Genomic DNA, 72,089 nt, shown 5'->3' on the forward strand with positions numbered 1-72,089 from the left:
TATGGTCGAACCGGAATCATCAACTTGGTCCACCAATCCTATTATGCATACTACTGATACATATGCAACCCTTGGAAAGTACTACCACTTCTGTTAATCGACATGGTCCATCCTGAGTGATTCTCTTCTATGTGTCTCTATACGTATATTAGAAAATGACTTGAAACGTTCGTAGTACAAAAATGCATTCTCCTTGATATCAATCATATGATTTCCATCTTTTGGCATAGGGCAACTAAGTCCTTTCTATAAGCTTAACTAAGCTTTCTAATTCATATGTTTCCATTGAGTACTTGACACGCTCTGTGGAAAACTACACCACCTTTTGAATTACTGATCCTCTGCTGCAAGGATATATCCCTCATCTGTGAAGGTACGACCTAGATGGTTCTCTTGGCAATTTGAGCCACACCTGGGAATTTGGTGCTTCCTAAATCCTATCAATAACCGGAATCGTCAACTTGGTCCACCAATCCTGTTATGCATACTACTGATGCATATGCAACCCTTGGAAAGTACTACCACTTCTGTTAATCGACATGGTCCATCCTAAGTGATTCTATTCTATGTGTCTCTATACGTATATTAGAAAATGACTTGAAACGTTCGTAGTACAAAAATGCATTCTCCTTGATATCGATCATATGATTTCCAACTTTTGGCATAGGGCAACTAAGTCCTTTCTATAAGCTTAACTAAGCTTTCTAATTCATATGTTTCCATTGAGTACTTGACACGCTCTGTGGAAAACTACACCACCTTTTGAATTATTGATCCTCTGCTGCAAGGATATATCCCTCATCTGTGAAGGTACGACCTAGATGGTTCTCTTGGCAATTTGAGCCACACCTGGGAATTTGGTGCTTCCTAAATCCTATTAATTGTTTAAGAGGAAAGATCAACCTTTCCTTGAGAAGTATTCCAAGAAACTCATAGCCTATGGGTATTCTAACAAAAGAATTCTTTCTTCAGTTTCTCGCTCAATGAAATCGAAAATAGCAACCCCCATCTACTCGTAATGCCACTCTCCTGGACCTTGACGTTGAAATCAAAATTTGAACTACTTTTTTCACTTTCTCCTTAAGGGTTGGTTCTCCCCCACTTGGGTTTGACCCATCTTCTGCTGCTACTCGTAATTAACCGAAGTCTAAGCTGGATTTGCCTAGGTGATTTTTAGTTCCTTTTGACTTTGAAGAAACTCATGTTTTTCATATCTAATGACCTTCGACAGTCTTATCGTAGTATATTAATGGTGCCTACTGTAAGGGGTCTTCTTTCATAGCATGACCAAAATACGATAAGGTCGTGACAAGCACAATGTTTGTCTAGAAGCTTACTAGCGCACACATATACCTAAACATTATAAAGGGCTATTATTTTCGTAGTTGAACAACTAACAACGAGGGTTGGTGAATTCACTCCATCATTCTCATTTCTCTGGCACAATTGCCTTTTCACGTTCCAATTGTCCTTCTTAATTCTCATTAATGAATTCAGTACTATATCGGACAAGGTTCTTAGAATCAACTCTTACACAAATCTACTTTATTAAGACTCGATCTTTTATGGCCACTTGGGCCTAAACTTTGAGTCGGTGTCCGAGACATCACCATACCACATGTAATGATGGGAATAACGTAAACCAAATTTATAGTGTTAGCCACACTATATACCTGACTACTAGTTCCTTAGAAACTTTGTGACTCTTCATGATCCAAGTGTGAGTCCGATGCTTTGGGTTGTATAGTCCTCTACTCCCTTTCACACCTACTCATACTTATCCCAAAAATTCTCACAGTTTCCAAGTCACTTCTAACACTACCTACAATGATTGATAAACACACACACACACACACACACATATATATATATATATATATGTGTGTGTGTGTGTGTGTGTTTGTGTGTATGTGTGTGTGTCCCAATGAGCACATAAAACAGATTTTCCTAGACTCTACTAGGACTTTGCATCTTTACCGATGCCCTACCTTATGAATATATGTCCTATCAATCATACATTAAACTTCTTAGCCTTTCCATATAAGATTCCTCTCCACTCATCCTACTATTAGGTCAGGAAGAACTTCTACCAATATTAACAAGTTATTGGACGAATACAATTACATGCCTCTAAAATCAAATTGTCTATCGACTGGTAGATCCGACACTACGACGCTTAGACTCAAACGAGAGTTGTGCAATAGCCCCAAATCAGGCATTCAAAAAATATTTAATTTTGGGAGCATGCAACCTAACGTACTTGTCGAATAACTACTTAAGATTAAAATAGGTTCTAAGCATCAATTCCCAAGAATATTGCTAGGCTATAAGGCATCCTAAGTATCAGGTTATTCTAGTTGGAAATTCATGAAAAGATCCGTAGCCTAGATACTAGCATGCATTTCTAGCATTTTACTTATCAGTATTAAAAACAAATACATATATTTTTGGAATCACTTTTCTTTTTGAGCTTTGGCTGACTGTACGCATCACATGCTTTCCTTTTTGTATTATTCTTGTTATGAAAAGATTTATTAATTACTCAAATCCTTGGTTTGAGTTTGTAATCACACGATTGTTCATCCGATTCACTCAAACCAAGGATCTGATACCAACTTGTAACATCCCAATTTTCAACCCAAAATTCTTTATTTTTTATTCAAATGAATCATAGTATAGTTACATTATGAGAAAAAAATGTTGCTAATGCGCGTGTGTACTGTCGAACCTTGCCCTTTTCACGAATCAGTAAAGTACCTGAAACACATTTACAACCAACTGAGTAAGAACAAAACTTAGCGATTTCCCCAAAATACCATGTACTACAATACCTTTGCATGCATACAATTAATGGCTCACGATCTAACAATAATATATGTACTTACAGCCTACACACCATTTTGTCAACATGGGTCTATGTGTACTTGTGGCCTACATGCCATTTCGCCAATACGAGTCTATGTGTACTTATGGCCATCATGTCATTTCGTCAACATATGGTCCTATAGGCTCCTGACCTCTTTATCGTTTCGCCATCATCCCCTAACTAAATCTAATATCACAACAATCACGCACGTAGAGACAACACTTTAGACTCTCCTAGTACATGCACATTTATACTTTCTATGTACTAGTTTCAAGTACATTTACACTTAAACACATAGATATTGTACAATTTGTTCTACTTTACTATCTATATATTCTAACATACATGGATATATATATATATTTTAATACATAGTATAGTGATAAAATTCACCTAGACAACTAATCATACAATTGACAGCTATCTAGGTGATCCTACTGCGATCCAACTGGCGGGTAAAGCGCCTAAAAAGTATTAACCTATAATACTACAACTTATTAATGTCGATGAAAATCTGGTAATGAAAGATACATCTTTCACTAAGCCCAATGAATACCGAGTTCTACCAAATAACGATCAGCCATGTAGGATAGTTGGGAGGCATGGCCATTTGGGCATATTGCCTTTCTGAAATCCAACAACCAAGTCAGTGTGACCATTCTAAACACCTCTCCTATAATTAGGTCAATCAATATTATAACTAGAATTACTGATTAATCTCATTTATAAATTCATAATAACGACTATGAATATAAATATATGTTACCCTTAAAACGTAGTAAGTGTAGCCTAACTTACAAAGTGTTTCTACCAAAAACTAGAAAAGTCACAGGCATAAATCTGACCTGAGAGCTTCTATTTATTTGGATCTTTGACGGCTCAGGGTTCTGCTAAATCTTTATAAAAATCTAAATGAAAACCAAACTCGAGAGGAGAATCTATTCAAAGAGAGTTTATAAATTTGTGTAGAGAAGAATGAAGCATGGACTGTTATTTATAGGTGGATTTTGGGGCATGCATTATGTCTTTCAAGGAGTGCGATGTTCACTCCTGCTACGTCATTTCTCCAGGATTGTTCCACATGTCAACATCCCTGTGGTCCATGCCCCCTTCTTCTAGAAGCGCGTCGCACATATATGCGTGGTGCAAAACATGAATTTTGTAAATTCCATAACTTCTTCATACGAGCTCTGTTTTCGATGTTCTTTATAGATCTACACATAACTATCAATGAATCTACAATTTTAATTTAGACTCCGTCGGCTAATTCTTAATTTATTTTTAAATTTATATTTTTAACAGGCTTAGAATGTCAAAGCCAATAGAAAAAATCATAACTCTTTCATATGACATCCATTCTCGACTATATTTATATCAACGAAGTCCTAATCATGAGATCTTCAACTCTGATTTAGATTGTTTTGTCTAACAATTGACCGATCTAAAATTTGGTTTCTGTGTCGTACGATGTCGAGCTGAAACTTCTAAAAATCATAACTTTCTCATAGGAAGTTAGATTTAGGTTTTATTTATATATACGCTCTTGCTTTTACTATTACTATGTCTTTCATCAAGACTATTTATTCTAAATAGTCTTCTATCAGAAATGTCTATTTACGTAACTAGTTGTTTATACTGTAAGGCAAAAAAAATAGGGTGTTACATTACTCGTTTCACTTCTTGGTCAAACTTGTTGGGTATGAGCTATAGTATGAGGTTGAACCTATTTTGGATTGTAGGTGGTTCGTTTTAGCTGTTATTCCTTGGATATTGTGAGATTGCAGTTGTTAGCTTCAGGTAAGATATTCTCACTATACTATGTAGGACATTATGTGTCATGTATGTTAGATTGTTTTTTTCATCTTCTGTATGAAAAATTATGGGGGCCATAACAGTTGTATGAAAGACTATGAGGGCCTTAACATTTGTATAAAATATTCTAGGGGCCATAACACTTGCATGAAAGACTATGAAGTAATACGTGAAATCAATAATAACTCAAGTAAGTAATACCCAAAATATACATACATGTTTATATGTTGTTTATGCAATAGAAATATATGAAAGTTAGACGTTAGGCTAAAGATTTTCTATGGATTGTGTGATGGAATGCCTATTTAGAAGAGAAGACTTTTTCTGCCTATTATGTGTCTGCTTGGTGTTATTTGAAGATCGTGCTAATGTTTACTAATGGTTTAAATGAATACTTTAGAGTTGTACTTAATTAGTATTAGATAGACTTAGAATTCTTAAATTGGCCTTATTTCTGGTTCTTTTCTGATAAAGGCCTTATGGTAGAGATATTTATTAAAATATCTATCTTATCCTTGATTATGTATTACTTGCATTCATGAGAAGATTATTGTCGTTAGTAGATATTTCGAGCTACACGAGAGAGAGAGAGAGTGTGTGTGTGTGTGTGTGGAAGTCCGAGATGTAGAGTCTAAAAAGATTAGTGGTATGTGTTTGTATAGACACGTACACAAGTGATAGGACCCCTAGTGGTGGTCAGGTGCGGTGACTTAGGACTTTTGGAAAATTCTTAGGATGGGTACGAATACTGAAAGCATATGATACGTACGTGGATCAGGAAGAGTCATAAGGTTTCTACGAAAACATATATGTGGTAATGGTGTAGATTAGCACTATCTGTTGTATTGTAACTATTCTAGTGTCTATAGTGTGATGACTATTGGACAAGGAGGGGACGAGCTTGAACTATGTCTGAATGTTTTGGGCTTGCATGATGCAAATATTTCAGGAGTCTTGCAAGGCATATGCAATGTGATGCCAAGTATTCTTAGCGATGATTAAGGAGGAACTGAATACAGTACCCTCGGTGAAGATTGAGCAAGAGATGTGGGAGTTTGTATCGATCATCATGTAATAGGCGACAAGTGAGTTAGAGGATGCGACCCAGACTCAAGATATGAATTTGAAAGCCAAACAAGGGAAGAGGAAGCATATGCAGATCCATGCACTGTTCGAAAAATCTATAAATTTGAGTCATCTAACTCTACTATGGAAGGTCAAGGGATCCACAATCTCTGTGATAGGTGTGGGAGGATGCGTGAGGGTAAGTGTCATGGGTATAATTGTTTCAGGTGTAGGCATAAGAGTCATCTTCATCGAATATGTGTGTATAAGTCGAATGAATTTGAAATCCATTATATTTTCTAGTTTAAATTTACTTATTTTTATGTGGGTGCATATTTGTTGAATGAATTTGAGAGCCATTATATTTTCAAGACAAAATTAGATAAATGGTCTGTGTGGTTTGGCGAATAGGTATATAGTCCAACTTTAAGAAAATAGAAAATTTTGGGCCTTATGTTTTGTCAATATTTCCTAGATGGTTCTTTCAACAAATGACTTCAAAAATTCTGTTAATTTTCTGTAAAATGACATTTTTACATTTTTACTTTTTTTTTTTTGTATTTTGTATTATTTTCCGAAACCAAATTGGCCATTTATGTAGTTTTATCTATTTTTTACCTGTTGAAACTATAATTTATGATTATCATCATCAGTTCTAACTCCTTCACACATTAATGGCGACGAGTGTGATGAACCTCTCAACATCTACTCGCACCACCATCTCCCATAAATATCTTATATGTTTTCACTCTACCGACATCAAAATCCTTTCCTTCTTTTCAATCCCTTCTTCAATTTTGTTGAAACCCAACTACACAACTAAAAATCATCGCCCCCATGTGTCTCTTGTCGTTTTTTTTCTCTCGGGTAGCTATCAGATCTGAAATCGGTCTCTGCTCCTCATGAATCCGACGTTGTTTCAATCGTATTCTCTCTGGCTTCCGATGTTTACATCGTCTATGAAAAAAATGGTGATTTGCAGTTTGTGGGATTGCCGTGAAACATTCAGTCTAACATCCTTTACCGCCATAAATGTTCTAAATTAGGTATTTATAGCTTTCGACATATTTCACTTTTCCCTAAATGTACCAGACATTGCCTCCATCAAGGTACATATTTCACTTTTCCCTAAAAAAATGTTCTAAAATTTGTCTTGATAGCTATCGACATCAAGATTAATTATAAAACCATGTAGGTTGGAGTTGTGGATATCCCGATAGAGCACCACTAACTCAAGCTTGGAAATCATGGATAGAAGAACACATAAAAGTTGTCAGATAATTCCTTCCGGACAATGAGATCGGAAACAACACATGGGTCTGAAAAGCACCCAAGAAAAAAAATCATTCTCCAAATTAAACCCAGGAGATATAATGTAGTGAAGGTGAGTCGGAGACAATGATTTTGCTCGTGGTGTTTTCAGCAATGGAGATGCGAATAAAGCTTATTTTTTCGTCTTCATCGGATGGGGCTAGCTCAATGCTTTTTTAGCTTTTACAAAAATAGTGTATGTAGTTTAAGGAAGTAATAACAATATACAAAAAAATGAAAAAGTCAAAAAAAAATCATTGTAACTATATTTAAGTATTTAACTACATTTTTTACGCTGTGTGTCAGAAGAAGATCTTCTCCGTAATATCAATAAAACATAAAGATCGAGTTTGTCCGTTTTCTTAAAATTTGGACTATACAGTTATATTTTACCAAACCATAAGGACCATTTATGTTATTTTGTCTACTTTCATTTTTTTTTTTTTTTTTGTAACTTAATACTATTAATTTTATATACATTACATTATTTACTTATATTTATTTAGTAAAGAACTAATATTAGATATTTTCTTTTTAAATTGTTATACTGGTTCTGGAATAGAGACCGGTGGTCCGATCTGGTGAGTCAGGTCGAGCCTCCCTTTTCATAGCCGTTTGTGTGGCACCCACCCGTTGGTTTAATATCTAGACCCCACGTCATTAATTAATTCCATATTATTCCTATAGATCTACCTTGTAAATTCAATCTAAATTTTATTACAGAAACCAAATGGATATTATAACTCGGCAAACGCGGCTCGAGTTATTTTTATTTTTATCTATTTATAAACCGGTGTCTTGGAGCCCAATTTCTAAAAACCTCGACATTGTTTTAGTCATGTCATATTTATAGGTTTAAGGTTTGTGTATGGCATTACGTTTTAAAAAAATATAATACATAATTATTAATTATATATAAAATATAAAATTATTGTCCTAAATCACGTTTAACAAACATTATGGTTTGTCACAATTCATAGAGTTTTACGTTTGAAATTACCGCTTCACATTATGTAGAACGATGTAGAACGTTAGAGTCATACATATTCTATTCATTTTTTTAAAAAAGATTATTATTATTATTATTATTATTATTATTATTATTATTATTAGGCGCATACTTTATAGTTCATATTTTATTAAAAGTAAGATGTACATATGACTAAATATATATGTTGCTAATAACATAAATGATTTTGTTATCGTTTCGGTTCAACTATTCAATTTAATTTGTATTATAAAACACTTTTATTTTAGAATAAAAATTATATCATGACCATCGTGACTTAAAAATGACGGTCAAAAACTGCTTATATCTTAAAAAAAATCATTGCAACTATTATATCCGTAACAATCCAAAAATTAGAGAAAACTTTTCATTTTTAAAATAGGAATTACAATCATGTTTTGTTTCCAAAAATCTATTACATTAATTCATATCCAAAAGATTAGAGTATCTATATCAATAAGTGCGGAAAAATACTGGAGAGTGAATGTTGCGCCATCAAATCGGGTCATTCCCCTTAAAACCAAAAGTACCTGAAACACCCAAACAAATTGTAAACGAACGCTTTGTAAGTTTCCCAAAATAACTCAAACAAACTGTAAGCGAACGCTTAGTGAGTTTCCCAAAATATCTCAAACATCCAATCACATAATAACATGCAACATACATAAAGTTGTCATGGGCTCCCCCATGGTCTTTACTTAGAATGCCACGGACTACCCCTATGATTTAATATCCTAGTGTCATGGACTACCCTCATAGTCTTCACAAAAGTGCCACAGGCTACCCCATGGTCTTCATACAGTTAATGTATAACAACTACCAATCCACATATCAGGTAATAGGCCGAGATTGGTGCCTTTGACCCATTGATATAGTAAGAAGACTCACCTCAAACTGCTGCTAAAAATGTTGCTCGGCTACCGGTCCGAAAGTCTCACACTAAATACACACAAGATACCCTAATTAGTATTAAACACAAACTCGAGGTCTAGGCCTAAAATCCTAAGTCCAAACTCCTCTATTAAGGCCCAAAAGTCTTTCCATCAATAATGGGCCTAGCAGCAAAGGTTCAAAACAATAATGGGCCACAAAGCCCAAAAGGCCCAACCTAGCTACCTACGACCCAATAACAAGTTCAAATGCCTAAACTTTAATAGGTCTATGCCCAAGGTTAAACAGGGCCCAAATGGCTCAAGAGCCCATCGGAAGCCCAAAATCCACTGAAAGTGTATGCCCAACGTACATCTTCAGTACGCCTAGCGTACTAGGTTCTCTGGCGGTAACTAGTACGCCTAGCGTACAAGCTGTTTATGCACCAATAGCCATTAAGTGCTTAATACGTGAAGTCTCAACGTCCAATTCCAGATCTGAGTCGATTAAGAGGTCCTAGGGCATAAAGTTGGCAACTTTATGTCCTTGCTGCCACATAGGAACCCAACACCTCTTTTTAGCCATTAAGATCACTTTTAAGACCTTAAATTCATGCATGGAACCCTAACAACCATCAAGCTGGTATTTTTATGCTTTCAACATGTCCAAGGAGCTTAGATCTAACATCTCAAGCCTCTGAGTTACCCAAACTCACAAGAGAGGATTCATGGACTAAAAATGGACTCAATACCAAACCCTAACTCATACTAGCAAAAACATAATAAAGGTATGAGCTTTTTACTTCCACAAGCTTCCTAAGATGCTCTAAATGTGTAATCCAAAAGCTCTTCACATGTCCAAGACTTGCTCACCACTTCCTTATTCTTGCTAACACACCAAAAGGGAGTATTTTAGGCACTTTCAAGCTCAAGAATCACTCTAAATGGAACAAGGGTTTTAGGGACGTTTGAAAGTAATAGAGGATGGTAAGGAAGGGGGTCCAAGGTCATAAATGAGCTTTAATAAGGTTTTAGACTTTAGCCTCGTACGCCCCGCGTCCAAGCTTGTACACACTACGTACGAGCCTCAGTTACCCGATGCATACATTTGTGTACGCTAAGTGTACATACATGTACGCCCAACGTCAATTGCTAAATTTAAATACTTTAAGGGCTTAAATGAAATACCTGGATTTTTGAATGTTACAACTCTTCCCCACTTGAATTAGACTTTTTCCTCGGTGTTTGCTGATGCAAACAAATCCAGGTAATGCTCTCTCATCTCGTCCTCTAGCTCCCAGGTCCATTTGGAGTCCCACCGGTGCTGTCATTGCACCTTCACTAGCTTTACCACTTTTGTTTCGGAGGGCTTTAGTTTTTCTATCTAGAACTCTAATTGGCTTCTGAACATAGTCTAGGCTCTCATCCACCTAAATATCATCCAACAAAATAACTGCAGCCTTATCTGATACACACTTCCGCAACTGAGACACATAGACGGTGTTATGGATCTAATTGAGCTCATCAGGGAGATCCAACCGATAAGCAACCTTGCCGACTCAGGAAAAAATCCTGAATAGACCAATAAATCGGGTGCCTATATTGCCCCTCCTTCAAAAACGGATGACACCTTTCTAAGGTGACACCCTTAGTAGTACAAAATCTCCCACCTGAAACCCGAGATCCAATCGGCGTAAGTCAACATAGCTTTTTTGACGACTCTGCACGACTCGCAGCCTATCGCGCACCTGTTGAATCATCTCAATGGTCTTAAACACCACTTCGGTGCTTCCCATGACTCGATGACTGACTTCACCCCAACAGACCGAAGTCTGACACCTTATTCCATACAAGATCTCGAGCGGGGGTCAGTCAATACTAGCATGATAAATATTGTTGTAGGAGAACTCTACTAGTGGGAGGTAAGAATCCTAACTCCCTCTGAAGTCTAGAACACACGCTCGAAGCATATCCTCGAGCGTCTGGACCGTCTGTTCGCTCTGCCTATCGTCTGGGGGTGGTAAGCTGTACTGAAGTGCAGTTGAGTGCCTAACTCCTCATGAAATTTCCTCCAAAACCTAGAGGTGAACCAAACATCATGGTCCACGACTACAAATACCGACATGTCATGCCTAACTACCACCCCCTAACATAGATATCTGCTAATTTCATGGCGAATATACTCTTAGCAATCAAAATAAATTGAGTATTCTTAGTCATCCTATACATAATAACCCAAATAGAATCAACACCCTGCGCCGTCCTGGGTAATTTTGTGATAAAATCCATGCTGATCTCCTCCCATTTCCACATGGGGATGGGTAACGGCTAGACCTTGTCGTGAGGCCTCTGATGCTCGACTTTAACCTTCCTACATGTCAAACAACACTCAACAAACCAAGGAACTTCCCTCTTCATGCAGGGCCACCAGTAGCTCAATCTTAGGTCTCATTACATATTCATGTCCCTTGGATGAATAGAAAACTTGGACTTATGTGCCTCCTCCAGAATCTTCTTCCTCGCCCCACCAAATGTCGGAACCCAAACTTTACAACACTGAGTCAATAATCCTCAACTGTCTCAGATGAACAACAGAATATGCCCCTAATCCGCTAAGTCTTCCAATAGGGATTGAGTGACTTAGAACTTATCAAGTCTTGAAACTTGTGGGATAAGGAGATTTATTGGAGGAGGTGGAGGAAGTGAATTATGATTTCCAGTCCCACTAATGCACAACAAAGGGATTGATCTTTCACCTTGGTTGCCATTTGGGATATCATCTTCATTAGGAAGCTTGTTCCTAAAGATTTGGGAAGACCATAGTTGTCTGAAGGAGACCTTTTCACATTTTCCTAAGTAACTAAGATTGGGAATTTATAAGTGTTTAGTTACTTAGTATTTAATGAAGGGAGAATTATAGTCCTATCCTACCTGTTCGGCTAACGACCCTCCACCAGTCAAAGAAGCGGTGGGTGAGAATGGACACCCATTAAACTGATATTTTATAGGCAGTAACCTTATACCCCACTTATAGACCAGTTTCGTGAATGAGACCTACTAATGGTAAAACTGACTTATTCTTATACATACATACATACATATAATAATAATAATAATAATAATAATAATAATAATAATAATAATAATAATAATAATAATAATTAAACTCTTAATATTATAAAAGTATAAGGTTTGAATTTTAAACTCTTAAAATTCTAAGGTTTAATTTGGAATTAAAGTATACATGAAGGGGTAACTTTACAAATTTCAAAACTTGAGGGAAAATTTTGAAACCAGTCAAAACCCTTGGATTTTCATAACATATGAGTTTAATTATGGTTTAATAAAAAACCTTTCAAGTTCCATAACTTGAGGACAAGTTATGGAATACATAAAATCATTTAATGATGACATTAAAAATAGAGACTCTTCCATTTTCATAACCTATGAGACTTAATGACACTTTAAAAAGAAAAACTCTTCATTTTCCATAACTTGAGGATAAATTATCGAGTTCATAAAAATCATTAAGATCAAATATTCCAATTAACACAATAATCAAATAATTTTTTTATGATCTAGATTAAACTCATAAGTAAAGATAATTCACATCAACAATTTTCAAGAAATTAGTTAATCATTTAAACTAATACAAATCTTGAAACTTTGACATTTATCCTTTGAAGACTCTTGGAATTCATAACTTAAAGAGTTAATGAATGATACATTTCACATCCATAACTCATGGAAGTTTCAAAACTCTTAAGATCATAACTGTTAAAAAAGACTTTTGGGTTCTAAAATTTTATGACAAAATTTGTAACTCCTTAAAAATTTAGATCAGACTTTTAAAACAAATAAAATAATCATATCGTTCTATCTCTTAATAAATTGACATAATTCAACTCTTGTAGTAAAATGACTCAAATTTTACAAATAATTAGTTTTCCATAAAATCAAGTAATTATCATAAATTTTGACAAACTTCATGTTTTTTTCCTTTTGTTTTCAACTTTGAAAATCAAACATTTACATCACATATAATAGAAAACAACTCATGTCTATGATACCACTGTTGGGTTTTGAGCATTCTATCACTCCTATGGTGTACATGCAACCCTAAATACATTGGATCTATGTTTTCTCTATTATACATGCAAATATAAATTTTTCCAAGGTATTATCCTAACTAGCATATTATGAAGTACAAGTAATATAAAACTAATAGAATTACATACCTCATTGTTGGTGCTTGATTCCATGGAGCTCAAGAGCCTAGTGCCCCAAATGTGATACCTCAAATGGTTCACACAACACCATGAACATTTGGAATAACCATGAGAGAATGTATGAGTTCATAGAAATTGGCTTGCCCTCTATATTATGCACTAGTACCCATTTCTCCAACCAATGGGATGTTTATATAGTGTGGCTATTAGGGTTACACCATGTAACCTATGACTTTACACATTCCTTATGCTCCATGAGTTTTAACCTCCATGGAGTATCCATGGGCCACCACATGGGTTAAACCCAACATAAGGAATCATGGATCATAAGCCCACATATATAAGAAACAATGATTTACACAATCAATCCCCATATATTCAATTAGTCTCTTTTTAACACTAAATTAATTCCAAATTAATTTTCGATCAATATTAATTAAATAATATGATTTAATATTAATATATTAGAACTTATAATATATTAATATGTCACAAATATCTTTTTCTCACTAAAAGGTCTACCCAAATGTTCCGATGTCATGCAACCCAAATGGACCATGCCGGGTCGGGTCAAGTATATACCAATTATAGTTATGGACTTAGACACTAATCCAACAAATACTACTCGACTACCGGTCTGAAAGTCTCACATTGAATACACACAAGATACTGTAATTAGAATTAAATCACAAACTCGAGACCTTGGCCCAAAATCCTAAGTCCAAACTCCTTTATTAACAACTAAAGTCTTTCCTTCAATAATGGTCCTAGCATCAAAGTTTCAAAACAATAATAGGCCACAAAGCCCAAAAGGCCCAACATAGCCACCTGCGGCTCAATAAAAAGTTCAAAGGCCCAAACTCTAATAGGTCCAGGCCCAAGGTTATATAGGGCCCAAATGGCTCAAGAGCCCATCGAAAGCCCAAAATCCACGGAAAGCATACGCCCAACGTACATCTACAGAATGCTTAGCATACTAGGTTCTCTAGCGCTACGCGCAACGTACCAACTAATACGCCCAATGTATAAGCTGTTTATGCACCAATAGCCATTAAGATCTTAATACGTGAAGTCTCAACGTCCAATTCTAGATCTGAATCGATTAAGAGGTCCTAGAGAATAAAGTTGGCAACTTTATGCCCTTGCTTGCCACATGGGAACCCAACACCTTTTTTTACCCATTAAGGCCCCTTTTAAGACCTTAAATTCATGCATGGAGCCCTAACAACCATCAAGCTAGCATTTGTATGCTTTTAACATGTCCAAGGAGCTTAGATTTAAAATCTTAAACCTCTGGAGTTGCCCAAAACTCACAAGAGAGGATTCATGGACCAAAAATGGACTCAATACCAAACCCTAACTCATACTATAAAAAACATAAGGAAGGTATGAGCTTTTTACCTCTACAAGCTCCCCAAGTTGCTTTAGATGTAGGATCCAAAATCTCTTCCTATGTCCAAGACTTGCTCACCACCTCCTTCTTCTTGCTAAATGGAACTAGAGTTTTAGGGACATTTGAAAGTAATGGAGGCTGGTAAGGAAGGGGGTCCAAGGTCATAAATAAGCTTAAATAGGGCACAAGCCTGATAATTAGGGTTTTAGGCTTCGGCCTCGTACGCCCCGCGTCCAAGCTTGTATGCCCCGTGCACGAGCTTGTAATTAGGGGTTTAGACTTGTAAGGGGGCTACAGGAGCATTTGTTTGGCCGAAGTTCACGGAAAACCCACCACCACCACCGTGAGGTGGTGGCTGCCACCGTCGGCCACCACAAGGTGGTTGTGGGTGTATGTTTATGATAGTTAGTGTGTGTGTGTTTATTTTTTGATTAAAGCATTGTAATTGTAATTAGCAAAAAAGAATAATGAAAAGAGACTCAAAACCACCACCGTAAGGTGGTGGCCGCTACCGTGCGCCGTCGTTGACCACCACCACCCGAGGTGGTAGTGGGTGGTGCCCGACTAGCAAAACCCTAATTGACCTAATGAGACCCTAATGGGATTAGAGATTTAGTTTTGGGGTTATTGGGCTATGATTGGGTGGGAAACCCTAATTAGGGTGTAAAAAACTCTAATTTTGGATATATGGGCCTTGGACTTATTGGGACCCACATTTAGGCTATTAAAATGCAATTATGAATTACACCCAATCATACCATATGATTTATCTAGTAGAGTGATGGACTTAATGGATTAAGTCCTTAATGGGTTAAGTGAGAAGCACTTAACCCTAATTGTTATTTTATGTGAAACCCTAATTTCACTTGGGCCTTGAGTTGGGATTTTCGATTGGGTTTTAGTAATTGGGCTAATAATAGGTCACCCAAAAATGATCATATGGACTAGAATATTTAGATGGGCTTTAGGGTAAGGCCCATATGAGGTTTTGGGCCTAATTTGGAAAATTAGGCCATAGATGGGCCATAGTTTGGGCCTTGATGGTTATATGATGTTGGGCCATTAGAATACCAAATTTTTGGATTAGACTAAATGGTCGGGCCTTAAGGCAATACCATGTAGAGGTTTGGGTCCAATTTGGAAAATCGGGCCATATGCTGGGCTTTGACTCATAGTTGACTTTTAGGCCTTTGGATTGGGCCTTGGGCTTGAATCAAGCTAAGATAGCGGTAAAGCAGTATTTTACACCAAGCATGGACTTATGGGTATATGTGATGGAACCCAATTATTAATTGGTTGTTATTTTAATGTTGACAGATTCGAGAATCTGTCATCTAGTAACTAGGGTTTTGTAAGCAAGACTTCAGCAATGTGAGGTGAGTTTTCCTCCAGTAGGAACGGGTCGAAAACACCAATGTCATCCCATTTATGTATGTTACCATATGCCGGACTTAGGTCCGATGCCATGGTTAGCCCGATGCAGATTATGTGTTTCAGACTTCGGTCTGATGTCGGGGCGGTCCCAAGAAGAGTATATGAATGCTTGATGTCTTTGTGATTCATGCATGTTATGTGTTATGTGTTTCTGGCCTAGGTTCGATGTCGGGGCAAGCCCGATGCATGTTAGCTTATATGTTATGTGTTATTTGTTTCAGGCTTCGGTCTGATGTCGGGGTAAGCCCGATGTATGTTATAGGTTTATGGTATATGCTTATGTTACGTGCTTATGAGATATGATATGTTGTATGTGTTGGGGTAAGCCTGATGTCGGGTAGGAGTCCGATGTTGGGTAAGCCGATGTCGGGTTCGTCCTGATGCAGTTGGGTGGTGTCCCAAAGTTATGTTACATGTTATATGCTTATGTTACGTGTTTATGAAATATGATATTATAACGACCGTAAAATTCGAGCCAAATTAAAACATTTTAATTCATTCGAAAACCATTAAGTTCATACATTTGTTTTCCAAAATAGTTTAAACATCAGAGTAATTCCCCAGAACCATATCACATAAATCATAAAACATGAGGAGCGGTACGATCATGCCTTCGCCTTGGCACAATCTCCTGAAGTACCTGAAACAAAACATTGAACTGTAAGCCCAAAAGCTTGGTGAGTTACCCCCAAAATACCAACCACACATAAACATACTCATAACATATCACAAATAGAACAACCATGCACATCGGGTCTACTGTGTGGCTGGTCCGCCTGCACACGTGGCCTTCAGTCCACCTGGTCCACCCTCCGAGTCTAGCCATGTACATCGATTCTACAGTGTGATTGGTCCGCCCGCACCGGGCCTTCAATCCACCTGTTCCACTCTCTGAGTCTACAGTATGATTGGTCCACCCGCACCGGGCATTCAGTTGGCCTGGTCCACTCTTCGAGCCTCAACACGTCTGGTCCGCCCTCTTGGGGCCTTCAGCCTATCCGGACCACTCGTTGGGCCTTCAGAATATCCAGTCCGTCCTGGGTATGTTGGCCTACAGCACAAAGCAGGACCCGCATCAACCCAACCCCCGTCAAACAACCATGTGCACATAAAACAATTAATCACATAACAAATCCTTAACCAGACAAACAGTCTAACATATCACATTGCATATCAACATCCTAACCAAGATTCTGACCTAACCGGTCACTAGCATAACATTACCCTATATACCGGGTACCGATCTTAACCAAGTCACTAATATAACATCATCCTAAATACCAGGATGCAGATCTAGCAAAGCAATAACATAACAAACAATACCCGGATTTCCATCCGATAAAGGGTCGGCCTTGGTGCCGAAGACCCTCTCGATATAGTGAGGATAACTCACCTTCAAACTACTGAACCAAATCACGAGAGCACAATCCCGAAGCACCGCCTCAAACTCCAAAACCTATATCCATCAATAACCATTGACATAAATATTCAAATTACCATAATACCCCTTAAGGTCAAAGTCAAAGTCCTCAGTCAAAGTCAACCTTCCTGATTGACTCTACTCGCCGACTCAACCCGTCGACTCGTCGAGTTCTCATATTCAGAAAACTCTCATAGCACGAATTAACTCGCCGATTCACCCCAAGACTCGTCGAGTCCAACGATCTCTGAGTTCCATCCTGACCAACTCATTGTGTCGCCAAGAGAATCACTAATCTGATGCTTTAACCGAACGAGGTTAGGTTCTACAAGCAGACTCGCCGAGTCCACGACAATATTCAATAAACTCACTGAGTTGTTCTTCCAATTCATCGAGTCCAAGTTCATCATCATAAGACTCGTCGAGTCACCCATGCGACTCGTCGAGTTACTACGCGACTCAAATTCTGATCTCTAGCTCGACTCGTTGAGTCCATACGTGCATTCCCATAATCTCGAGTCATAGAGCTACTCCTTTGCTCCAAACAATAGATCTGGGTCTCTAGAGTCAATTAGCAACATAAAGTTGCTACCTTTACGTGCTTCTTTCCCTATAATACCAAAAACCAAGCTAGAAAGGAACTTAACTCTTGGGGAAAGGCTTTTGCATAACAACTAGAAAGGCTTTGTGCGTCAATGATACACATAGAACTCAGATCTGGAGTTTCAAATCCAGATCTAACTCATGCACCAAGATCTCATCAATATTTCTCCAACCAAACCCTAAAACTCCATGAAAATGAAACTAGAAAGGAGAAGGCCAAGGATAACAATTCCTTACCTCCAAAATGACCTCCCACTGAAGTATAATCCGGATCTCTTCAAGTCTCCTTGATGCAAGCTTCTTGATCTTCAAGATCCCTTCACATATCACACCAATTTGCTTCCAAGGCTTCTCACAAACGAAATTAGGGTTTCTGGATATCAAAGGGGGATAAGGAGGCTGAGGGGAGGACATTAACTCCTTTAAATAGGGTGCAAACACGAAGATTAGGGCTTTTCCTCATCCAGAACCGACTCGTTGAGTCCAGCCGCCGACTCGGCAAGTCAGGCCACTTAACCACGTGCCTGGCACTCGCTTCGACCCGGTGAGTCAAGAGACCTACTCGTAGAGTCCCTTCCTTTATTTTCATATAGAATCCTTCAACTTCTTGCTTCTGAACTTGGGATGTTATAATTCTCCCCGACTTAAATTAGGCTTCATCCTCGAAGCCTGCTGCAGCACACAATTCCGGATGACACTCCCACAATGCATCCACTGATCTCACACCGGCCCAGATTCCTTCAAACTCTACTATCAAATCCCTATATAGTCCATCACTTCCCCTGCAGGGTCCTGACAACTGCTTCAAGTCGGCCACCGACTTCTTTTCTTTGATGGCAACACTCATCAACTAAGTGCCACCTGAAGACACTACCTGACTTCCATCTTACGCATTCATTCGCCACCTTCGAAAAATGGATACCATTCTAAACCATCAAGTATTGACCCAGTATTACCCGCTATCTTTCGCCCAACTGGCGCTACTTCTATTAACTTGCAACGATGGAAACTTATCCCGTTTCCTTCCTGGATCAAATCCCTTACCACGCTGACATGATGGAACACTTCACAGCCTGCGCCAAAACGGTGCAGCCTCCTGCCCGCTATCTTTCGCCCATCTCTAACTCCCGCCGCCAGGCAGCCTCCTGCAGCTCTAACAAGGTATCACACCTCTGCGTGCACACAAACTGCCTGATCTCCCTCTTAAGCATACCTAGATATCGGGACATCTGAGCTTGCTCTGAATCAAACTCCGGGCAAAACATCACCCTCTCAGTTAACATCCTTGTGATATCTGTCACCGACTCTGAATCCTGCTTTAGCTCCAGGGACTCCTGAGCCAACCTCTCTCTCTCAACTCGTGGAACATAACGAGTGCTGAACATCTCCCGGAACTGATCCCAAGTAACCGCAGCCTGCTGCACATCAGAATAAGATCCTGTAGTCAACCTCCACCAATCCTTTGCCCCGAGCCTCAAAAGGTTCAGAGCAGACCTCACCTTATGATCCGCAAGGCATGAACACGTGAAGAAACAGCCCTCCAAGTTTGATAACCATCTCATAGCAACGATCGGATCTTGAACACCATTGAAAGTAAGGGGCTTCGTATTATCGAAGTCCCGATACTGAAAACCTCGACCGGTTCCTCCCCCTGCTGCTGTAGCTGCCGTGATAGCCGCCTCTGCAAGAGCTGCATAGCGCTCATCAAAGTACTCAACCATGGTGGTCTTGATCGACCCAAACATCTCCGGCAACTCAGCCCGGAACATAGCGGCAACCTCATCATTCATGATCTCACGAATTCTGGCATCCAACTCATCTGTACTCATTTGACCAATTACCTCGGGTGGTACTGGTCCATCCTCACCACCCCTTCCTGCTCCCGATCCTGAATCGGATCCTACCTTGAAACGTCTAGTAATTGCCATCCTGAAAATACACCACAAGATATTAGGCATTCCCCATAATACCCCAAGAACTAGCTCCTAACAAAACCCTAGGGTTGTGACTTCCTTGATACGTGTATGGGTTATGTTTTCAGTAGTACGGGCCCATACTACCTTCCACACCTACCCATATTTGTCTTAAGTATCACCACAACACCCTAACTGAATACATAACATGGATAGCGCTCAATCCTCACTCCTAGAGGAATGCTAAGTGTCTCATAACTGGCCTCCCGGCCTCACACAACCCACCCATCCATGAAACTTCCACCAACCCTGCAGCACTAGTGTATGCTAGCCATACATAACGTTGGACCTTATAAACTTTCGAATATCCAATCCTACCCTAAGCTCCCAATCAAACAAGAACAGAACATAAGGCCAAATCAAACATTCTCATGCTATCAGATCTTAATTATGTATAACCGGGATGCATACACTAAGAAACTACAGTAATGATGTCAATTTCATACAAAGGAAACCCTAGGCTAGCAGGCATCATATAATCAGACAATTCTATCATGCAATTCCTGAAGATCCCTAGCCTAGTACTAGCATGTTGTTCTAACATATCACATAATCAAATAACTTGTATGGTATTTTAGGGTCTACTTATTGGCTCTGGCTGATCGTACCCTCTGCATCCTCCTATACTTATTTCGAAAAACCTTTTGAAAACCATTTTGAAAATCCCTCCTTGATTTGAGACTAGATTCACACGAATGTTCCTCCAATTCACTCAAACCAAGGATCTGATATCAACTTGTAACGACCGTAAAATTTGAGCCAAATTAAAATGTTTTAATTCATTCGAAAACCATTAAGTTCATACATTTGTTTCCCAAAATAGTTTAAACACCATAGTATTTCCCCAGAACCATATCACATAAATCATAAAACATGAGGAGCGGTACGATCATGCCTTCGCCTTGCCACGATCTCCTAAAGTACCTGAAACAAAACACTGAACTGTAAGCCCGAAAGCTTGGTGAGTTACCCCCAAAATACCAACCACACATAAACATACTCATAACATATCACAAATAGAACAGCCATGCACATCAGGTCTACTGTGTGACTGGTCCGCCCGCACACGTGGACTTCAGTTCATCTGGTCCACCCTCCGAGTCTAGCCATGTACATTGAGCCTACAGTGTGATTGGTCCGCCCGCACCGGGCCTTCAATCCACCTGGTCCACTCTCTGAGTCTACAGTATGACTGGTCCACCCGTACCAGGCATTCAGTCGGCCTGGTCCACTCTGCGAGCCTCGGCACGTCTGGTCCGCCCTCTTGGGGCCTTCAACATATCCGGACAACTCGTTGGGCCTTCGGAATATCTAGTCCATCCTTGGTATGTTGGCCTACAGCACAAAGCAGGACCCACATCAACCCAACCCCCGTCAAACAACCATGTGCACATAAAACAATTAATCACATAACAAATCCTTAACCAGAAAAACAGTCTAACAGATCACATAGCATATCAACATCCTAACCAAGATTCCGACCTAACCGGTCACTAGCATAACATTACCCTATATACTGGGTACCGACCTTAACCAGGTCACTAACATAACATCATCCTAAATATCAGGATGCAGATCTAGCAAAGAAATAACATAACAAACAATACCCAGATTTCCATCTGATAAAGGGTCGGCTTTGGTGTCGTAGACCCTGTCGACATAGTGAGGATAACTCACCTTGAAACTACCGAACCGAATCAGGAGAGCACAATCCCGAAGCACCGCCTCAAACTCCAACACCTATATCCATCAATAACCATTGACATAAATATCCAAATTACCATAATACTCCGGAAGGTCAAAGTCAAAGTCGTCAGTCAAAGTCAGCCTTCCTGATTGACTCTACTCGCCGAGTCAACCCGTCGACTCGTCGAGTTCTCATATCCAGAAAAATATTATAGCACGACTTAACTCGCCGAGTCACCCCAAGACTCGTCGAGTCCAACGATCTCTGAGTTCCATCCTAACCAACTCACTGAGTCGCCAAGCGAATCACTAATCTGAGGCTTTAACCGAACGAGGTTAGGTTCTGCGAGCAGACTCGCCGAGTCCAAGAACAGACTCGTCGAGTCCACGAAAATATTCAATAGACTCACCAAGTTGTTCCTCCAACTCATCGAGTCCAAGCTCATCATCATAAGACTCGCCGAGTCACCCATGCGACTCGTCGAGTTACTACGCGACTCAAAGTCTAATCTCTAGCCCGACTCACCGAGTCATCTCCCAGACTCATTGAGTCCATACGTGCATTCCCGTAATCTCGAGTCACAGAGCTACTCCTTTTCTCCAAACAATAGATCTGGGTCTCTAGAGTCAATTAGCAACATAAAGTTGCTACCTTTACATGCTTCTTGCCCCATAATACCAAAAACCAAGCTAGAAAGGAACTTAACTCTTGGGGAAAGGCTTTTGCATAACAACTAGAAAGGATTTGTGCGTCAGTGATACACATAGAACTCAGATCTGGAGTTTCAACTCCAGATCTAACTCATGCACCAAGATCTCATCAATATTTCTCCAACCAAACCCTAAAACTCCATGAAAATGGAACTAGAAAGGAGAAGGCCAAGGATAACGATTCCTTACCTCCAAAATGACCTCCCACTGAAGTATAATCCGGATCTCTTCAAGTCTCCTTGATCCAAGCTTCTTGATCTTCAAGATCCCTTCACAAATCACACAAATTTGCTTCCAAGGCTTCTCACAAACGAAATTAGGTTTTTGGATCTCAAAGGGGGCTAAGGGGGCTGAGGGGAGGACATTAAGTCCTTTAAATAGGGTGAAAACCCAAATATTAGGGCTTTTCCTCATCCAGCACCGACTCGTCGAGTCCAGACGCCGACTCGGCAAGTCAGGCCACTTAACCACGTGTCTGGCACTCGCTTCGACTCGGCGAGTCAAGAGGCCTACTTGTCGAGTCCTTTCCTTTATTTTCATATAGCACCCTTCAACTTCTTGCTTTTGAACTTGGGATGTTACAGATATGTTGTGTATGTGTTGAGGTAAGCCCGATGCCAGGGCAAACCCGACGCCGGGGTGAGCCCGATGCTAGACGTGGTCTGATGTCGAGGTGAGCCTGATGTTGGGCAGGAGTCCGATGTTGGGTTCGTCCCGATGCAGCTGGGCGGTGTCCCATAGTTATGTTATCTGTTATATGATATATATGTGTATGGTTTGTGGTAGTTTGGGGGAGCTCACTAAGCTCCGTGTGTACAGTTTTCAGTTTGGTTTCAAGTAATTCAGCTAGCAAAGGGAAGGGCTCGGGATGATCGCATGACACACACCACAATTTTCTAACCTGGGAGATTTACTCTATTATTTGATATGAGATTTTGATATGATGATAGATATTACTTTATTTTGAGATACATGGTTTATGATTTTTATATGATGATGATGATATTTATGATTTAACTAATGATTTAAAAATGAAATTTTTGGACTGTATTTTTGGTTCAGTTATTGTAAAATAAAAAAAGATAGAGCCTATTTTGTATATGCGTTCTATAATCATCCTGGGATGGTTGAGTTAACTGTTATCCTTCATTTTGTAGTATAAAAAAATATTCGCTTTTGAATCTTACAATCAATATGAGATGTATGTGATTTAAATCTTTTTAGACTTTTAACCCTCTAAATACGTGCTTCACCTTTAGCTATACCATTAAAAAAATTCTTTTATTTTATGGATTACCTTACTAATGGTGTGATATTTATATATAGAACGACATCGTTTTGTGTATTTTGGTTAGGTTCAGTTTTTTTTTTTTTTTTTTTTTTCGGATTCTAGATGTAGAAAAACCAAACCGAACCTAAAAATCGGTTTTTCTAAAAACAAAAATCAAATCTTTGGGTTTTCAAATGGTTCGAATGTTTCAATTTTTAGTTTGGTTTTGGTTTTTTTTTCACACCCCTACCATCCAATAAAAACTAAATTATGTGGTCAATTTCTATCTATTATTTATTACTAAATAAATAAAGTAAAAGAAATCCAGAATTGGTATAATGATGAGTTGGTATCTTTGAAAGGTTTTCTTGAATTTAAAGATGATTGTTTATGTGACTTTGAAAATATGGATGTTGTAAGTCTTCACTATTAATTTTGTTTTGAATTCATTTTCTTTTAATTTTTCACACAACCGTTATATACGATATATCAAGTTTTTTTATAACATAATAAGATTATATAAAAATGAGGCCCTATAAATTTGGGGCCCTGGGCATCGCCCATGTTGCCCCACCCATTGGCACGATCCCGATGGTATCCATGACAATGAGGTTTTTCGTTTCTGTTGGTTTTATCCATTTTCATCGGTCGTGTAGGTGGTTGAATTTCGAGTATGTAATCATTGTCATTAAAGTTGAATCCAACACAACAAGCATTTGGTCTTGTTGTGTAGTTGTATTTGAATGTTTTAACTTTTTGGAGCTATCTATATTTTCCACCTTTGCAAAGATTTTCCGTTTCGGCTATCTTTCACAATCTTCCAAAAATCTAAACAAAAAAACTTGAAACTCTTCCCATTATTTTCCTCCCGAAACAATGTAGAGAACCTTGGATACGGTTGCCTCACTTTCACAACTTTTTCAGAACAAGATGTTGTACAAACCGTTAGAATGTGTATCTTTATTGGCTTTATTCAATTTCCCATAAATGTGGTCTTTGCTTCTATAATATCTCTTCGGTTCATTTCTTTAAGGAAACAAGTCTTAACATGTATCAAAAAAACGCCGGGCTTTTTGGTTGTTGTCCACCGCTGGTCCTCCAATATATAGGCCTATGCACATGTCGATGCAATTTCTTCTTGTGGTTCTCATCCTTTAGGTTAGAGATTCGTCCCTCTTTGTGTTCGTTTTTGTGGTTGTGGTTGGGATTCAGAAACTCATTCGGTGAAGGGTTAGAGTTTTGGGATCATGATTTTCTATAAATATATCACCCCACAACCAACTATGATATGTAATCATATACGAGCCATTCTAAATCACCATAATACAAATACGATCTAAAAGTTTCTCGTATTCATCATGATTACAAAGAAAGTATTTATTCATCGTCTTTTTCCTAAAATTATTTCTTCCAAGACTCGACTATTATAAATAAATAAAAAAAAAAAAAAAATCTAACAAGTCCAAAGGGTATACAAAATATAAATCTAAACCAAATATTCTTAAACAAAGACAGACATTGAACCTCAAATAACATCTCCATTATGGTACATAAATACAAAGAACCATAAATCCATAATCATACCTGGTTGATCAAAGCTTGTTGCACCTGATACAAGTTACAAGACTTCTTGTTATGCCCAGGCTGCTTACACTTTGTACACGTCACTGTTCTCTTTGTTTCCACTTCTGTTTCTTCCCACTCCATCTTCTCCTTCACTTCATCAGCTGGCTTTACAGGTATTGGAGGTAACACAACAACTTCATCTTCTTCTTTTGTAATCTTACACTTTTCACCCTCTTCTTTCTCACCTTCCACATTTCCACCCTCAACTTCCACAATTACTTCATTTTCAATTTCACCCCCTACTTTCACATTTTCTTCATTTTCATTTTCACCCCCTACTTTCACATCTTCTTCATTTTCATTTTCACCCCCTACTTTCACATTTTCTTCATTTTCTTCATTTCCACCCCCTACTTTCTCCATCTCCATCTTTTCACCCTCAACTTCAACCTTTTCACTCTTTAGCCCATCTTCAACCCTTTCCCACTCTTCTTTCTCAATTTCGCCTATCTTTTCTTCCACAACCTCAATCTTTTCAACATCTACATTTTCACCCCCTACACTTATCATCTCTATCTTTTCAACCTTCTCCTCCTTCTCAATTGGCACCGGGGCTATAGATTCTGCATACGTTATACGATACGCATCAACCGTAAAATAATTCGAGCAAAACTCATACGGATTTTTACCAATCAAAGCAAAAACCGCAAGTGCATGTCTACATGGCAAACCGGTTTCTTTCCACCCTAAACAAGTACAACTCCAGTTACTCAAATTCACAACATGAGTCGAATCTTCACGAACCTCAAAAAGGGTATCAGAAGAAATCAACACTTTCAAACCACAAGATCTCAAATTCTCTTCTTGAAGTTGTTTCTCTTTAGAAGGCGTAAGATGTGTCCCCCACATACTCGCATCCAAATTCGCATCATTCATCTCATCAATCATAAAACGTATCAAAGCATCAATCTTTTGCAACAAAGGTAACTCCCGATAATCCTCCATTAACTTTGAGATCGATACGTTTATACTTATATCATCTACAATGTGGTTATATCTTTCACCTTCAAAGGAAGAAGTTGTCCAATGTTGTGGTTCAATTTGCATCACCCAATCGTATGCTTGTGATGAAATTTGCTTAATTTGCTCGGTTGACTTTTTGAAACCGACTAATCGGACCGCATGTGCTGCGGTTAAAAAGTGAACAGGTAAAAAAGATTTACCATCACCATGAAACGGACCTTTTACAGTTCTTTTGAAGCTCTCTAACAAATGGTAGATAGAATACCCAATATACGCGTTTTCAAAAACTTCAAGTATGGTGATTTTCAGATTCTTGTCTCTATCAAACACGAAAGTGATAGGTTGTGGGGTCAAGATTGTGGATTTTAAAATTTCCAAGAACCAATGCCAGGTGTCAGTGTCTTCATTGTCTACTATAGCAAATGCAACAGGGAAAAAACCATCATTTCCATCAATGGCATTTGCTGTGAATATAAATTCTCCGAATTTTGACCTTAGGGAAGTGGATTCAAGGAAAAGAAGTGGGCGACAGCTGTTTTGGAATCCGGATAATGGAGCGAAAAAAGAGACAAAAAGGGATTTGAATCTTTTGTTTTCATTAATCACGAGTTTTGAGATGCTTCCAGGGTTTGTTTCTAGAATCTTCTCACAGAACCATGGTAACTTGTTGTAAGATTCTTCATGTCCATGAAGTTTTTCTTTCTCCACTTTGACAATATGAAGCAAAGTTTCGGGCGCCACGTCATCATCAAGTTCTTGATCACTGCTGTCAGGTGGAGGGACAGCTCGAGGGCGTCCTCTTTTTCTCCCTGTTTTTGTCCCTGCTCCCTCTTTAGCAGCTAACCTCCCACTCTTTCTTTGTGATTTTCCAATTTTACCCTTGGACCCCGCAGAATCATCGGGGTTAGAAACTATGGTGGGGCGGCCATTGGCGCCAAATTTCCAAGAAGGGGTACGCCTTCGTTTCTTGACACTGTCAGCAGGGGTAGTATTGACATTTGGCTTCTTTCTTTTGGGATACCTACTAGGGACAAAATCGGAACTACAATCAGAATCTTGATTGATGTTGACTTGTTCAGAATCAGCACTTGTGGAGGTGTCTCCTGTGGACCCCTCATCCTTCGACACTTTTGTTTCAGTTTTTTCTTCATTTTCATTAGAGGATGCTTCAGTTTTAGTAGCTACAGTTCGGCGTGTTGTCCTCTTAGATGGGGATGCTAAAGGACTCTTTTGCCCCTTATCTTCTTTCTTCACCTTTTTATCTTTCTTGTTACCAACTTTCCCTCGTTTGACCACATCATCTTTCTTGGGACTTGTGTTGTCATTGTTTATAGTCTCATTGTTCTTGGTATTGCTTTGGCTGTGAGGATCATCAGTATGATTAAAGAAATAGGAAGAAACGAAAGTAGAATGATGTAAATGTGTTTTTTGATAGAACATACCTGTTAGTTTTAGTATCTAAGGCACTTCGATCAAAACCTGGTGTTCCTGTAACAAAGACTTCAGCTGTCAATGCATCTCCATGAAAATCAATCATTCTTTTTACATCTTTATCGTTCTTCACTGTAATCAGGTTTCGTTTGTTTCCTGGAAGGAAATACTTGACAGTTACTGTTTCTTGGTTGAAATTACATGTTTCAGCCAAATTCAACTTTAATTCACTGAAGGGAGTCTCAGAATTGACATTTGCTGCATTTGCCTCTCCTCCATTATAAGTCATGGTTCCATCTTCGTTTGTAACAAATTCACCACCAGATTGACAGATTAATATAAGCTTACCCTTTGCCATTTCATAAACCTACAGAAACAAACACAGCCAAGCAAAAAAAGGTTAACCTAGAGGGAATAAATGGGGAAGGAGACATCTTTCACCATCTATCTTTAGTGAGGGATTCAAGTATGGAAAACTGCGTACATAGCTCAGTTCACAACCAACAAAACAAAGCTACAGTGTTGGCTTTTGATGTCGGTTCTAGTATATGTCAATTACGAAATTCGGTAAAATTAACACCAACATTGTTCGGTTCATAGTAGTTGGTGTAAGCTTAATGTTTTACATAACTTTTCTCTTGAGAAGGAACTCATTCCCCCTCGAAACACAAAGTATAGTTTGTATTGGGGAAGACAAAAAATCAACCAACAAAACAAATAATACAGCTAAAAGTTCAGCAAGAAACACCAATAAAGGCAAGAAATTCCCCAAAATTGCATACAGAATGTCAGCCAGAGTTATGAAACCTCCAGAATCAGCGTAAAGCACGCAAAAAGTGATACAGAAGGAAGCAGCTTACCTGGTAGCTCTGCTTTTGCCGTTGTAGCTGCTTGACTGAATCGAAACTTAGGGTTTTCGGGGTTCAGGTAAAATTCGGGGAGCTTGCAGAGAGAGAGGAAAGCGATTATTGGCGTTCCGGTGTTGATTTTCAGATCAAATCGATGACGAAGGGAGCGGACATAGGAATCGAGGGGGCATTATGGAATTAGGGCAAAACCGGGGAGAGGAATTGAAAGGAAAAGGGGTTAACGCCGTTGAAGAGTGAGGTTACCTTGCGGAGTTATCCTTTGATTATAAGCTTTAAAAAGTTATGTGGCAAATTTGGAAATTTTCGTAAAACATTGGTTTCACCTTTTGGTTTTCAAGTCACATATTATTGATTATCTACTATTCAAAGGTTCTCGTAGTTCTAGAATTACAAAGAACTATCAAACAAAAGATATACAGAAGTTTAAATAAATATGAAAAAACCAAAAGATATATAGATTAAAGAAGTTTAAATAAATATAAAAAACCATCAAAAGTTATGTAAAATGTTTCATTTAGATGTGTTTTTATTCACTTGTTTAACCATGTTTTTATAAAAATTAGCCAGTTCGTTCGGATATAAAAATAGACATAAAATTGTGCTAATTGAATCGTTCCTTCCCAATTCCCCATTTAAAATGGTTTTCAAAACTTTGTTAAAGGGTCGGTAGAACTTTTTTTAGATTTGTATTTTTTTTAACGGTTGGTTAATGATTAGAAGTTAGTATCACTGAGTTAGTAAAAATTCATCAATGACCAGAATAGAACCCGAAACCTTCAATTTAAGAAGCAAAATCTATCAGGTGGGCTAGTCTGACATTGACTTTCGAATGTGTATTTGAATTTTGAAATGTGATAAAAAATTTTTTTTGGATAAAGTGATAAATTAATCAATAAAAAAAGTTTTCGAATTGTTTTGGATTTTATTGCAGATATAATAAAATATAATTTTATAACTATAGAATTATAAAATAAGAAATTAGTTTATGTTTATAAACACTTTCAAATAAATTCTAAGAAAAATACTTATTAAAAATTGTTTATCTAGGTTAATAAGTACATTTTTATTCAAACACTCAAAATTAACATTATCAACTTTGTTAACGAATCATAATCAACCGAATTTCAATATCGAAATTCGAAACACGCCCAAAAAATTTCCTTTTATAAATTAGTTTCAGCTGTGGTGTATATAAAAATTTAAATAAGTATATATTTCAACATAACAAATACGTAAAATAAACATGGAAAGAATCATGCGTTACTTAGTCTTCACCACAAAAGGATCTTCTAGACAAACTCTTTTATTTGGAACTAATCCTTTCTTACCTAATTACCATGAGGACATGTATCTTAAGACATTATTGACGTTTATATTAATATTTTCCATTCATTTGCATTTCATCACAATATGATTTAATATATCATGATGTGAACACTTCATAATTGTTAGTCTTACATTCCAACATTAATATTATGTTAAATAAACATAAATAAGAAAGTAGTGCTTGTATGGATTCCAAAATCAACAACCGCATTTCATCACAAACTATCATCATCTATTACATATGTAAAAATACACATTCACACGTTCTTTGTGACAGCTCCAAGTACCTCACCTATATAGTTATAACTACACGTTCATATTTCATTTATTTCCATGTGAACTATCTTCATCATTGGATGGTATCTTCCTATATATTTTCCAAATCCCACAAGTGACTCGTCTGTGTTACTCAGAGTCATTCCAAACATATTTTGGGCTCAGGACGAGAGAAAAAAATTAGACTTTAAAATACATAAATATCGTCAATTTTTTTTTATAATAACTCAATAATTGAAAGAAAATTATTTGTGCTATCTTCAATATATAACCATTTCCATAAAATTTAGGCCATTTTGAAAGATGGGTCATGGACGATCACTCCTATCGCCCACTCTATGAGACGAACCTGATGTTACTACATAATCACTTTTGGAATCCATGCAAACACTAACCCTCACAAGTAGGTGATTTAGAATAAGAGATTTAATAGATCAACCTTAGGGTTTCATTACTCAGGATAAGAAAATAAAATTCTTAAACCTGTTAAGTCACAATATAACTTAAAGGAAAGTCTAAAACATTGACATCAATATTTAACCAAGTCATGATATAATGTTGTTCCAAAATCAACAAATGCGATAAGTGTGTCTAGATCAAAGATACATCTAGTAAGTAGTGAGTATGTTATCATGTATCTATACATAGACGACAAGCATATCATTAGAAGCAATGAAAAGACAACAAGGTCGACTAAGCACATGTTGAAATGAGGTTTGAAATTATAGATATAAATCTAGTTGATGTGATTCTTAGTATCAAGATCAAACATACCCAAAAAAAAAAACCCACTATATGAACAAAAGTCTTGAGAAACAATACATCTGATTCCAATATAGCTAGAACTCATATCGTCACACAACTTCTAACAAAAAATGCATGTCAACATTTATTTTTTTCCTTTCCCAATTCAACTTCTATCAAAGAATGATTCTTTGATGTTAACATTTATTCTTTACATTTCCCAATTTCAGGAAAAAAATAATCCATCTCAATGATTTGATTTTATTCAAAATACACTAAAATATCTTGTTTTATTATAGGAAAAATGACACAACGCTCATATTATGTATTTTGACTTTACCCTTTCAGTCTCTAAAGTTTTTTCGTGGCCTTTAAGAGAACAAAGTTGATGTCGATTTGTTTTTTTATCACTACGACCTAATATATAAGGTTAGATCTGATGTGGCTTATGATTTGGAATTTTTTTTAATAAAAAAATAATAAAATTTGAGGTCCACCATCTCTCTCTCTCTCTCTCTCTCTAAATGTTTTTCTTTCTCGTTTCTTCTTTCTGTTTAATTATTCTATCAAGGTTTTCCTTCCTCAAAACATTCCCATCTTGGAACTTCGAAGTGTGTTCTTAGTCATTTCAATGTCTTTTTAAACACATGTTAAGAACAATCATGATTTCTCTCAGTCTTTGTCCTCTTAATCTAATGAAAAATAGTGTCATCAGTTCAAAAACAACACAGAAGCTTTAGAAAATAATAAGATGAAAGATGATGTTTGCTTATATGATTTGCCATAATTATGCTTAGAATGCATTCTTAAGAAGGTTTCTCCTACCGGATTAACAAGTATGTCAGGGGTATCCAAGTCTTTTCGGGCTATGTGCACACAAGATCATCTCTGGGAGAGACACTTGAGCCAAAAATGGGGTAAGATTTTGATGGGTGATTTTGTATATAAATAATGGCAAGCCTACATTGACACCAAAAAGAAGCAAACCCTCTTGTCTTCCTCGAATGGAAAAGGGTATTTTCAGGTTTTCACTCCTGGTTTATGGTGGAAGAAAAATGTGAAATTGAACAACACCAGTATTTGTTTTCCTGTTGATTCTATCATGGCTTGGTATCTCTCACTTGAAACCGGGCACTTTTCTTTTCTTTCTCTGCTCAAGTCTATAACAATAACAAAGAGGTAATTAATTCAACCCAAAATTAAGCAGTTTGACTTTTTCATGTCAAACATACTACATCTAAAACGAAAAATCGACTTGGATTTCGTTCCAAATTTCAACAACATTCTTATCATAGTACAACCACTTACTACAAACATTCATTTACCGTTTTACATTTTTCGAAAAGCTTAAAACTTTACATCAATTTCAAACTTAAAAAACTACGTAGTTGACCATATCAACTCCAAAGTGTTCTATGATCCAGTTCTTTATCGAAGGTTTCTGATTACATAATGGAAATGTTGGGTTTTTATTATCTTTTTATTATTATTCTGTTTTTTACTAAAAAATTTCCAAATTACAAGCCACGTCAGCTTTAACATGATATATTAGGTCGTAGTGATAAAAAACAGATCGATATCAACTTTGTTCCTTAAAGGGCACGAAAAATACTTTAGGGACTGAAAGGGTAAAGTTGAAACACATAATAGGAACGTTCGTCATTTTCCCTTTATTAAAATGCAATTAAAGCAAACGATAGGTTTGGAAAACAAATAGATTAACTAAATTGAAATCAAACAAACTTATGACAATGGCCATTCGAGTTATTATCAAATATATTATTTGGAGTCTCAAGCCGTCTTTTATTGGCCAGGTCTTTTTTTCGAACAGATCTTCGGGTTTTTTTTTTTGTCAACTCTCGCGGTCTTTAGATACGCCTTTTCAGTTCGGTTTCGATTTCACGTTTTTCCATTAAAAAATATATGATTAACACCAAAATTATATATTAAGATTTACAATAAAATAATAAATTATAATTTAATAAAATAAAGAAAGGAAAAAGTTAGGTAATTTATTATTAATAAATAATAAATTATAATTTATTATTTTCTTGTAAACCTTAATATATCATTTTTGGTGTTAATTATACATTTGTTTAGGTGAAAAATATCTAGCAGAAAGTTAGGGGTTGCACCAAACCAATTTTATAAAACAAAATCAAACGCAATATTTGCTACTTAAATCGATCAAGTGAACAGTTTAGTCAATCTACATGTCCATATAATAGATATAGACATTCACCATCTAAACCCTAACCGAGATGATCAATTACAATTAAAGCCATTACAAAGACAAATCATACAAACAAAAATTATACACGACGAAAATGTTGGACATCTACTCCAACAATCCTCCAAAAATTCAAGGTGTTACAATATGGTATTATATCTATAAGTTTAGGTGAAAAATATCTAGCGAAAAATGCATGAAGTATATTATAAAAACCTTTAGCACAAAAGTTAGATACATATTATGCATAAGCAGATTTTGTTGACATACATCATCTTTTATTATAATAGTTATCTACAACATTAAACCAAGGGTGAAGTTAATTCAAATATCAAAGTGGCTCAAAAGAAACTTTAAATCAAAACTACAATCATATCATACCTTTAATTAAAATTGAGACGCCATGAACTAACAAAGAACTTGAAAGATCAAGATCCATCATATATAACAAAAGTAATTGATCTCAAACTCCTCTCTTCTACAACCATCAAGATTCAAACTTTATGAAGCTCTCAATATTATTCTTCAGAAAATACATTAAATTAGTACAAGATTACAAAAAATTACCAACTTTTGGAACATTCCGGATAGATCCCAGAAAAAGACTATTCAAGACCTAAGAAAATCTCTATCAAACTTTAACTAAACAATCAAAAAACTGTTAGTTTCCATCATGTTCTTCAGTTGAGAACTTGGTGTATAGCCTATTTTAAACATATGACCAAAAACACTCAAACCAACATCTAACTTATCCCTTTCACATAAAATCGCAATCATCTTTTCAAAAGTTCCTTGATGGGGTATAAGCCTATTTTTCACCATGTATTCCAACCAATATACCCCTGTTTCAATAAACCCTTTTTTGCTCAATCCAATAATAACATGTTCATCAATACACACAGAAACTGGCTCCACACCCTTATCCTGCATCTCATTCCACAGGATTTTGACTTCATCTATCTGTCCCAATTCATAAAGCTTTCCAATAATTGGTCCATAAGAAGCACAAGAAGGCTGCAATCCTTGGTCAACAAGTTCTCTCAAGAGGGTCAAACCCTCGGTTAACTTACCTTCTTTACTAAAACCCTTAATCAAAGAATTATAAGTTATCACATCTTTACATACATTTTGGTTCTCCATCTGTTTAAATAGTTGAAAAGCTTCCATTGTCATACCATGTGAACACAAGCCATTGATCATAGTGTTGTAAGCAATTAGGGTTTCTTTGTACTCTTTTTTCATTTCTTTGTAGAGATTTTGGGCCTTTTCTATTTGTCCAATTCTGAAATACCCGTATAAGAGTGTGTTGTATGTGTATTGATTCGGTTCGATTCCTTTTTGAATCATTTCAAACCATAGTTTTCTTGCGTCTGTGATCCATTTCATTTTACAAAGTCCATGGATCATTGTTGTGTACATGATTTTGTCAGGGGCGTAGCCTCTGTTCTTGAGGTTGTTGAATATAAATAAACCTTCACGTTGCATTCTTCTGAGGCATAATCCATGGATGATTTGTTGATAAGTATAAAGATCAGGTTTTATGCCTTTTGCAATCATGATGTGAAGAAGAGCGGGTACTCTGTCATACTTTTGATCCAGTATAAATTCAAATAACAATTTGTCGAAAGCAGATTTGTGAGGAACATACCCTTTGTTTAAAATTAGTCGAAGAAGTTGATACCCTTCTGTGACATTTTTGTCCAGACAAAAGGCTTGGATCAAACAGTTGACAGTATCAAGATCTGCAACAATGCCGGATTGCATCATTTCACCATATAATTCCCATACAAGATTGGTATATCCTTCTTGAATGGAAGCTAGTAAAAGACAGTTCCATGTTTCTAATGAAGGGCAAACTCCAGCTTTCTTCATTTCATCGAACACTTGGAGTGCATCCTCAATCATTTTACTTTCACACAAACACCTTATATATGATTCAAGATCAGCCGACTCCGGGACAAATTGAGTAAAATCGAGAAAACTCTTGGCAGCTTTCGCAGCTTTATCTTCTACAAGTGAATTAAAGATCAAACTACAAGTTGATTGTGGTGGTGAATACCCAAAAGTAGAACTGAGCCAATGCAAAAGCCTAATTGACAAAAAAACATTCTTTTGTTGAAGTAACATTTGATTCAAAAAGCTAGAATCCGAGAAATTAACACCAGGGAAATCCGATAAAAGTGTATTTTCCCATCTAGGTTTTGACCTTATAGTTCCACAGATCTGTTTCACAATTTCACTCGAATGTTGGGGCTTATCCTGGCTGTCATTGCAATAGCTAGTATTCCCGATGTCCCTAAATTGCTGTTTAGGGTTTTGGGTAATTTTGGAGGATGATCGACGGAGTAATGTAGTGAAGTAGGATGGCGTTCTGGCCATCAATGAAAATGAAATTACAACTTACTTGGCAAATACAGGTTGACATATACGAAGCAAGGAATAAGAAAAGAAGCCCTAGATCATGATAATCAATCGATGGCGAAAAACCCGAATCACTTTTAAGAGGTGAATCCGACCCGAATAATTGACTAAAAGCAAACCGTTCACTAAAATGATATTTTTGCTGAGGTTTCGACAAATATAACTATTTTTCTATTTTTTTTTGGGTTGTTACGATAAACCCTATCTGTGTTAATGCTTAATAAAATCTTTTTATTATTTTTTTATTTTTGGTACATTTTAAGCATTATATTTTATTATTGTATACATTTGCTTAATTTAATGTCGTATAACTGGTTACTCTAAAACAATCGATTAATTACATGGTTTTGGAGAATTGGTTGTCATTGTTGTTTCTTGCACGTTTATATAATATTAATCAATTCATCAATTCTTTTACACTCTGTTTATGATGGATGATGTTGATGCTCTTTATTTTTCTTGGTATTTTTTTGGGTGTTGGACGATTTTACTCTTGTTATCCCAGTGTGATGTTTGAAGTATTAGCATATCTGGCTCTAGACTTCATGGTATTTGCTCCTTCGCTTTGATAGTTTTTGCTGTTGCTTTCCTTTTTCGGTTGATTTTTCATATTTTGGAGCTGACGATTTTACCCTTGGTATCATTCAACTCTTTTTGGTGGTTGATGATGTTGCAGTTTAGCCTTGGGTGTTTCTCCCTTTTTATTTGTTGTTGTTTCTTCTTGTGTGTTTTGGAGTTCATTGTGTTTGTCTTGTTAGGAGTTGTTTCTAGTGAAGTTTTAGGTATAGTTTTATTTCTTTGTTCATGGTTACACTCTAGTTTATTTATTTGTTCATGGCTACAGTAAATAGTGAAATAATTTTAAAAGTGCTAAAATGGTATAAAAAAATGGGCATTTTTTATAACAAATGGTTAGGGCTTATATGCAATGTACTTTGGTGAAAACGATTAAAAATGGTCAAGTTAATCATCGTTTACAAGAAATTATTGAAAATGGTCTTGCATTTATAACAATGCACTTTGGTGAAAATCGTAAAAATAGGCGTTTATAGCATCGTAATTTGGTGAAAACGATTCAAAGTAGTCAAGTTGGCTATTTTTCACAAGAAATTTTCGTAAAAGGTTATGGCATATTGGCATTTATAACAATGTGGTTTGATGAAAATGGTAACAAAAAGACGCTTATAGCAACGTACTTGAGTGGAAATGAATAAAAATGGTCAAGTTGGCCATTTTTTTACAGGAGATTATCGAAATGGTTATGAAATTTATCATAATGGAAAAAATGACACGTCTGGTCAAATTTATTAAGTAAATAAAAATACAAAAGTTCAAACACCAATAATTACAGTAAACTTTTTAAAACCAATAACACCATGATGGTTATCCATCCGATCCAAACACACACCCTTCTCAATTTTCTCTTGATGAACCAAGTTTGGTTAATGACCAAATCCAAGTTCATAATCCTTCGATTCATCCCGTTACACAATGAATCCAGACATCAATACTAGAACCTAACAAATGAAGCCTAATATTAATCAGGTCATCAATTCTTTTATAAGATAAAACATGGCGTCAAGCCTAATGTTAATCTCTTAATGAACCAAGTTTGGTAAATGACAAAAACCAAGTCCATAATCCTTCAATTCATCCTGTTACACAATGAATTTAGACATCAATACTAGAACCTAACAAATAAAGCCTAATATTAATCATGCCGATAATTCTTTTACAAGATAAAAGATGCTGTCAAGCCTAATATTAATCTCTTAATGAACCAAGTTTGGTCAATGACCAAACCCAAGTCCATAATCCTTTAAATCATCACGTTATACAATGAATCTAGACATCAATACTAGAACCTAACAAATGAAGCCTAATATTAATCATGTCGTCAAGCCTAATATTAATCTCTTAATGAACCAAGTTTGGTCAATGACCAAAACCAAGTCCATAATCCTTCAATTCATCCTGTTACATAATGAATCTAGACATCAATACTAGAACCTAACAGATGAAGCCTAATATTAATCATGCCATCAATTCTTTTATAAGATAAAACATGCCATCAAGCCTAATATTAATCTCTTAATAAACCAAGTTTTGTCAATGACCAAAACCAAGTCCATAATCCTTCAATTCATCCCGTTACACAATGAATCCAGACATCAATACTAGAACCTAACAAATGAAGCCTAATATTAATCATGTCGTCAATTCTTTTATAAGATAAAAACATAGACAATTGATCCCAACACATGATACTCAAATACCATCTAGCCCATCAATTCGTTGGTTGTACTTGATGATGCATTTATACCACAACTGTAACACCGTAAATTCCAAAGCAAAATTTTCATTTAAATAATCAATTTAATATTAAAACACTTGTTTAAAATCTTATTCATATTTGAATTACAAAACATAGTTCCATTTTCACTTGAATAGAAAACCAGGATCCTCCAAATACAACTCTTTCTTTGGTGTGTACAATCGAGCCGGTGCCATCCCGCGTGACTGAAAGAACCTGAAACAACATAACATAAAACACCGTAAGCACGAAGCTTAGTGAGTTCCCCAATATACACCTTACACACATATGCCTTTCCAGGCCCTGACCTTCCGGTCCACTGCACAATGCCTTCCGGCCCATGAGATAATCGCCTTCCGGCCCATAACGCATTGCATTTCGGCCCATAACATATTGCCTTCCGGCCCGTAACATATTGCCTTCCGGCCCATAACACTTACAACACATAACCCATTTAATCTAACGCACATAGCACATACATCATATATCATACCTGACCTTTCTATCACATAACATATCGCCTTCCGGCCCGTATAAACATACATATCATGCATAGCAACTACCTTTCTATTTATAGCATATATAACATACATCGTATTCGACCTTCAGGTCACACAGTCAAACCCTTCCGGGTATAGTATAGTGAGAAGACTCACTTCGTGGATACTGAAAGCTAGCAACTCCTGAAATCCCTCGTACTCGATCCGCCGAGCTACAGACTCCCTGTAATATCGTACGTCCCTTATTAACACTTTTATCTTTCAAGACAACTGACCCTAAGAAATCACACCTAGGCCAACTCTGGTCAACAGTCCACGATCAACTCGACCGGACTCGGCGAGTACCCTGGCGACTCGGCGAGTCTAGTCATCCTCCAGTCCTCTAAAGTTTCCCTTCTACTCGTCGAGTATCCTCCTTGACCCGACGAGTTACTCCTGGAAGAATCGCGGGGCCACCCCGACTCCACTCGTCGAGTCTGAGGAACAACTCGGCGAGTCCCAGTTATTCTTCAAGCTACTCGCCGAGTCTGCTCATCTGACTCGGCGAGTCCATGCCATGCAGTCGCTCAAACTGCTTCCTAAGGTCATAACTGCTCCGACCATTCATAGATCTGGCCTTCCTCGACTGGTCCTTTACATAAGGTCTTCATTTAGGTGCTCATGCTACACCCCAAGACTTATGGTTTACATGTTGACCTAAGGCATAAGGATTTCAATCCAAAACCTTCACCAATTCCCGAAATGCCCAGACATGGAATAATCTGGACCTCCAAAGGTCCCAACACAGGGTTACAATCGCTTGGGGAACCTGGGTAACACTCAACCTATCCACAAAAGGGTTCCATAAACCCTAATCCTCTAAATATATCAACATAGCAGAGTATACCCGAACTCATACCTGGATAATGTATTCTCTGTGTCCCCAATCTTCAGAAAGTGACTCCCTTGCTGTTCCTTTAGCCAAAACCTTCCCTTCCTTGCACAACAACTCCTTCACAATCACCCATGGCCTCTAACCTTGCTCCAGATGCACACAATCGGTTTAGGGCTCCTCTCAGACGGCTAAAAGGGAACAATGACGGCCAACGATCCCCTTTATATGTCCCAAGCCTGAACGGTTAGGGTTTTCGCTAAACAGCGCAGACTCGCCGAGTCCCTATCTGGACTCGTCGAGTCCAGTCGCGAACCCGCGACCCGATCTGCGATCCTACTCGGCGAGTCTGGCTCCAACTCGCCGAGTCCCCCCTTTAAAACACCCCAAAATGTAATTTTAACAATACTTGAGATTTCGGGCTGTTACAACAACACATGAACTCTAAAGCCATCCAACTACCTAGCACCAAAGGGTAATTCTAACATAACAGGTGATTGGAAATTGATATATCACAAATAACTAGGCAGTTCCACCATCACAAATATCCATTAATATATCACTTAAATCAAGTCTCTACCCATCTACAACTAAAGATCAGGACAATTACTAGTTTCCTCTATACCTATCAATATTCATAGTGGACATCTCTTGCCTAGGTTTAGGAATACACCACATATCACAAACCTTAATCATGCAGGAAGAAAAAAAGTAAGTTAATCCCATCAGTTTAAATCTAATTTCAGTAACAATACATTGGATAACTTCATCCATGTTTCTGAATTTCTTTTTGAACAATCTTCTATTTCTTTACCACAAATGATATACAGTGCCAATTGCGTTTCTAATAACATTTAACATCGATTTTGCTTTAACTTGGTTTTAGAACACCAAAATTAAAGAATGCATTCGATTTCTTGATGCAAAGTGACCGTTTTCCCTTGTTTTTACTGCCCAATTTGATGAAACATTTTACCGTTCGAAACCCTATTTTTTACTATTCTAATTATCGACTTCATGTTCTTCAAGATTAGGAAGAGATGTAAGCCACATTGGATATTGTTAAATGGTTACCAAAGGATAACGTGATAAAAGAATTAAGTTAGACGGTTTCGTAAATAAAAGTGGTTAACATGTACTAAAAATTATGTAATGGTTTTTTAAGCATTGATAGATAATTGGTAGGGTTTTAATGTGGTTTTCCCTAAATTTTATGCTATTTTTCACACTATAATTCTAAGTGTACCAAAAATAGTATTTTTTTTTACTAAAGCCATTATTTTCCGTATGACTTTTTAATTTTACACTTTTAGCAAGTTAGTGGTCATCATCCTGCCTACATGGTTGTTTTATTAACATGGCAATACTGAAAATTTGATATGACAGCTGAGTACATCCGACAACACCAAAAATCATTTTTTGTTCTACTAAAGCCATTATTTTAACGATAAAAACTATAACGCCTATAATTTGAAGAGATGTCGATCGAGCTTCTCCCTCCCAATACCAAGTAAGTTTTTCTTCGATTTCAAGTTGGAATTCCATAATATTTTTCATTAATGTCCCTTACTACTAGACATGAATATCCCAACTTGAAAGTATGTTGCTATTTCTTTTAATTCAAAAAAATGAAAATAAGATGCTATAATAAACAATTAAATGAAAGTACCTTGCTATTTTGTACAATATGATATTGTCTATAATTTTAAAATATGTGTAATTTGCATATATGTTTCATAGGTACTATTTCATGTAATATATAAATCCCAATTATAGCATTGTACATTAAAAGATATGTCCAATCCAATATTTAAACAATCTGATGTTGATCTACTTGGCATGTCAGAAAGAAATCTTGGTTATAATGGTAATCCAAAGTCATACATTCTTCCTCAGGAACTTGGACATTAATGGTTCAATTCAGCTCAAAATAAGCATTAAATAACTCAAAATTAAGAGTTTAATAAAACCCAAAATCATAATATTTTCATATTTGTACATGGAACAATGATAGTATAATTATTTGATAAGACCCGTCATAAACTTTCATCAAGTACTTCGTATGCATCCTTGGAACATCTAATCCCATTATTAATCTAATGAATAAAAAAATGATAATTTTGGTCTTCACATATTTTTTAAACCTACATTCACACAATCAATATTGAGGCAAGGAAAACAAATTAGTTTAAATCGCAACAATTAAAATTTCTATCCACAAATGCAAAAACAATTCAAAATTGCAAATGGGTTTTGATTGAGTTGGAACTAATCTAATGTAATTTTGGGAAAAACGACTTTCCAAATGAAAAACAACTTAACACGGTGTAACATTGCTTATCTAAAACTGACACGATCATATGATAAGATTCTTATAATTTGCATATTAATTTAGTAGATAATCATGACCGACACATTTAAAGTAAGAAGGGATATTGAACCATCTACTTACAAAATTTGTTTGTGGACTACTCCTTTAAAGGAAAAGGATAATGGTGGAACTACACGACATTTTTAATGTTAGATTTTCAAGGGCTAGACATAATACCAAAAATAGTTAGCTTGATTTATTTTATATATATATATATATATATATATATATATATATATATATATATATATATATATATATATATATTCATATCAATCTATTTGAATGTGCTAAATTGTTTGATAATTTTGTGTAAATTTCTCTTTTTTTTTTTTTTTTACCAAGATACATTCATCTTTCTAAGCATACTTTTGTCAAGTAGGTTGATACTCAACATGGTTGTCTTTTTCGTTGGTTTAATTCATTTTATGCATGGCCGGTTTTTATTTCATCTCACTTTCTTTGTTTTTCTTGCTTCAGTGGAACCCCTAAATGACATTTCCGCTACTCTTTACGCCATAGATGAATTGACTAGTTGTGTTTGTTTCGCTGGTGAAAAAAAGTGCATTTCTTGAGCTTGGACAAGTCGGTCCAATTTTTTGTCGTCTTATAAGGGTATATCCATTCGTTTTTTACTGATTCGTCGAAAATAACATGAGACGTTCATTGAATAATTGTATTATTGATGTTCGCCGTGCTACATCATCCGTTATTGTTTATCTTCTTTTTTTCCTTATCATCATATATCATATTATAGGACGAACATCTAAATTCTTCTGTACCTAATAAGCCAATCTCTGGAAGCATGCCCTTGATTTTTTTTTGAAGACATGTTGGTGTTGATGAAGTTGTTGCGATTAAGAAGGTTTTCCATTATATTCAAACTCCACTTATTTACAATCCTAATTAACAAATAAGGTGGCGTCATGAGAAAAGTGGTGACTTCGTAGAGTTAAATATGATACTCCTGGGGTTTTTGATATTCGAAAACACTCTTAGGTTGATTTGTGGTTTTTAGTGTGAAGATCATTAAGTCATCATGGTCGAAGGAGACCATTGTTGATTTCAAACTTAATCTTTTGTTTATTTTCCAATCATAAGTTTTGTCAAAAAAAAATCATTTTTTTCACATTTAGTTTAAAATACTTAATTTGTGATTCATAGTTCTGAATTTATTAAAACTAATGAAAAGTACGTCAACATATGTGTTCTTTAAAGATTATTTATTTATTTATTTATTAACTTACGATATATGTGGTGATTTTGGTAAGCATAATATGAAAAATATATGTGGTGATTTTGGTACGCATAATATGAAAAATATTGTTTTTCATTTGTGGCTTTAATAAGCATACACTTATGATTAGTGCTTTTGTTTTGTGTTATATTATGATGGGAACTAGCATTTGTGGCTTCATTTGACTTACGAAGCCTTCTAACCTGGGTTAAATTGTACATAATTAGGACCTTTGCATTAATTTTGGGGAAATCGGCTTCTAAGATTCCCAACAATCCTCACAATAACAATAATAGAGAAAAATAAGAAAACATAAAAATATACATGAATACTCTAAAAAAAAAAAAAAAAAAAAAAAAAAAAAAAAAAAAAAAAAAACTAAAGGACTTGAGAAAGAAAGATCCACTATGTGATAGATTATTACAATCACATAAACTCAAGCCTCCATTAAAAACAACTACACTCTCTTAAAGTCTTAACTAACAAATTTCCACATTCTAAAAGAAGATAAGAAAGAAAGAAATAGTTAGTGTATTTGGTGGGGTGCATTAAAACCAAAGCCTTGGACTTCTTTTATAAGTTTGGAGTTCACCCAATGTTTCATCCTTGTAACAATGTGGGATGGAAGTAGTTTTTTTCATATAGCCAAAAACTCCATATTAATTAGTATTGTTAAAATATAATAGTTATGCCATGTTTTTTCTATTGTTTGCAATGTGCATTTCCAAAATGTCGATACTATGAAGTAGGGATGTTATTCGGGCTAGAACCGAACCTAAATAACTCAAAAATCGGATAAGGGTAATTGCATGAACCGAAAACCGAATCGATTAACCAATACGGGTTCGGTTCGATTCGGTTTGGGTATTATCTGAATAACCCAATTAACATGTACACGATATTTAAGGACCTAATATAACCGAAAAAACCGTATTAGGATTCTATAACCCGAATAATATAATAACAATGTACTTTTATACATCAAATTAAAGCACTCAAAGACTAACATAACACAATAACACATTGTAAAAATAACATTTATTAGTAGATTTGTAACACCCCCTCTGGCACGTATCACAATATTGTCCGCTTTGGGCCACTCGGCACGAGGACTTCCCAGGGGGTCACCCATCCCGGTACTACTCCCGCCCGAGCACGCTTAACTGCAGAGTTCTTATGGGATCTGCTGCCCTCACGGCTTTAAAACGCGTTGTGATAGGGAAGGTATCCACACCCCTTATAAGGAATGCTTAGTTCTCCTTCCCAGCCGATGTGGGATCAGGTGCAACCCACCTTTAATGGGGGGTGATGTGTTCGACGGGGACGTCGAACCCTATAATGGGGGGTGAAGGTGGGTTGCACCTGATCCTACATCGGCTTGGAAGGAGAACGAAACATCTACTTATAAGGGGTGTGGATACCTTCCCTATCACAACGCGTTTTAAAGCCGTGAGGGCAGCAGATCCCATAAGAACTCTGCAGTTAAGCGTGCTCGGGCGGGAGTAGTATCGGGATGGGTGACCCCCTGGGAAGTCCTCGTGCCGAGTGGACCAAAGCGGACAATATTGTGATACGGGCCAGAGGGGGGTGTTACAAGATTAGCATAATGAGATTTAATACTTGAGTTTCTTGAGTTGGAGCCCAATTTCATAACTAGACAAAGTAGGAATTCGTGAATCTTTAAAGACAATAGGAATGGTCGATTTTTGAAAGTTTGAAACCAGAGGAAGGATCAACAGAAGTGCTTTCGAGTTTGGAAATAGATAAGAAGATTGGTCGATTTTGAAACACTGAGAACGAACACAGGTTTTTTATGTTATGAACGACGAAGACAAAAGTGTGAATCGTGATTTTGATTTCTATTAATCAGAGAAAGTGGAGGAAGAATGCTAATTTGAGTCGGGAATTTAGAACCGAATAAGATCTTATTTTGGTAACCGAACTGAATAAGCCGAGAACCGAATAAGCATAATATAGATACCCGAAACCCGCATCGAATTGCTTATTCCGTTCGGTTCGGTTCAGATTTTCGGGCTAAATTCTCATCCCTATCCTTTGGATTGCGAAAACATCAATTTAATGGATTTTTCAAAAGAATGAATTAGTTTTATTCTTATTTAGACATTTAACCATAACCATTTTATTCCTATAATATCCGGTTATGTCCATTGAAATGATTATAACTTGACAATGGGTAGATGAATTGAAACCATACAAATAGTTATGTGCATTAGAAGAAAGACATTTGTTAAATATTTACTTTCAAGTACAATCTAATTGACTTTTTCTATATATAGACGGAGCATATTTCCACAATGGGAAATTCGCTTATTATGGATTGTAAAGATTTAACGTTGAAAAGGTAACAAAAAGATTAGAAAAAACACATTTCAACTAGATTAAGAAACGAACTCTTTTATTGATCAAGATTCATCGAATATTTTTACATTCAGAAATCTCACTCTTAACCTATACAAAATATACTAACATAATCGATACCATTCACATACATATGTGAACAAGAACTATCTTTACATGTAAGATTTAAGGAAGAACGAAAACCTAACACAACTGCTCTCAAGACATTATATATCAAGACAAATTACAAAGAAACCCCTCAAGTACATGATTATTACAATATTAACACAAGCAAATCTTTTTAACAACAACAACCCTTTAGATTTTTTATTCCTTTCCATAGAGCCCTCCAAGTTTATTCATAATGCAAAATACAACTACAATCCTTAAATTAGATATCTACACCAAAAAAACAAGTTAAATTAACCACTTTTATTAATTCAAAGTTTATGATTGACAAATATTAAGAAATAGTTATATTTCTCAAACACAAATTGAAATCATCAAAATATCAAGAGGAACATAAAATGAAATCATAAAAATATCAAGAGGAAAAAGATGAACAGAGTTTAGATCCCAAAAAAAGATGGATGGAAAAGAAAATTAGATTCAAAGACATTTCTAACAAAAAAAACACAATGACCAGAAAGAATTTGGGTAACTCAATCGAGCCAAAAGTGTGAGTAAGCTCTTGAATGATGTTAATCACAAACTTTTCGATTTTTTGACGCTTTTCTTTGATTCAAGATTACAATTTCAAATGAAAAAAAAAACATGATTCTTGGCTAGACTTTCAAATCAATAAAATGGGATATATATATATATATATATATATATATATATATATATATATATATATATATATATATATATATATATATATATAGGATCAAATGAGAGCACCTAAAAGGTTGAGAACGCGAGAACAGATCTGGACCATCTAATTTTTAAGATGTAGGGCTATAATTAATTGTTATTTTTCTAATTATTAATACATTTAAATTTTAGTTTTTAAATTAAAGAAAATTATAATGGCTATTAAGGTAAATAAGCATTACCCTAATTTTGTAAACTCCTATAATTAGTCTCTGCCTCTCTATTCCTTGACCTAATGTCATAGAGCATTAAATCGACATCTTCTACATATCACCACCTCATCCCTAAGCCACCATCAGATCTCGCCATCACCAAAACCCTCCAAGGCTTCAATGCCAAATCGGCCCCCTGCTACTCGATATCCCATTGTTCTCCTATAACTCGATTTTAGTTTATTGATATTCATTTGCATCTTTGAATTCGATGAAATAGAAGCGGAAGGGAAGAGAAGATGATGGAGAAGATGTTGAAGATTGTCACACCCCCAAACCAGAATGGCGGAAACATTCGGGGGTGGATGACTTCACGTAGTATCACAACAATTGAATATTGTAAAGAAAGCAACACAACCATCATATATATAAAATGAAAACGTATTTTGTTGCGTTATACATGTTATCAAAAGAATATTACAATATGATGATAATGTTCAATAATAAAAACATCCTTTGTGTTCCTTCTCCCAAAAGCTGGTAGTTACCTGTATCACTGATTCCCTGAGAAATACAAGTGGTTTTGAAAAGTGTCAACAATTAAGTTGGTGAGTTCATGAGTGTTTCGAGTTGAAAGGTACATCCTTTTTGGTAGTAAATTGGTAAACGAGGTTTTTAGAAAGTCCAATATTTTCTTGTAAGATGATTCAAAAGTTTCCAAAGTTGAAATGTGTTAGTATCTTTTATACTCAAATGATAAAAACAACTTTGTATGAAAAATAATGTAGAAAACTGCAATGCACATATGAATCTTGTAAATCAATCTTGTTTTATACTTTTTATGTGAGTTTTATAACCATACTATTGACACTGACGGCCTGTAACAACATTCTTCAAGTGTTGCAGTGTTATGACATTTGTCACCCCAGACCTGCCGGTCTAACTATAGCTAGTAGTTTAGGTGCGGGATTGTCAATCCCGTATAGATCTATACACAAGTATCACGCTCTCCCTCCAAGAGATTATGGTATATAATACAGGACTTGAAATGCATACAAAAATGTACGTTGAAGTTTGAATATCTCACATTGCCTAGTATAAGTAGATTTACAATGAAATGACCTTACTTCTTTTGAAAGTGTTTCGTTTTTCAAGATGTATATGTAAAATGTAGGACTGACTTGTTAACTATACCCATTATAGTTTTTCAGATAGTATGTTCCATTTAGTAGAAATAACTTAGTGACATAATCGCTCTTGTATACATAAGATGTTTGTATCGATATTCGAAGATAGAAATTTCATTTATATTTATAAAACGATACTTTAACATGTAATGTACTTGTATCCCCCCCCCTAAAACATGAAAAAGAATTGAAAAGTAGGGGTATGAACTCACCTGTTAAGTTTGAAGAGAGGGACTAGAGTTAAGTAGAACTTTGATCGCGGATAGTTGCGTCGTCGGGCTCTTCGGGGATCTCTGCAACGTAAATCTTTCGTCGGGGGCTCGAGTGCGGAAACCGAGGTGAGGGGAGGGTCTCTGGAGCTTAGAAGTATGAGAGAATGACTGAGGGATTGTGATTTGTGTGCAAAAACTCGAGCTTATTTCTTCTATTTATAGGGCTGGAAACCCTCGTACGCGGCGCGTACCTCCGACGTACGCGGGGCGTACTTCGGTTACGCGGGGCGTAACAATGCGTCATGGCTTACGACTCCTGGCTAGCTAAGCGTAGCTTGGGCGGGCCGATGGGACTCGACTCTGGGTCTAGTACGCGGGGCGTACTCCCAGAGAACGCGGGGCGTAATCCGCCCTGTCCTCTTCTAAATTCCGTAACTTTCGCGTACAAGCTCCGTTTTTCGTGTTCTTTATATCCATGCATATGTGAGATTATGCTCTACAACTTTCATTAGACTCCGTCGGCTAGTTTTGTCTTTATTTTTAATGATATATTTTTAATAGGTCGGGCCTCCTAAAGTTCGTTTAAAACTCATAGGTTCTTTATTCGACGTCGGTTTTTGTTTGTCTTTTCATCCATTTGTTCCTATTGCGGAGATCTTCAACTCTCATTTGGATTGCGTTAGCTAATTTACACTCGATCTTAAATTCGAGTTTTTAGCCCTCTACTACTGTTACGAAACTTTGAAAATTCGTAACTTCTTCATACGAGGTCCGATTTGGGCGATCTTTTTATGCACGCTCACCTTTTAACGAGATCTACGATTTATGTTTAGATACTTAAGGCTAAAATGCACATTATTGAGATTTTACTTTTTATGTCAAATAATGTTTTAACGGCGTGTCGTAAATATATGAGTGGTTATAATTTCTTCAATATAATCCGGTTTTGAGCGTTCTTTATGTTTTCGGAAACCTTGACACGTTAATTAGTATTTGATGCATCCCAACTTAGATATTTGAATACTTTATTTTCAAGGTTAATTTAGTTGTATTTGACTTTTGAGCGTTACAATGGTTTTGGAAAATATAGGGTTGTCACATCATCCCCCGGTTAAGGGAATTTCGTCCCGAAATTTAATCTAAGATAGAGTTTACAGATTAGAAAAAAAGGTGCGGGTACTTTTGTTTCATTTGATCCTCTCGTTCCCAGGTGTATTCAGGTCCTCGCTTGGCGTTCCAGCGGACCTTTACTATAGGTATGCAGCTTTGTTTAGTTCTTTTGACTTCCCGGTCCATAATCTCTACTGGTTCCTCTACAAAATGGAGGTTTTCATTTATTGTAATTTCGTCTAGAGGGACGACAAGGGTCTCGTCGGATAAGCACTTCTTTAGGTTTGATACGTGAAAGGTAGGGTGTACGTTGTGGAGTTCCTGAGGTATTCTAAGTTTGTAAGCCACTGGACCGATCCTGGCAAGGATCTCGAATGGTCCGATGTATCTGGGGTTCAGTTTCCCATGTTTTCCGAAGCGTATCAATCCTTTCCAAGGAGAGACTTTTAGTAGGACACGGTCTCCAACTTGGAATTCCAAGGGTTTTCATCTCTTATCTGTATAACTCTTTTGTCTATCCCTTGATGCTTTTAGACGTTCTCGGATTTGAACAATCTTCTCCGTAGTTTCCCGTATGATTTCTGGCCCAGTAAGTGTGTTGTCAGTTGCTTGTCCTTTTGCTAGTTGTGTGTCCCCCACTTCGGCCCAGCATAAAGGTGACCTACACTTGCGGCCATAGAGGGCTTCGAACAGGGCAGCTTTGACACTGTTGTGGTAGCTATTGTTGTACGAGAACTCGACCAAGGGTAGATGTGTGTCCCACGCTTTGCCAAAATCGATTACGCAGGCTCTCAGCATGTCTTCTAGGGTTTGTATGGTTCTCTCGATCTGGCCGTCGGTTTGAGGGTGATAAGCGGTACTCATGTCTAGTCTTGTCCCCAAAGCTTTTTGTAGCGACTGCCAGAACCTTGAGGTGAATCTACTATCTCGGTCCGAGATAATGGATACGGGCACACCATGCAGTCGTACAATTTCTCTGAGGTATGTCCTTGTTAACTTCTCCAATTTATCCATCTCTTTGATCGGTAGGAAATGTGCTGATTTAGTTAACCTGTCGACAATTACCCAAATGGTGTCGAGTCCGCTTGTCGTTTTGGGTAACTTGGTTATGAAATCCATAGTTATCCGCTCCCACTTCCATTCGGGTATTTCTGGTTGTTGTAATAAACCCGAAGGCTTTTGGTATTCTATTTTGACCTTAGCGCACGTCAGACATTTACTCACGTAGGTAGCAATTTCGGCTTTCATGTTCGGCCACCAGTACAACTTCTTTAGGTCGAGATACATCTTGTCGGAGCCGGGATGTATGGAGTATCGTGTTTTATGGGCTTCGTCCATGACGATTTCTCTGAATCCACCAAACTTTGGTGTCCATATTCGATCCATGAAATAACGAACTCCATCGTTCTTGGTTTCAAGGTTCTTATCCATTCCTCTTAGGGCTTCTCCTGCCACATTTTCGGATTTCAAGGCTTCTATTTGGGCTTCCTTGATTTGCGTGGACAGGTGTGAATGGATCGTCATAGTTAGGGACTTCACTCGGCGACCTGAGTATTCCTTCCGACTGAGTGCATCAGCCACTACATTAGCCTTTCCGGGGTGATATCGAATTTCGCATTCGTAATCACTTAGTAGTTCTACCCACCGTCTTTGTCTCGTGTTTAGTTCTTTCTGGTTGAGGATATGTTGAAGGCTTTTATGGTCAGTGAATATCGTACATTTCGTGCCGTAGAGGTAGTGTCTCCATATCTTTAGAGCGAAGACGACTGCTCCTAGCTCAAGATCGTGCGTTGTGTAGTTCACTTCATGCGTCTTTAGTTGTCTTGAGGCATAGGCGATGACCTTCCCTTGTTGCATCAGGACACACCCGAGTCCTTGGTTTGATGCATCACAATAGACCACGAAGTCCACCGTCCCTTCTGGCAGGGTTAGGATGGGCGCACTACATAATGCTCGTTTTAGCGTTTGAAATGCGGCATCTTGTTTTTCTCCCCAGTCGAAGGTCACATTCTTCTGAGTTAGTGTGGTGAGTGGCTTGGCAATCTTGGAAAAATTTTGTATGAACCTTCGGTAATACCCGGCGAGTCCTAAAAATTGCTGGATCTCTGTAGGGGTTCTTGGAATCATCCAATTCTCTATTGCCTTGATCTTCGAGGGATCCACGTGTATTCCCTCCTTGCTTACTACGTGTCCTAGGAAACCCACCTCTCGAATCCAAAATTCGCACTTGGAAAATTTTGCGTAAAGTTTCTCTGCCCTTAATGTTTCCAGAACCTGGCGGAGATGTTGGCTGTGTTCTTCCTGGTTTCTAGAATAGATGAGTATATCATCTATGAACACGATCACGAATTTGTCCAGGAAAGGACGACATACTCGATTCATCAAATCCATGAACACTGCTGGAGCGTTTGTCAATCCGAAGGGCATTACTACAACCTCGTAGTGACCATATCGTGTTCGGAAAGCTGTTTTGGGGATGTCTCCTTCCAGTACTCGTATTTGGTGATAACCAGATCTTAGGTCGATCTTTGAGAAGTAGCTCGCTCCTTGTAGTTGGTCGAACAGATCGTCTATACGTGGAAGGGGATATCGGTTCTTGATTGTCAGTTTGTTCAGTTCTCGATAATCGATGCACATGCGAAAAGACCCGTCCTTGTTTTTCACGAATAGGACTGGTGCTCCCCATGGTGAGAAGCTTGGTCTGATGAATCCCTTGCTCAACAGCTCATTCAATTGACTGGACAGTTCCTGCATCTCGGCTAGAGCTAAACGGTAAGGTGATTTTGCTACTGGGGTTGCTCCGGGGATTAAGTCAATTCTGAATTCGACTTGACATTCCGGTGGGATTCCTGGGAGATCTTCTGGGAAAATGTTTGGGAAGTTGCAGACTTCCGGAATGTCTTTAATGTTCTTTGGTTCTTGCTTCTGGTCTACTACGTGGGCTAGAAAGGCATGGTATTCCTTGCGAAGATATTTTCGTGCTTTAATACAGGAGATGATTTGCAAATTTGAACTAGGTTTGTCTCCATATATGATAAGATTTTCACCGTTGGGAAGATTGAGACGAACGGCCTTTTCATGGAAAAGAATGTCGGCATGGTGAAGACTCAACCAGTCCATACCGATGATTACATCAAAACTTCTTATCGAAATGGGCATAAGGTCGATTTGAAATAAGTGTTCGTTTAAATTTAATGTGCACCCTACGTACATATCACTTGTGCTTTCTGTTTTTCCATTAGCCATTTCTACAGTAAATGTTTTATTAAGTGGTTGGGGTCTTTGGTTAAGTAGGTGTTTGAATTTATGACTCACAAAACTTCTCTCCGCACCGCAGTCAAAGAGTATGCATGCATAAATGTTGTCGAGGAGAAACGTACCCGTAACTACTGTTGGATCAGTTATTGATTCATTTTGACCTATCGCCAGCACTCTCCCAATACCACCAACATTCCTTGTTTTGGGGCAGTCCCTCTTGAAATGCCCAGTTTCTCCACATCCATAACATGCTTGGCTTACCCCAGTACCAGGAACTTGAGTGACTGGCCGCGCTGGCGCTTTACAGAAACGGGCAGTGTGCCCTTTCCTGTCGCAGTTCTTACAGTACATCTCGCGGCAATTACCGTGGTGATGGTAGTTGCATTTGCTGCACTTTGGCAAGTTCCCTGCATATTGTTTTGTTGGCGATGGGGTTGTAGGAGTTGTGGCGGGAGCAGTAGCAGCATGAACCGCCACCATTTGTTTCTTTGAAGGTTCTTGCGAGGTTTGCCCCTTTCTCTTGTTCCAGAATTTCTTCTTCTTGTTGTTGTTGTTGGCATTGTTATTGTTGTCGTTGTTCCCTTTGGTTGGTTCAGCTACGATAGTCGTGACTCCTTGGCAGACGCCATGATCAATGAGAGATTGCGCCAGTTCCTTGGCGTTGTCGAAGGTCATGGGCTTGGAAGCTAACACACTTCCTCGCAGTTGGGGTGATAATCCCCAGATGTACCTCTCCACTTTTTGGCTTTCTAGAATCAACATCCCTGGGCAAAGTGTTATCAAATCGCTGAACCTGCTGGTGTAGCCTGCGATGTCCGAGCCTACCATCGAAAGGTTCCACAATTCTTGTTCAAGCTTCTGAATCTCGCCTCTTGGGCAATATTCCCGAAGGAGCATTCGCTTCAAGTTTTTCCCAACCCATGGAGTTCACCACCACTAGGGTTAGTGTCTTGACATGGCCGTTCCACCATGTCAAGGCGCGTTCAGAGAATGTACAGGCAGCAAATTTTACTTTGCTTTCTTCAGGGCATGAGCAAATTTCGAATACGGCTTCCGTTTTCTCTATCCATTGGGATAGAGCCAATACTCCCCCAATCCCATAGAAGGGAATAGGTTTTCCATTGGTGAAGTCTTTGTAAGTGCAGGCTCCGGAACGGCCTTGGCTTGGGCCATTTGTAAAGCTATTTATTCCTCCTCCTGACCCATTGTTGCTCATTTGAGCCATCGCCGCGGTTACAGCGGCTGTTACAGCAGTTTGGAACATAGCTGCATCCATAGTTGGAGGGGGTGGTGGAGGTGGTGCTGGAGTTGAGTTTCTGCGTGTTGATCTACGAGGAGGCATGTTCTGGTAGAGAAAATAAGAACGAATACTATAAGTTTCTAATGTTTTGACAATCGTGTAGTTGAGGGTTAGTCGTATCTTGCAATTTGTTTTGACTTTAGTTTTTTTTTTTTTTTTTTTTTTTTTTTTTGTTTCAAATTAAATACAACAATTTAGTTAATTTCAGGGGTTTCGAGAGGTATATAAAGAAGTACTGCATATTTATATATATGTCACACCTAAGGTGTGTTACATTATGCTTCTAGTTTTTAGGAAAATTTGACCTATCTAGGGGTCTTCGTTTACAGATACAAAAGAAAATAAGAGAAAAACTTTATCCGAGGTCGTAGTCTATATCAAAATTGTTGGAGCTTGAACAAACTCTATTTGTGGCGTTTGGAGCTGGATTCGGCATCTGACCGTTTGACTCCCATCAGTCGCCTCTCGAAATCTGCTTGTTGTTCTTTCATCCCTCTTATTTCGTCTAGAGCTGTTATCATTTGGTTCTGAAGTGTCCCCGTGTAGATTTGGGTATTCTCATGTAGTCCTTCCAAACGGCGGATGTCAGCGGCGTTACCTTGGGTAGCAGCATTGATCTCGCGAACTCTGGCTGCTTGTTGGTCTGCCTGGTAGTTCTGGTTAGCTATAGCGTTCACGATAACAGGAAGTGCTCGATCAGCTGAGCCTCCCCCACTGACGTTGTAAAAATCCCGACACATGCCGAATGGAGGGCGTACACCTTTCTGACGGCTCCAGTAGTAGAGGTGGCTTCCCCAGATGGGAATGGGTCCCGGTTGATATGGTCTGATTACGGGAGGATGGGGGATGGGAGGGTCGATTACTTCCGGTTCGGAGTCTGTTCCGCTAGAAATTTCCACGATCTCCTCGTCGACTTCGTATTCTTCTCCGACTTCGATTTCGAATTCTTCTTCGACTCCCTCCTCGAACTCTTCTTCGACCTCTTCTTCGATTTCCTCTGGGTCTTCCTCCGGGTCTTCTTCTATCCAGCCATCGTTACCTTGATTTAGGTAGTAGGGGTCTCCCGGTAAAGGAAATCCGGCCAACTGTCTGTACTGGGATAGAGGTATGAGATTTATAAGAAAAGAAACGACTTCCTAAGCCTATTTATATCTTTACTGAGCGCAATATTTTATTGTTCAATTATTTTTAACAATAGACTTATAGTATTTCAATTTAGCGAATCTAGATTTTATAAGTTTTTGGCTTGTTGACTACTACGACCATTCCTCGACGTACATTGGTCAAATCCAGGATAAATATAGTTGATCAGGCTATATTTATTCTTGATTTGATTACATATCCCAAGGCTCAATCGTGGTATCGCAACTTGCCATACTACTTTTTAGAAAAACTTGTCATGATACGAGACTGATACATGCAGGTAAAAATGTATATATTTAAAGAAAATATATTTCTATGAAAATGTTTTTATCAGAGGGTTTTTGGTTCCCGTTGTATTTATAGTTTGTATATCTTATGTGGTTTGATATACTTAGTTCACTATAAACAATGCTCTGATACCAATCTGTCACACCCCCAAACCAGAATGGCGGAAACATTCGGGGGTGGATGACTTCACGTAGTATCACAACAATTGAATATTGTAAAGAAAGCAACACAACCATCATATATATAAAATGAAAACGTATTTTGTTGCGTTATACATGTTATCAAAAGAATATTACAATATGATGATAATGTTCAATAATAAAAACATCCTTTGTGTTCCTTCTCCCAAAAGCTGGTAGTTACCTGTATCACTGATTCCCTGAGAAATACAAGTGGTTTTGAAAAGTGTCAACAATTAAGTTGGTGAGTTCATGAGTGTTTCGAGTTGAAAGGTACATCCTTTTTGGTAGTAAATTGGTAAACGAGGTTTTTAGAAAGTCCAATATTTTCTTGTAAGATGATTCAAAAGTTTCCAAAGTTGAAATGTGTTAGTATCTTTTATACTCAAATGATAAAAACAACTTTGTATGAAAAATAATGTAGAAAACTGCAATGCACATATGAATCTTGTAAATCAATCTTGTTTTATACTTTTTATGTGAGTTTTATAACCATACTATTGACACTGACGGCCTGTAACAACATTCTTCAAGTGTTGCAGTGTTATGACATTTGTCACCCCAGACCTGCCGGTCTAACTATAGCTAGTAGTTTAGGTGCGGGATTGTCAATCCCGTATAGATCTATACACAAGTATCACGCTCTCCCTCCAAGAGATTATGGTATATAATACAGGACTTGAAATGCATACAAAAATGTACGTTGAAGTTTGAATATCTCACATTGCCTAGTATAAGTAGATTTACAATGAAATGACCTTACTTCTTTTGAAAGTGTTTCGTTTTTCAAGATGTATATGTAAAATGTAGGACTGACTTGTTAACTATACCCATTATAGTTTTTCAGATAGTATGTTCCATTTAGTAGAAATAACTTAGTGACATAATCGCTCTTGTATACATAAGATGTTTGTATCGATATTCGAAGATAGAAATTTCATTTATATTTATAAAACGATACTTTAACGTGTAATGTACTTGTATTCCCCCCCCCTAAAACATGAAAAAGAATTGAAAAGTAGGGGTATGAACTCACCTGTTAAGTTTGAAGAGAGGGACTAGAGTTAAGTAGAACTTCGATCGCGGATAGTTGCGTCGTCGGGCTCTTCGGGGATCTCTGCAACGTAAATCTTTCGTCGGGGGCTCGAGTGCGGAAACCGAGGTGAGGGGAGGGTCTCTGGAGCTTAGAAGTATGAGAGAATGACTGAGGGATTGTGATTTGTGTGCAAAAACTCGAGCTTATGCCTTCTATTTATAGGGCTGGAAACCCTCGTACGCGGCGTGTACCTCCGACGTACGCGGGGTGTACTTCGGTTACGCGGGGCGTAACAATGCGTCATGGCTTACGACTCCTGGCTAGCTAAGCGTAGCTTGGGCGGGCTGATGGGACTCAACTCTGGGTCTAGTACGCGGGGCGTACTCCCAGAGAACGCGGGGCGTAATCCGCCCTGTCCTCTTCTAAATTCCGTAACTTTCGCATACGAGCTCCGTTTTTCGTGTTCTTTATATCCATGCGTAGGTGAGATTATGCTCTACAACTTTCATTTAGACTCCGTCGGCTAGTTTTGTCTTTATTTTTAATGATATATTTTTAATAGGTCGGGCCTCCTAAAGTTCGTTTAAAACTCATAGGTTCTTTATTCGACGTCGGTTTTTGTTTGTCTTTTCATCCATTTGTTCCTATTGCGGAGATCTTCAACTCTCATTTGGATTGCGTTAGCTAATTTACACTCGATCTTAAATTCGAGTTTTTAGCCCTCTACTACTGTTACGAAACTTCGAAAATTCGTAACTTCTTCATACGAGGTCCGATTTGGGCGATCTTTTTATGCACGCTCACCTTTTAACGAGATCTACGATTTATGTTTAGATACTTAAGGCTAAAATGCACATTATTGAGATTTTAGTTTTTACATCAAATAATGTTTTAACGGCGTGTCGTAAATATACGAGTGGTTATAATTTCTTCAATATAATCCGGTTTTGAGCGTTCTTTATGTTTTCGGAAACCTTGACACGTTAATTAGTATTTGATGCATCCCAACTTAGATATTTGAATACTTTATTTTCAAGGTTAATTTAGTTATATTTGACTTTTGAGTGTTACAATGGTTTTGGAAAATATAGGGTTGTCACAAAGATGTCTGCACTGAAGAAGAACGGAGAAACAACAAGAGATACAAAAGGGATGAAGAGAACAGTGGGAGAAGGAGGGATTTAAAAAATTAGCGGTCCATGAAAGGAGGATTGAACTCAATATGGAGGATCGAATGAGGTATTATTCACTTGTAGTACCTTGACTTCATCTTAAATTTTCTCATACCTTGATTCCTTCGGCCTCTTTGTGCGGCTGTTGTTGCAAGCGACCAATCAAGGTTTGAATGGCCCATTTGCGATCGAGGTAGGGTTATCAATTTCTGCAATTCTATTCAGATCGTTTGTATCTAGGATTAGTGTTGCAAGTTGCGATTCCACACCTGATTAATTCCTATCATTATAAGAAACGATATAAACCTGGGTTTAGAGAGAATTGGGGAAATGGGTTGAATTCATGCCGGGAGGAATTCTGATGTAAAGTTTTCCTTGAATGTTGAGCGGATTAATGAAAGCTTCTTGAAGGATATCTTGAAACTTTTTATTTGATACATGTTGTAGATTTCATGGAGAGAATTGAATCATTGAATCATTGAAAAAGAAGAAGAAGAGGCAGATGAATCAAAGGAATATATGTGCACAATTTTTGGCACAACACCTGTTCGACCAAATGCTTCAATGACTATGTTTGAATAAGTGTGATTAGTTTATAAATTGATCATGATTTTTGTTTTGTAATTTTTGATTATGTCGCTCATTTATTTCAAGGGAAAGTTCATCGTCCTAATTTGATTGAACCAAGAGGTTATAATAGCTCATTAGATTCAACTCCATGCTCCTTAATTGTTACAAGCTTCTGAATCCTGTTAGTGTTAAAGATTCAAATGAAAAGGATCCAAATCAAGATATTAAAAAGGTAGAGTTTATATTTTTTTTTTCAATCCTACTTAATTATGAATATGTTAAAATTCACTAATGATTATGAAATGGAGATAAAAACTAATAGATTTTATTTCATTAGTGTTAATTATTTATGATTTTCAGCTATATTCAACTTATTCATCAGTGTTAATACATGATTATAGTTATCCTCATACATGATTTTAGTTATTAATACATGATTATAGTTATCATCATACATGAATAAATCTTTATTAATTATATGGTTTATGATAAAAACTAAAAAAGTTTTTTCCTTTCTCTACAACACATTCATTTGTGAATGTGAAGATGTATACACAATGTTATTATCTGATTTTTTTTAATTATCCTTGATTTTGATTTTTGCGGTGTGAACCCAAGAATAACAATGATCACATGTGCCCTTCTTTGTTTTTGTGTGTGCTGGTAGCAACAAGAAGAATCGCAACAAACTATTTTTATTTTTATTTTTTTTATCTTTTTCAGACATTTGTGATTACAACTATAGTAGATTTTTTTTTATCTATACATTTTCCTTTATTCATTAATGATTTCATATGTATTTGTTTTCTATATTTGTAGATGTACTTTATACATTTATGATTACGACTGAACTGATTTTTTTTTTTTTAGTTTTTTTTGGATGGTGCTTTACTCATTCCATCTTTTATTGTTATATATAATCCTTCACAGTTAACATAGTCAAATCAAATAAAATTCTTAAAAAAACTAATTTAATATATGTTTTCGTTCATTTATGAATACAAAAGAAAAAATGTTTTTTCAATCTTTAAACATATAATATATGATGAGTGATAAATTAAAAATATGACTTTTTTTACCAAAAAATTAATAAAAATTATTTTTGTCATATATTAATAAAAAAATAGAATAAAAATCGGGTAGTATATTAATTTAAGTAACTGTAATTAATATTGCAAAAATTTAGGAGATTAATATTTGTTATAATTTAAATTAAATATGCAATTACTAATATACCCTTATAAAATGATTGGTCAAGAAGTGTTCTCGCGTTCTCAACCTTTTTGGTGTTATCATTTGACCATTTCCTTATATGTGTATATATATATATATATATATATATATATATATATATATATATATATATATATATATGGTGAAGTTCTTGACACTCAGTAAGAATAATATATAAGCAATTTGAAGAATTTAAAGATGATTATTTAGATATAGTTTTGGTCATGTAATGATGCTAAACTTTTAATAGAATTATAAGAAATTTAAAAAACAAAAATCCTCAAATAAGATTCATAAGAATGATAATATACAAACACAAAATTATTAATTGTAGAGAAATCACAACAACAACACCTAAGCTTGGGAAGCATAATTTTAAAAACTAGGGACAAATATGTACTCACCAATATTTTGTATGATTGCCAAAGACAAATTGAATTTAAAGATCAAACCCAAAATGGAACATTTCAGAATGGAACATCTTTTGAAAAGAAATGAAAAGTGGTCCGGAATGTGAAGAGTAGTATGGAATGAGACATTTAGGAGAAAATGGTCATTTTCCAAAAATTGAAAAAAATAGTTATATTCTTAAAAAAAAAAAACTCATGTATAAAGGTGAGTTTACTCAATTTCCCTTTAATTTAAATTTAAAAAACGTGTGTGTGAATGGGTATAATCGAACTAAGGACTATCTGGTAAAGAAAGAGCAATGGAAGCACCTATACCGATTAGTCTACAATCATATTTGTTTATAAAATAACACTTCTTATGTATAATTATTTACGTAAATTTATTCAACTCTAGTCCTAACCCACTACTAAGAACTAAAGAGTAATCTCCAATATTGGTGACAATCGACGAACTTTTGTTCCCCATGGTCAAGTTTATCTTCCATCCTTCACATCCCTATTTCTTCTTAGGCCCTGCAAATCAGAACAAATGTGAAAACTGTTGGATTAGGTGTCTAAGCCCATAACTATTATTGGTATGTATTTGACCCGAGATTAGTATGGTCCATTTGGGTTGCATGTGTGACGACCCGAAACTTCTATTTTGTACGATTGGTCAATTATAACAATATTAAACTCGATTATGTCACCTTTTAACACCGTTTATGGGTTTGTTAAGGTATTCTAAGCCTAGTACAATCAAAGTTTGGGTACTAGGTCGAGTAATTCCAAGCCTTAGCACAACATTCGGGCCATACACCCTCTTAGGAGGAGTGTACGGTTGTACACATGGGTGTGCGGCTGCACACCCACCCCACAACCGCACACTCGGGGTGGTGGGTCACCTACCCCTATAAATATGAAGAGACCCCCCTCTCTTTCACTCTTTTCTTCATTTGGCTACCCACTACTACTTTCTCTCTCTAGAACCTTCATCCAAGAACCCTCCAAAGGCTTCAAAAACATAAGTGATTCATCCCTTAGCTCGTTATGCTCAAAATATATTATTTTGTTTAAGATAGTTATATTTTCAGTAACATGGAAAACAGTTTTTACCAAACGATTAAAAAATCAACTCGTAGAAACTGTTTTCAAAACTAGTGTAACATATTATTTTTATAAAGGATACACGCAAATCATAAATAGGATTTTCAGTATCATTACTTGTAAATTTGTTAGTCTAAGTTGGAGACACATCCTTGGTAGCACTCCCACAGAATCAAAGTGTAGGACTAGCACTTGTAACTAGAATCTCCTGTAGGGAAAGCGTGACTATTGTATATAGATCAATACGGGAGTGACTATCCCGCACCTCGCTGCTAGCTACCGTGGGACCGAAAGGTCTACAATTGACAAAGTCATAAAGGATACTGGCCCAATACGTGCCATATCAAGTTAATGTATGGTTATAAAACTCGCAACCTAGATAGCAAAGATTTACTTTTGTAATAATGAATCAAGTGAACTAACCTCAAAGTAATAACCGTTTTGATTACTATAGGGTATTAATAATACCTTCAGGATTTAGTTCACCACATATTTATTAGTTTTATTTATGTAATAAGGCTAATATACCTCACTGGGAGTAACCATGATTTTTAAAACCAAACTACGTTTATCGATATAAGTATGATAGATACTTGTACACCTCAGTTTCCAACGGATAACCAACCATCAACTTTTAGGGAAGATATATGATTTTCCTGGGATAACTCGGCTTTTCACAAACTTATTTTTTTTTACATGTAACTAACGGATATTCATATTTACTCCACGACTCCTCAGATTGTACATACCTCGTATGAATTGGGAAGTCATGGAAGGAATGGATTTCAAACGCACTTTTCATAAGAAAATATAGGATTTTCTTGAGGAACACTTTTCAAAAGTATCAAAGAAACATTTTCCACCTAAACTAAATGCTTATGAACTCACCAGCTTTATGCTGATACGTTTTCAAAATCGCTTTTATTCTCAGGACAACAATAGGCAGATACTTTTGCCAGCTTTTGGAGAAGATGGAGCATTTTGGAGTCTCGTCTTTATCTTTTGCTACTTTTGATATAGATATACAAACTTGTACCTAACAATCAATGTAAGTATTCATATTATAATGTATTGGTTGTGTTTACTTTGATTACTATGATGCAATTTTTGTGATACTACACATGACGTCATCCACCCCCAGACGTTTATGCGGTTTGTTTTTACGGTTCGGAGGTGTGACAACATGGCACCGGAACAATCTAAAGGATGGATAATTGAGAAGAGGTTATTAATGGTTTATTAATATATTATAAGTTCTAATATATTAATATGAAATCATATTATTTAATTAGTATTGATTAAGAATTAGTTTGGAATTAATTTTGTGATCAAAAGAGACTAATTAAATAAATGGGGATTGATTTGGTAAATCATTCATTCTTATAAAGTGGTCTTATGATCCACAGTTCTTCATGTTAGGCTAAACCCATGTGGTGACCCATGGATACTCCATGGAGGTTAAAACCCATGGATCATGAGGAATGTGGAAAGTTATAAGCTACATGGTGTAACCCTAATGTGCACACTATATAAGAAGCCTCATAGCTCATGAAATGAGACCTAGAGTCTTGGTAAGAAGTGGAAGATGATTTCTTGAGTGTATATCTCTTCTCAAGTTTCTTCCAATTGTTGGTAGTGTTGTGTGATTCCATTTAAGGTGCAACACTTGGGGCACTAAGTTCTTAAAGGTCCAAGGCTTCCAACTATAACAAAAGGTATGTCATCTAACTTGTTTTATTACCCAAGTATCAAAGTTTGTATGCTAGTTAGGGTAATACATTGGAAAGTTCAAGCTTGCATGTATAATAGAGGAAACATAGATCCAAGGTATTTAGGGTTGCATGTACACCTTAAGAGTGTTAGAATTCTCAAAACCCAACAAAAACCACATCTTGTATCAAGAACCCAAGAAATAGCATGCGATGAGTTATTAGACTGAATAGTATAAATACATACGAAGGACAATTTGATCTTCCCATCCTTGATATTTTTCAGATATTTCGGGCAGCTTCGTTTCCAATGCCCTTTTTCATGGCAGTGGTAGCACTCTACATCCTTTGGGTTCGAGGAGGGTGCAGCGGGACCAGCCTTGGTTCCACTAGAAGAGGTACCATCATGGGACTTTCCCTTGTGGTGTCTCTTTGAAGGAGTCTTCCTCTTCTTACACTTACCCTGCCTAATAGCCAAGACGTGGGGCAACAGTAGCGGGAGTTGATGCAACAGATTTGTCTTTGAGGTTGCTCTCAGCAGTCCTCAACAAGCCTTGAAGCTTGCTCAAGCTAACCTCCTCATTGTTCATGTGGTAGGTCATGCAAAACTGGTTGAAACACGGTGGCAAGGAGTGAAGAATAATATCAATCGCCATCTCCTCATCAAAGTTAACATTTAACTTCAGCACCCAGTCGACATATCTTTGCATTTTCTATAGATGAGTAGTGATAGACTCTCTGTCCCCCGTCTTGGTCGTAATCATCGAAGTGATGATCTCGTACCTATCCTGCATGGCACTTTGGTGGTACATGTCTAGTAAATCCCGGTGCATCTCATAGGGATAGTAGTCCTCGTATGACTTTTGGAATTCTGTAGTCATAGTCGTGAGCATGATGCAATGGACTTTCGTAGCATCTCGCTCGTGGGCCTCAAAGGCAGCGATCTCCTCGGGAGTAGTAGTGTTGACATTCACCTCCTTCAGCTCCTTGTTGAGGACATACTCCTTGTCCTCGTAGCAGGTAACCATTCAAATATTGCAGATCCAATCATTGAAATTGGTCCCATCAAAAATCACCCTCCCACATAAGTTCATAAGTGAGAACGAGCCGGAAGAGGTTGAGCCTGAAGCGTTGTTGTTGTTCGAGTTAGACATCTAAAAAGGAAAAGAGACAAAGTTTGATTACATAAGAATCCCCAATTAAACACCCAAATGAGAAACTAGGGATAGGATCCAACAACATTATATGCAATTTAGAAGAGGGATGCCATAATCTAAACAACAAATAATTTGAAGGTAAGTGAATGACGATTCACTAATTTCCACCATGAAAATACGAAAAGGAAAATAAGTTTTAAATGTATTGAAAACTCCTAGATCTTTTGAGATTCATTGAACTTTTCAATGACATGTTTAAATCTCGATATGCCCTTCAAGTTTGTGACTGGGATACCGAGGATCACAAACAAGGTGTGAATAACAATGCAAATGTACTTGGTTCCCCCAATGTTACAGTCACCTAATCAATGTGTTGGTTATCCACACACACGCTCCATTGATCTATGACAAACATCGAGTCACCCTTTTCCACATTTGATAGACCCAAATTAGTGTGTCGGTTAACCACACGCTCCACTAACATCTTGGTAAGGGTACAAAGTGTAATTTCATGGAATAACATCATTTTCACATTTTTCCTAAAGTAACTAAGATTGGGAATTTTTTTAAAACATGTAGCTATGTTATTTATCATTATACTTTTAATGAGGAATTAGTTGCCCTATCCCACCCGTTCGGCTAATGACCCTCCACCAATCAAGGAAGCGGTGGGTGAGAGTGGACACCCATTAAACTGTCATTTTATAGGCAACAACCTTATACCCCCCTTATAAACCGACTTCGTGAATGAGACCTACTAACGGTAAGACTAACATTAATCTCATACATATATATAATCATTATTCTTATAATATTATTATAGTATAAGGGTTGAATTTTAAACTTGTAAAATTCTAGGGTTTAGAATTTAAATATTTCAAAATTAAACTTTTAATCAAAAGTTTAAAATTCCAAAACTTGAGAGCAAGTTTTGAAACATTTCAAAACTATCTAGATCAATATTCAAATAATATAATTAAACAATTAATTGGTGATTATTTAAGTTTGACCTAATCCAAATTCATGCAAGATAATTGATCAAATAATTCAAATAATTAAGTTTTATCAAATAAGGCAATAAATCTCTAATTAATTGATAAATATCTTTTATTTTGACAAGGATAATCATGTGGAATCAATAAAAATCAGATTTTATTAATCAAAAACATTTTTGGTAATTATCCCAAATCAAAATAAGCCAAAATCCCCAAAAATCCATATGTCTGACACCCCGACTCGCCAAGTCCCTTACAAAACTTGTCAAGTTCATCTGACTCGTCAAATTCATCTGGGGACTCGATGAGTCTGTCAGGAAGAAGGAAGATTTATCAATTTCAAGAAATGAATAAACACATAATGCATAAAATACAATAGAAACTAAGCAAGACTCTGATACCACTGATGGGTTTTAAGCAATACAACAATCTTATGATGCACATGAAAAAACCTAAAGCTTTGGATCTAGGTTTCTCTATTGTACATGCATATTTTACAAAGCTTACAAACCCTAGATCTAGCATATAAAAACTGAAAATGATAACTGAAACAAGTTTAGATGATTACCTTTCACAAGTAGCAAGAATCTTCAACTTTAAGACCTTAGTATTACAATTATAATACCTCTAATGGCTTACAAACGCTAAGGTAAGAAGATAATCTTGAATAGAGGGAATGTAGGCTCCAAAATCAGCTTTAGAACTCTTGGGAATAAGTGGTAGCCGATTTTGGTGCCCTAGGGTCCCTTATATAGGTGTACTGCTAGGGTTTCCGTCAAAATCCTAATTGGATAGCTTAGGCCTTAAGCAGTCCAAAGAATCTTCTGGAATAAGGCCATGGACGAAATCATAGTGGGCTTCCACTCTAATTTTCTCCCCCTTATATCCATAAGGATCTACATCCCAAATCCAATTATCTTATAATTGGCAATACCAGTCCCCATTGTTTAATTAATCGATTTTAGCCACACAATTAATTCTTAATTAATTCTTGACAAATATTAATTAAACAATATGATTTCTCTTTTAATATCTTATTCTTATAGTATATTAATAAACCATAATATCCTTTCTCTCCATTAATCATCCACTTAAGTTGCTTTGGTGAAGGCAACCCAAAAGGATTATGCTACAACCGGGTCAAGTACATACCAAATATAGTTATGGACTTAGACACTAATCCAACATGGAGAACCTGGACTTATGGGCCTCCTCCATCCGAACCTGGTGCACCCCACCCCAGTAAGGAACCCAGACCCTCCGATGTAGGGTCAACAACCCACAACTGTCATAATCGAATGATGCCACCTGGCCTATGATCATCAAACATATGCCGCGAATCGGAGTTGCCACTGTCTTGCAGCTAAGATCATCAGCCACCACATTGGCATTCCCCGGGTGATAAATGATCTCACAATTGTAATCCTTTACCACATCCAATCAACGGCGCTGCCTCATATTCAAATTTGGCTGATCCATCAGGTACCTCAAGCTCTTGTGGTCAGTGTAAATTATTTAACACTTATAAAACAATATCGCTCGTAAAAAGTCACAATAAATATTAGACTAAAATCTAGCGGTAATGATACTAGGTTTCGCTAAAGGAAAAAAGAATTGTTAGAAGCGAAGCGCTGCCCGAGTTTGGAATCATCACTTTAACAAGTGAGTGCATAGTTACTTTCATCTTACACATAAATATGAAGTATTTAATATAAATTACGTGATATGTGTGCATATTATCTGTGTTCTTTATATCGATGCTGGATGAACAAATTATGCATGTTTTATTCGATTTAAACTATATACGTATTTTATACCTATAATTATGATGGGTAAAGATGGGTAGATTAAAGATGAGATGAGATGAGAGATGAAAGATGGTATAGATAATGAGAGCTGAAAGATGATGAGAAGTGATGACCCAAGCGATGGCCCAATCATCTAACATAGTATAGTTGACAACCACAGACTATTCTAGACATTCTAGTGGAACATTAGCAGACTCGCAACCCGTAGGTGTTTTTGAACTAAGTGTTCACTAGATGTACTCTAGAAATCCATTGACATGTATTGTGGGTGGATTCCCTAAAATAATACTGTCAATAAAGGAGATATACCCCAACATCTATGGACTTAGTGCATTATAGATGAACACTGGAAACTATGGACTTAGTGTCTAACAAATAACCTCGACAACTATGGACTTAGTGTCTGTTATATAAACCCTAGCAACGATAGACTTCGTGCATATATCTTAGGAAAATCCTTAAGAATGAATGAGTGAATGATAGATGATTATTATGGTAGAACCTTAATAAATAAAAAAGATAATGGGGATGGTAATTGGGTTAGTTGTTTGATGATTAAACATAATGATTATATTATTGTTGGTTGAAAACCCTATGTACTCACCAGGTTTCCGAACCCGAACCACTCAGTTTATTTGTATCACAGGTGTCGATACGAAGCTACATTGCACTGAGAGATTATAGGAGATGTAAATCACTAGTGTAAATGAATGTAAGGTCTGTTTATGCTTATGTTTGTATATTGACGATGACATCGCAAAGTTTTTATATAAACAAAATACATTTATTAGGAAATGCTTTGATAATATATTTATCATGTTTTTCTAGGAAAAATTCCACAAGATTATCATTTAAAATAAATACTCTGATTTTCAATCAAACATAAATAAAAATTTTAAAATGACTATGAATTTCGGGTTGTCACACTCTTGATACCCTCTCAACCATAAACCACTGACTAGACCGTCAGAGCACTTTTCCGGGGTCCCCTCCCAGAGAACATCTGACGAATCTTTTCCTTGTGGTCTCGCAGGTCTCATCATAGAAGAAAACACCCAAAGAGTGTCACCGAAGATCTAGGTCACATTAAATATATTACTCATTCTTTTAAACAAAACTTTGTCATGTAAAATTATACAAATCATTATTAACAAATAATCAATAGCAAAACATCAATTTCAACACAAAAATCAAACCCAATCAACCTAAAGATCTAAAAAATTATTAAATCTCATACTTCTATGAAAAAGTTTACGTGATACATACATTCTCTATAGGTCTAAGAACATAGTTCTCAAGTGTCGACTTTATATTGAATCGATAATTAATAATTTCGGTCTATTGACAATCAACTTTGAACAAACGTCTACTGATGACTTGTATCTGGAGACTCCAGACTTCTAAATCTGATGTGGTTGTTTACCCACAAAATCGATCACATTGAAATCCTATAACTCTTGAGTTATTAAAAAAATCATTACCATGGCCAAAATGGGCCTTTGAACACTCCTGCATCATGCATATTTTTTTCCAAACCTTGCAGACGTTTCTAACCTAATCACTTTATTCATGTACCCGTTTTTTTTTGGGAAAATGACACAAAGGGATAATAAATTATCAATATTGTTTCAAATATACCAGTAAACTAAAAAAACTCTATTAAAGAAAATTACATAATTACATTTAAACTATCGTTAAAACCGATGATAGCCTGTTTCCTAAGTGAAATGCAACTTTGGTAAGGTGATGTGTCCAAAACGGCGCTACCAAGAGCCCCCTAAGTCAAGCAACGACCCTATTTCACTCCATATTGCCTTTATTTCACCCAATTGGTCAAAATCACATAATCGTAAAAATCCTAATAGAGGTCACAGAGGTCGATCGACCTTTTCCCTCCCAATTCTTGTTAGAAACTTTGAATTCTCTTAGTCGATAATCATTGTTCTTTCTTAGAGGGTGTTTGGCATAACTTAAAAGTGTGTGTGTGTGTGTGTGTGTTTTTTAAATTTATTACAAGTTCCACACACCCGTATAAGTTAAAAAAACAGGGGAAATGACACATTGACCCTACTATGTATTTCGACTTTGCCCTTTTTGGTCCTTTAAGTTATTTTTGTGACTTTTAAGGGAACAAAGATGTTTTTTCTTGGTCGAATAGGTTCCTTTTGCTAAAACAAAGGGGTAACCCGGTTACCCTTATGCCAACTCACTTAATTTGTCTAATTATGTATTTGTTTATTATGAAGAAAATGACATGTCTCTCTCTCCCTCTCTCTCACACACATACACACACATTGTCGTATACTCTGTTCTTTTCTTCTTTTATGTTGCTCTGAGTTGGTCGCAGAAGAAAAGCAAAAAAAATAACTTGCACCCTTTTCTTTAAAACTCGGTCTTTGCCTATCTCCGCTTCCACCTCATTCAATCAATCAGAAGGTTTAAGAACAAAGATCTTGGGTCTTGTTGTACGTAAGTGCTAATCTTCGATGGTGACATGAAGATGAAGGTGAACGACAATGGTGATAATGGTAGTGGTGTTGATGGGTTTTTCCCACACCCTCTGTCCTGGGTTTTTGAATATAAGATTATGTGTTTTCTCTGGGAGTTGATTACTTTAGATCGATATAGAAACATGAAGTTTGTAGAAGACGAAGAGTTCACACCCATGAACAATGTAATCTATTTAATCTTTCATCATCCTTTTACCTTTTTTTTTCATCAATTTTGTAGAAGAAGAAGAATGAGATATTTGGATGTCGCTTTAATGTTTGCATGTTTCACCAATTTTGTTGAAGTTAATTGACATGTTATTGAATTTTCATCATTAATCCAACTTCCTTTTGATTCAATTCAGGTAATACTTTCAGGTTTTCAACATTAATTTAATTTTCTTGATATTAATGCTCAACATATTCACTTTAGATCGATATAGAAACATGAAGTCAGTAGAAGATGGGCTCATGTTTTGTCTATAAGTCTCTCAAACCGGCTAAAACAAATAAAGGTGACCAAATGGACAAGTCACTAAATAGTTTGTTCCTTTAAAAGACACAAAAAAAAAACCTTTAGGGACCAAAATGACAAAGTCGAAATACATAGTAGGGCCACTGTGTCACTTTCCCAAAATAATATTTGTGCTAAAATTTATTTATTTAACTATTTAAAAGAATTGATCAAGAGAAACTGTCATGTATAGACATTTTTTGGGATTGAATTCTAAAAATAGACATTCCACACACCCCTCGAAGCTCACCTCCGCGGAAAACATCTTTATGTGGAAATCTAAATTTTTATAACTAAAATTTGAAATACCCCCCAAAAATGGTTTATATCCTCCAATTTCCCATCGACCGATATACCCTTTTGACCTGATAAACCTTATACAGTAACACAAATCACATGCGCCTCCTCTTCTGTCGATCGTTGTCTCATCACGCGCGCCCACCCCTGCTCCCCGCCATTAGCTTTCTCCTCCCCTGTGAAGCCACCGCTCGGAGATTGTCGTAGCCAACAGCACCACTGTAGACCGTCGACCTCACTGCTGAGGTTCGTCTTTGTTTCTTGCTGTCTGCATTTGTCTTTTTGTTGTTGTTGTTGTTGTTGCTGCTGTCGATTTTGTTTGTTCTGCTATCGGTCTTCTTTCTTTCTGTACCCTGGTTTTTGGTTTCTGTTAGCTTATTTTGTTTGTTCTCTGAATTTGTCAATTGATGCATAACTCATAATACATCTGTTAAATATAAGAAACTCTTTTTTATTTTAAAAGACTGAAAGTATAAGCAACTAATCACAATATTATAGATTCACTAAAGTCAAGAACACTTAAGCTTGAGAAAACAATTCAACTTTTTTTTCATCAAATTCAAACATCATCTGTTGAATCAGGCCCCTGTAAAGATCAAAAGTAGTATACCATAATAAAGTAAAACACATAATTGCAGGGAAAGATTCTCAGTTTTCTCCCTTTTATGTCTGATAATTAAAACAAAGACTTACATGCTTTAAATAGCAAAACAAACAAAGTAACTCCAAAGCTAAAACTGAATAAACGTGTGCTCCTAAGTAGGTGGCAACTAAGCCACTTATTCCTATTGACAAGGTCAATTGAAGACCAAGTTAGAATTACTTTTTCTTCCACATTCTTCCCCTTAATTCTGATCTTTTTCCTCGAGCCTTATAACTCCCAAAAGGTCTCTCATTTCTAAGAACTTGAGTCTTGGCAAAGCTTTTGCCAGGGGATCTGCTCTTTGTTTCTCACCACTGATGTGTTTCACATCAATTGGCTTCCTTTCAATACAACCCCGTATGAAATGAAACTTAGTGTCAATGTGCTTGCTCCTCCCATGAAAAACTGGGTTCTGCATAAGGGCTATGGCTGATTTGTTGTCTACATACATCCTGACACTTTCTTCCTTCCAGCCAGTTAGCTCCTTCAGCAAACTTCTTAACCAGAGTGCTTGGCATGCTGTTGCGGTTGCAGCCATGAATTCTGCTTCACACGAAGACAAGGCTACAGTTTGTTGTTTCTGGGATGACCATGTTATTGGATTCCCAGAAAAATAAAACACCATCCCTGTTGTGCCTTTTCTGCCATCAACATCCATTCCATAGCTACTATCACTGAATCCAATCAACTTTCTGTCTCCACCCTTCTTGTATACTAGACCATAGTTGATTGTCCCTTTTAGGTATCTTAAAATGTGTTTAACTGCCTTGAGGGGGCTCTCCTTAGGTGACTCCATGTACCTGCTCACTACTCTAATTGAGTAGCTCAAATCCGATCTTGAGTGAATGAGATAACGGAGGCTACCAATCAGGCGTCGGTAATCAGTGGCATTGACTGGAACTCCATCTTCATCTTTTGTTAGAGCAAGCCTTGGTTCCATTGGGTATTTTGATGGGTTACAATCTCCCATGCCTGCTATTTGTAATATCTTCTTAGCATACCCGGTTTGGCTGAATGTGATACCTCCATGCCCTTGTTGGACTTCTATCCCCAGGTAATAGGATAGACTTCCCATATCACTCATGTCAAAATTCTTTAGCATCCGCCTTTTGAATTCAGCCACCAGCTCTTCACTTATACCTGTCACGATTAGGTCGTCCACATAAACACCCACAATCAAGGTGTTATTTGCTTTCTGGAGCTTGTATACGGCATATTCCTGTGGGCACCTTTGGAATCCCATCTTTTTCAAAGTCTTGTCAAGTTGATCATTCCAAGCTCTTGGCGCTTGTCGCAAGCCATGGAGCGCCTTGTTGAGCTTGTAGACCATGTTTTCTTTTCCAGCAATGACAAAACCTGTTGGTTGAGTAACATACACCTCTTCTTGTAGGATTCCGTTCAAAAACGCAGATTTCACATCCAAGTGATGAAATTTCCACCCTTCACTTGTTGCTAATTCCAGTACCAAGCGAACTGTCTCCATATGAGCCACCGGTGCAAAAGCCTCATCAAAATCTACACCTTTTTGCTATACATATCCCTTTGCAGCTATTCTAGATTTATGTTTTGTTACTTTCCTTTCTATGTTCTTTTTCAACTTGAATACCCACTTCAGTCCTATCGCCTTTTGCCCTTTAGGGAGATGAGTCAATTTCCATGTATTGTTGTTTTCAACTGATTCCAGTTCTTGTTTCATTGCATTTCTCCATTCTTTGTCACTTGAAGCTTCTTCATATGTGGTGGGTTCTTCGCCTGCATAAATTAGCATCTCTGAATCTTCTTCCATCTCCTGGGTTTCGTTATAAATTTCTATTAAAGCCCTAAATCCTCGAATAGGGGTATCGTCGTACGTGGACCTGTCTACATCTTCTTCTGATGCTGGACTCGAGGAGTCTCCTGGGCTAATTGGGACTTCGCTCACAGGAGTTGAATGATCTGCTGGTGTTGTGGATGGCTGATACCCATGCAGTGGCGAACTAGGGCTTCCAATTTCTCCTAATTTTGGATCGAGTTCCTCCATCGTATCTTGGGCTATTCCTTCACTAGGGAACCTGACCCAAGAATTACTCAATATTGG

General features: G+C 36.9%; 2 protein-coding genes and 1 pseudogene across 2 annotated transcripts; 1 reads left to right on the plus strand and 2 right to left on the minus strand.

Annotated features, from left to right (window-relative positions):
• Window positions 1–24,981: 24,981 nt before the first annotated feature.
• Window positions 24,982–28,794, minus strand: LOC144998094 (uncharacterized). The gene is made up of 3 exons (XM_078957915.1): window positions 28,532–28,794; window positions 27,683–28,038; window positions 24,982–27,600 (listed from the first exon to the last, which is right to left on the minus strand). The coding sequence occupies exons 2-3, from the start codon at window positions 28,027–28,029 to the stop codon at window positions 25,230–25,232; spliced, it is 2,718 nt and encodes a 905-aa protein (XP_078814041.1). The 5' UTR covers window positions 28,030–28,038; window positions 28,532–28,794; the 3' UTR covers window positions 24,982–25,229.
• Window positions 28,795–31,410: 2,616 nt separating this feature from the next.
• Window positions 31,411–32,391, plus strand: LOC145046069 (F-box protein At2g41170-like; annotated as a pseudogene).
• Window positions 32,392–33,522: 1,131 nt separating this feature from the next.
• Window positions 33,523–35,588, minus strand: LOC144998634 (Tetratricopeptide repeat (TPR)-like superfamily protein). Its single transcript, XM_078958369.1, has one exon. The coding sequence runs from the start codon at window positions 35,493–35,495 to the stop codon at window positions 33,759–33,761; it is 1,737 nt and encodes a 578-aa protein (XP_078814495.1). The 5' UTR covers window positions 35,496–35,588; the 3' UTR covers window positions 33,523–33,758.
• Window positions 35,589–72,089: the final 36,501 nt, after the last annotated feature.

This window comes from Lactuca saligna, chromosome 5, assembly GCF_052625555.1.
Source record: "Lactuca saligna cultivar CGN05327 chromosome 5, ASM5262555v1, whole genome shotgun sequence".
NCBI lineage: Eukaryota > Viridiplantae > Streptophyta > Magnoliopsida > Asterales > Asteraceae > Lactuca > Lactuca saligna.

Excerpts from the sequence above, each read along its gene's own strand:
- LOC144998094 (XM_078957915.1), bottom strand. The coding sequence starts at position 28,029 with ATGGCAAAGGGTAAGCTTATATTAATCTGTCAATCTGGTGGTGAATTT. Across the intron at positions 27,601-27,682 it reads TTAGATACTAAAACTAACAG|CCAAAGCAATACCAAGAACA; the intron begins GTATGTTCTATC and ends TGATCCTCACAG.
- LOC144998634 (XM_078958369.1), bottom strand. The coding sequence starts at position 35,495 with ATGGCCAGAACGCCATCCTACTTCACTACATTACTCCGTCGATCATCC.